Genomic DNA, 72,089 nt, shown 5'->3' on the forward strand with positions numbered 1-72,089 from the left:
TCTTTTAGTAATTTCTTCATTCATTTATTCTTATTCATTCAATTATGTTTGTTTGTTGCATTAAAGTTTCCATTTTCTACCTGCCTCCTCCAGCTAAAGAAGGAAGCATTTGACCAAAAGATATATATAGAGAGAGAAACTCTGAATTGCTTGTTTCTATTTATTAGTTCTTTCTCTGGAAGTGGAACAGAGCCTCTAGCAATGACCATGCACATAGAAGATATTTAAATACTTGGATTGGATTGGATTGGAGAAGGGTGGGGAACCAGAGACGTCTTGTAATAGGGATATTAAAACCACTGTCTAAAGCCAGGTAAAACAACTGAGTGGTTTTTAAAAAATGTAGCCAATATCCCTGCTTTTTGTGGATCTTTGTTATACTTCCACTAGAACTAGAGAGAGGAAGGAATCCAAAGCAGAGACTAGCTAGACCAAGGGTACCTCACCTCCCTGCAGCACCTCAGCTAGCTAGGTGGTGCAGTGGATAGAGTGTCCAGCTTGGAGTTCCTAAATTCAAATCTGACCTCAGTCTCTAGCTGTCTGACCCTAGGTAAGTCACTGAACCGTGTATGCCTCAGTTTCTTTATGGCAAACCACTGAAGTAATTTTGTCAAACCTCAGATGATATCACGAAGAGTCGGACACTATTTAAAAAGGACTAAATAATACATTATTGCACGGGCAGCTAAGGCAAGGCAAAAAAAAATGTGTTGACATTAAACGATTTCATCTGCTGCGTTTCAAACGCCAGAAGTCTTGTAGTTACAAGATCAAACCGCTGGAGGGCCACTGGTCTCCTCTGCAAAGGCCCCAAGTCTGGCAGAGGAGGGAGGATTCAGAAGGCCCTTCTTAGTCAAGGGCTCCGATGAGAAATGGTCCGTCAGGAGGAGGTCAGCCGCAAAAATACCCTCAGGGATTCAAAGGTCTCCGCTGCCTCTTGCCTGAGGAAACCCCAAGCCCAAGGTCAAAAGAAGGACCTCAGACTGCCCTGTCAAGGTCCGAAGCGCAACTAGCACTAGAGGGGAGGATTGTCACTGCGCACAGTTCGGTTGTGGGACTTCAGAGGGAGCTGTGGAGCTGTCCTTGGTCGGGTCAGCCAAACTAGGACCTGAGGGAGGTGTCAAGGGCTGGGAGCCCCGCCCGGAGAGGAGGGGCAGGAGGAGGAGACTGCAACCGGCTCACCAGAGGCTTTGACTGTCGGAGTGGCTAGGGATGCCTAGGTGCGTCTCGGAGCTCAGCGCACCCCATACACACACGCCTTCCCACGACCTGGTAACTGGCGCTCATCCCGACCGGACTTCACTTCTGCAAAGCACCAAGGTGAGCCAAAGTCCCAAGGGAATGGTCGCCAGAGCTTGTGGCCAGATGTGTCCCTACGCCACTGGATTCTGGGCAGCTAGGTGGAGTATTTGGGACTTCGAGGCGGTCTTGGGCGGCCAGTAGGTCTGCTGATCCCATAGCTTTCTTCCCTCGCTCTCTGCTCCACAGCTTTCCCGACTGGGAGATAACGCTGGCTTCTCTCTGATTAGGGTCTGAGCGGCCCGCCCTAGCCAGCTGCATTCCCCAAATGCAGCCACTTCCAACTGGCAGCAAGGGCAAAAGCGGCTTACAACCTTGGGACCCGGACCAAGCTGCCCTTGCCCGCTACTCAGGCAGGGATGGTTAATGAGCAGTATATCCCTGTAGCCTTGACTTAGTGCATGCACAGAGGTGGGAAAGAACTGTGAATACTCCTGGAGCAGGGAAGAGTCCCCGGGTCTCCCGGCTCAGCTCCTTGTTATAGCCACATTCCAGCTGCGAGAAGCCCCAGGCTTCTCTCAGGGATCCAAGTTCCGAAACGAGGAATCCTGAAAAACCGACTCCACTGACCATTCAGACTTGCTACGACCAGCCCCTGGCACTTCGCTAAAGTTGCATTCTGTTTTCGGTAGAATAATTCGGTTAGAGAGAAAAGGGAGGGAAAAGTTAAGGCTTTAAGTCTGCCACATCAAAACAGGTTCAAGAGTTCTTAAATTGTGGCTGGCCCCTGATGCAAGGTCCTGTAGAAGGTGGAAGAGAATGGAATCAAAGAGCCAGGCAGAGAGATTCAGTTTCACTAAAAATACATCTTCTGTCATCAGAAGGAAAGAGAGTAGGCACTGATTCAATTTCCAGGAAGCTTAGAGAGAGGGCTCTTGGCTGCTGGCCTCAAAACTGGCTGGATTGTCTCCTCAAGTGTCGGGATAATATTGATGGAAGAGGGGGGAAACACGTTTGGGAACTGCTGTTGATGGTAATAGATAAGGGCAGAACAGATGGATGTTTGAACAGTGAGCCACTCTGAGGTTAGGCACTATGAATTTACAGGAAAAAAATTCCAGTCTATTTCATGAGTTCTTTAGCAGTGCTCAACGACTGGAAAGCAGAAGAGAAATTAAGAAATCATAGTGGAAGTTGCCTAGCTATAAAGTTTGCAGATGGGTGTTGGGAGGGAGTGGCAAGGGATCCTAAGGTGTTCCTTTGTTGTTGAGTGGTATCCAACTCTTCTTGACCTCATTTGGGGTTTTCTTGACAAATATGCTGAAGTGGTTTGCCATTTCCTTCTCCAGTTCATTTTACAGATGAGGAAACTGAGACAAATAAAGTTAAGTGACTTGTCCAGGGACAAACAGCCAGCAAGTGTCTGAGGCTAGATTTGAATTCAGATCTTCCTAGCTCTAAGCCTACTGAGCCAAATAACTGCCTCCTTAGAACCTTTGTTGTTTACTACCTGTGTAACATTAGCCAAGTTGTCTTTCTGTGCCTCAGTTTCCTTTTCTGTACAAGTGAGAAAATGAAATTAGATGAACTTTAAGGTCTTTACCAGCTCTAAATCTATGATGCTGTAATCTAGATAGATAGATAGATAGATAGATAGATAGATAGATAGATAGATAGATAGATAGATAGATAGATAGATAGATGTTTTACTGTGATCACAAAATTTTTTGCCCATAGGAAAAATAATACACTATCTCCTTGAAGCTTTACTCTTGATACCTGTTCAAGACTGAGGCCACGTCCCTAGGACTGTTCTCAGTTTGTCATGCTGACAAATATATTTTCTTAACAAATCTAAGAAAAGCCAGGCTTATTTTTCACCAACCTTGCAAAACACTCAGAAGCAAAAAGCCCCTGTCCCTCCTTCCATGAAGAAGGTATGGGGAGGAAGTGTTCATGGTGAATATTTCTAACAAATAGCCCAAATCAGGTATTTCTGAATATCTCTTATTGGTCTAAAAAATAAAAGATGTGAAACCATCAAAAATCAGTTTCATTTTTCACCCATTAATCCATCAGGATTTTTGCAGGTTGAGCCTTTTTTTTTAAGTTGTTAGAGTAAAAGTATAGAAATGACTCCTGGGACTAAGGGAGCAGAACCCCAGGTACCGGTTGAAGTAAGCTAGAGCTATTTGGCTACCCATAGTCCAGTAGTTTACTGATTCTTTGTTTCCTAATACCAGATGACTTATTTCCCTTCCTCTGGTCACAAAACCAGGTCTTTGGACTGAAAACCCGTTGTCCATTGTTTCCACCATATCATACTGCCTAATACCCTCCCTCACCCTTGCTGAACTTGAGAATTTCTTATGGGGAGTATTGGAGTCAAAGATAGAAGAAATATTATGGTGGAGAAAAGAAGCCTGAAATCCAGTTTCCTGGCCAAAGAGCTTGTTTTTCAGTCATGTCTGATTCTTTATGACCCTATTTGGGGTTGCCTTGGCAAAGATACTGGAGCAGTTTGTCATTTTTCCTTCTCTAGTTCATTTTACAGATGAGAAAACTGAGACAAACAGGGAGTTCAGGTCCTTCAACTAGTATGTGTCTGAGGCCAGATTTGAACTTGGGACTTTGTGACTCTAGGCCCAGCATTCTATACACTGTACCACCTAGACACATACAAAGTGAAACAATTGTCCATGGTACAGGATACCAACCCTTGCCATATCCAAGTCCCTGCATTTTCCTTCATCTTGCTAATGCGTGGATGATCATAGGATTGCTATAAAGGAGTGGCCTTAGAGGTGATAGGGTTCCAGATTGAGAGCAAGCATGGGTCTCATTTTCATCTAGTCAGATGAGGGAACTGAAGCCCAGAGAGAATGTGACTCCCCTAAGGTCACAAAGCTCCTTAACAGCAGAAAGGGCATTTGCATCAAGGTCTTCTGGCTCTACTCTTTCGCTGCACATATCTATGTAGTTATCCAAAGATTAATGTACTATTCAGTTGTGGATTATCCAGACCTTCCTCTTTCACTTCCTCCTCTTACTGCCCCTTGTTTGAGTCAGTGCTAATGAGGTAGGGGGTAGGGAGTAGATTGCATTTACCACAAACTTGTAGTCAAAAGATCTGGGTTCAAATCTCAGTTTCAGTTCTACAGACCTTTATTAATCTCCTACTGTATACCAGCCAATGTATTAAAGATACAAAGACAAGAGTTTTTGTCCTGCCTTTTCCCTCAAGTGGTTTCTATTCTCCTGAAAGAAAATACTATGCATTCAAATAAGTAAATACATGCATATAAAAATCAAATGTGTGCATACAAAATTCAATACACACATATACAATAAATACAAAATAATATCCAGTAAGGGCAGGAGAACACTAACATGGGGAAGCCTGAGGAAAGGACCCATAAGGAAACACCTTATATAAAAGGCAAATAATCTGTGCTTTTTTTTTTTAACCTTTACCTTCCACCTTAGAATCAATACTGTATATTGTTTCCAAGGCAGGAGAGTGGTAAGGGCTAGGCAATGGGAGTTAAGTGACTTGCCCAGGGTCACACAGCTGGAAAGTGTCTGAGACCAGATTTAAACCTAGGAGCTCCAGTCTCTAGGCCTGGATCTCAATCCACTGAACTACCCAGCTGCCCCCATCTGTGCTTTTAAAAGATATATAATACCATATGAAAAAGGTGAGGAAAGATAAGCTTTCCAGGAATGTTGGGCAGTTTACGCAAAGAGAGAGATACAGGGTAGAGCAAGTAGGTCCGTTTGTCAAACAAGCATTTACTAAACACCTACTATGTGCCTGGAACTCTGCCATGCCCAAAGATGACAGAGAAAGGCAGAGAAAAAGAAGATGACAGTGACAGAACTTGGCTAAAGTTTGGACCTTGGAGTGAGAGAAAAGGACAAGTAGAAGCTCCCAATGGATCCTGGATGACAGAGAACAGTGGGGTCCTTGACTGTAATAGGGACCTTTAGAAGGCTCAGAGGGTTCATAGGAAAAATAATGAGTTCCATTTAGGATGAAGAAGTAAGGTGAAGTCATTTTAAGAAGATAGAGATGAGACAACTAGATAGTGCAGTGGATAGAGAGCCAAACCTAGAGATGGGAAGATCTGGGTTCAAATGTGGCCTCAGACACTTTTTTCACTTTATAAACTTGGGCAAATCATTTAACTCCCATTGCCCAGACCTTACCACACTTCTGCCTTGGAACCCATATTCAGTATTGATTCTAAGGTGGAAGGTAAGGGATGTTTTGTTTTGTTTTGTTTTGTTTTTAAAGAAAGATAGAGAGAATAAGAATTGTATAAGGCTTTCAGCACCAAAGAGAAGAGTTTGCATTTTTTCAAGGGGCTAAGGGGAGTCATTGAGGTATCTTAGACAAGGAAGTGATGTTTACTACCACTTTGGCAGCTGAACAGAGGATAAATGGATTGGGGAGAGACTAGATGCAAAAAAAATCAATTAAGGAGCTAAAGCAATAGCCTAAGTGAAAGATAATGGGAGCTGGAACTCTTGTGGCCACTTTATTGGTGAAGAAAAGTGGAGTTATAGAAGTAGAGTTGAAGGAATTTGGCATATTACTTAGTCCCTTTGACCTAAGTTTGATCATCTTTAAAATGGGTGTAATATTTGCACTTTCCACCTTTCAAGGTTGTTGTAAGAATTTGGGCAATTCACCTAACCCCAATTGCCTAGCCCTTCCCATTCTTCTGCCTTAGAATTGATACTTAAGATGATGATCAACTGTGAAAACTTGACTATTCTCAGCAATGCAATGATCTGGGCTAATGCTGAAAGACTTATGATGGGGAATGATATCTACCTCCAGAGAAAGAATTGTTGGAGTTGGGTGGATGCGGATCAAAGCACACTGTCTTCCACATCAGCGTATTTATGGTTTATTTGGGAGTTTTGGTTTTGGATGAGTGTCCTCTTATAACAAGGACCAATATGATATATGTTTTGCTGGATAATACATGTATGGCCCAGATCAAATTGCTTACCATCTCAGAGTGAGGGGAGGGAAAAAAGGGAAGGAGATGGTTTGGATTTTTTGAAATTCTGGAAAATATATGTTGAAAATTATTATTACATGTAACTAGGAAAATAAACTGTCTGAATTTTTTTAATTGATACTTAGATTCTAGGATAAGAGTTTTTTAAAAAAGAATCAAATGAGATAGAAGAAATCTTTGTCACTGTAAAGTACTCCACAAATATGAATGGTTCTAGTAAAAAGCATAGTTAGAAGACTTCACAAATTGTCTCTGCAGAATTCATGTTTTTATAACTTCAATAAAGTAGCAAAATGTAAAATAAGCCTATAAAAATCACTAACCATTCTGAATATTGCTAACAAAACCAGCAAAAAAAGATAATGAAAAAATTCTATTCAATGGACAACTAGGTAGCTCAGTGGAAAGGGCATCAGACCCAGAGATGGGAATCCTGGGTTCAAATCTAGCCTCAAACCCTAGCTGTGTCCCTAGGTGAGTCACTAAAACCCAGTTACTTAGCCCTTACCACTCTTCTGCCTTGGAACCAAGACACAGTATCAATTCTAAAACAGATGGTAAGGGTTTTTTGTTTTTTTAAAGAAGAAACTACTCAAAATAGCTATATAATGCATAAAATATTCAAAGTTAACTTATCTCAATACTCAGGACTTATAAGACAACTACAAAACATTTAACAAATAACAGATATAAATAATCATCAGATGTCATTGTTTGTGCTAATTCATAAAAAAATCACAATGCTACTGAAATTAATTTATAGATTTACGGTCATATTAATTAAATGAATAAAAACCGACTGCAAAGAACTCATTTTTCTATACAGTTCCTATCAGAAAAATCCAAAGTGGATTTTCTTTGCCTGATCCTTTTTAGTAATTCATTAGTTAAACCTCTAGGAACCCTACAGGCTGGATCAGTAAGTGTAAAGGGAGAAAACAAGACTCTTTGGCAGAGACCATAGTTAAAAACAAACATCCTGGAGAAGAAGCCAAATTCTATAAGTGCAAAGTATTCCGTAGATAAAAGGAACAAGATTTTCCTCAGGTCTGGCTGGCATTAGCCCCAGAAGGAGGCTCCTCCTAAGAATGGACATGAGAGACAAGAAAGGGACCAAGAGAAACGATCAGGGAAGGTCAGGTTTTTGCAGACATGCCTCTTTCACTTACCACCTGGCCTTTTCCTACATCCCTTTTTAGGTCTGATCTTCACCATGGCTCCTGGGGAGAAGATCACAGCCAAAATTAAAAAGAACTTGACTGTGACAGGTCCTCAGGCTCCCTCCATCAAGGAGCTGATGAAATGGTATTGCTTGAACACCAACACCCATGGCTGCCGGCGGATTGTGGTGTCCCGGGGCCGTCTGCGCCGGCTTATTTGGATCATGTTAACACTCTCAGCTGTGGGGCTCATTTTGTGGCAGTGTGCTCTGCTGGTCCTCTCTTTCTATACTGTCTCTGTATCCATCAAGGTCCATTTCAAGAAGCTCAATTTCCCGGCTGTGACCATCTGCAATATCAATCCTTACAAGTAAGAGACTGGGTATTTAGGAACAGGGAAAGGGTCTGTGAAGTAATTTACAAGAGCTAGCCACATTACTCAGGACACTGGAATCCTCTTATAAATAGAATCTGCTATGGTTACTCTGATAAAATAGTTTATTTGTGTGTATGTCTGCATAGATGGATGGATGGATGGATGGATGGATGGATGGGTGGATGGATGGATGGATAGATGGATAGATGGATGGATCGAGGAACTTACTGCCTAGTAGTTTAAATAGAAAAACAGAGGAAAGTAGAATACACAGTAATAAATATTACTAACAAGAGAACCTTTGCTTAACATATTGGCCTCCCACTCTTAGAGTAAGCCAGAGCTGCTTTTAAGCTATAGCTCATCTAACCCAAGCTATCATTTTTCAGACCCAGGTCCATTCCCTCTCTGAATTAAGGTTTTAAGCCTGACATAGATTCAAAAAGGGAAGTACAAACCCAAAAAATTTGCCCAAATAACTTCTAGCATTAACTGAGAAGCTAAAGACATCAGACTTGGTTGAACCTTACTTCACTGATTGGGATCCCTGGGCATGAGGCAGGGTAGCCCCTAGAAAACAAGTCCTAGCAAAGAGACTGTGGGGCCACCCTCTGACTGCCTGCTGAGGAATCTTTAAGACTGTGTTATGACATAGATAGGAAGTAGCTTGAATTTTGCCAGTGTATAGGGGAAAGGGGAATCTCCAAAAAGTGACATCTCAGCTTAGTCAATCTCAGATTTCCTGATTCCTACACCTCTAGCCTAGGGTACCAAGAATGCAAAATTGCAACATCATTAATGCTATCCCAGTCTGTAGGGTGGTGGGATAACCATTGAACTTGGACTTAGAAGACCATTACAAGTCACTTAAACCTGTGTTTGTCCTAGGCGGGGGAGATGCTTGGGAAGGTATCATGAAATCAGGTTCTGGCAAAGTTTGGGATTTTGTTCAAGGTAGTGTGAAAAAAGACACAGTATGCTCTTCCTGCCTTGTACAAAACAGGGACGGTTGTCTAGGGTTGGCCTCATTTCATTATTCACGTTTATCTCCTGACAGGTACAGTGCCGTGAAAGAACTTCTGGCTGGTCTGGATCAAGAGACCAAAAATGCTCTGAAGAATCTATATGGGCTTTCTGACATCAAATCCCGGAAGCGGCGTGAGGCTGATCCGCCACAATCAGTTGGAGGAGATAGCCATTCAAAATTCATAAACTCTCTGCCTCTTGTGGTCTTTGAGCCAGATGATAGAACCAGAGAAGCCACCGATCTCCTGACAGGGAGGAAGCGGAAAATCAGTGGCACCATTGTGCATAAGGCCTCTGATGTTATGCATGTGCAGGAGACCAAGAAAACTGTGGGCTTCCAGATGGTGAGGGTCGTTCTCTGGATATTCCCTGGTGTGTGAATGTGTGTGTGTGTGTGTGTGTGTGTGTGTGTGTGTTGGTGTGTGTATATATGCATGTACTTATACCACTGTCAGTCCAAAGGTAGACCACACATATAAAGAGGCTGCAACTCTCAAATGAGATTTTTTTGAAAGGAAAAACATAGTTCTGCAAGCAGTTCTTAAACTCCTACAATGGAGGCAGCTAAGAGATTGAGCTAAGGATTGAGAGCCAAGCCTAGAGATGGGAAATCCTGGGTCCATATCTGGCCTTGCTATGTGACCCTGAGCAAGTCACTTAATCTCAATTGCCTAACCTTTATAGCTCTTCTGCCTTGGAACTTAGTATTGGTTTTGAGGGAAGGTAAGGATTTTTTTTTAATTGTAATTGTTACTGTTTTTATTTATTTCCCTTCACCCCCCACCACCACCTTTCCCTCTCCCATAGCCGACGCATGATTCCACTGGTTATCACATATGTTCCTGTTTCTAACCCATTTCCATGTTGTTGGCATTTGCACTAGAATGTTCATTCAGAGTCTCTCCTCAGTCATATCCCCTCCACCCCTGTAGTCAGGCAGTTGCTTTTCCTTGTTGTTTTTACTCCCACAGTTTATCCTCTGCTTGTGGATAGTATGGAAGGTAAGGATTTAAAAAAAAATCCTACAACATTCCAAATATGTCACTAGATGCTAGGTATAAAGCGAAAAATAGCCCCTGCACAGTTAAATAAATACAAAATTCCTCCAAAGAAAGTCATTGTATTGGAGGAGCAAGGGGGAGTTGTAAATAACAGGGAGGATAAGGAAAGTCCTTCAGTAAAAGGGAACACTGCAACTGAGCCTGGAATGGACGTAGAGATGCCAAGAGACAGAAGTGTATATATCTATCTTTCTTCATGCCCTCCTAAGGTGCCTAGCATAGCACCTAGCACACAGTAGGCCCTTAATAAATGTTTGAGCAATAATTGAGTGAGCAATTATATAAATATAGATACAGATGCATATCTATGTATATAGGCATATATACACACTGGAATGTATATAGGCACACACACACACACACACACACTGGAAAATACCATTCATTTTAAGGTTACACTCAAGTTTTATATGTCAGATTTGGAGGGAAGGAAAATGGCTTATATTCATATCCATGCACTTTAAGTAGAGGTGTGTTATTTCTGCCACATGTTGCCACCTAGACCTATTCTGCCTGCCTGGGTCCATTCTTGAACTTTTCAACATATGAAAGGTTATCAGTAGCAGCAACCATCCTTGTCCAAGACCCTAGGGGAAAAAATGAATCTTGTCCATGTCATATGTCCCCTATTCTCCCTGGCCCCTAGGTCTACCTAGAATTCTTTAGTATAAAGTCAACCCCTTCCAACTCTAATTACAAGGCACCATCCTCACATGAGTCTACTGACATCATGATACCTGAGTTCTATCTAAGGTACCTAAGCTAAGAAACTGAAATAAAATTCCATAGCCTAGGCATTCTCATCCAGGTAGAAGATAGTTCCCCGCCTTGTTCTAGTTGCACATTGCGAGCAGGGGCTAACAAATACCACTTCACTTCAATCTCATCCACAGTGTGCAAACAATGGCACCAGTAATGACTGTGCAACCTATACCTTCAACTCTGGGGTCAACGCCATTCGGGAATGGTACAAGCTGCACTACATGAATATTATGGCACAAGTGCCCCTGGAGAAGAAAATCAACATGAGCTACTCTGCAGAGGAATTGCTAGTGACCTGCTTCTTTGATGGAGTATCTTGTGATGCCAGGTCAGCAGGGGACACGCCACTTCCCTCACTCCATTTTCAATCTTGAACATCTTGCCACTGAGGACTGTAGTTCCCACCATAAGAGCTAAGTTGTAGGTTGTACAAGCCGAGAGTGTAGTAGGTGTCCCAGCCCTGACTCTCCTTTTTGGAATCCTGTTCCCTCCCTTTATTGTACAGTTGACACATGATTGAGAAGTTTTAGTGGAAGAGGAGAAAGTGAATGGAGAGAAGCCAAGACTGGTTCTTGATTTCCTACTAATACTACTACTGTTACTATTAGTGGTGATAACAATAATAATAATAATTGCAGAGAAGGTGCCAGTCTGCATCAGTAAAGGAAGTTTCCTCACCCAGGTGGTTCCTTATATCAATTAAATAACAGGTCAAGTCTCTATTCCTATTAACAATAATGATTTTTTAAAATCTAGCCTATGATGCCATTAGTATAAGGAACTCTCAGAAAGGAAACTCCCTCTACCAATGCAGATCAGCAATAAGTTTAGGAGCAGCTAGGTGGTGTAGTGGCTAGTGCTGAGCCTGAAAGTCTCATCTTCCTGAATTAAAAAAGACATTTACTTGCTGGGTGGCCCAAGGCAAAACACTTAACCCTGCTAGCCTTGGTTTCCTTATCTGCAAAATGAGCTGGAGAAGGAAATGGCAAAGCACTCTATTATCTTGCCAAGAAAACCCCAAATAGAGTCACAAAGAGTTGGACCTGAATTACTGATTTCATGGTTTGTTCTCTACCTATGCTGACCCTCTAATAATAATAACAAATTGACCCAACGGTGGTCATAGTGAGTCTATCGATTATATCTCAGCACTTTCATTCAATTGTAAAAAGTAGTTATTTTACCCACTTCATCAGTGGTTCTTAAGGGGTAGTCCTTCCTGAGATCCTTTCATTAGGTCCATGATTTCTTTCTTCTTAACATTCTTTCTTTTTAAATTTTGAGTTCCAAATTATCTCCCCTCCTTCCCCTTTCCCTGCTTACTGAAAAGGGAAGCACTATGATATCAATTAAACATGTGAAATCATGAAAACGTATCAATATTAGCCATATTTTAAAAAAACAAGAAAAATAAAGTGAGAAAATTATAGTTTAAGATCAAAATTGTTTTCATAATCATACTAAGATGTTTTAATTTTGAATATGGTAATCCATATAAATGAAAATTCTTTGGGGCAGGCCCTCAATATTTTTGCAGAGTATAAAGAGTTGGAACAGCTAGGTTGCTCAATGGGTATAGAGATAAGCCTGAAGACAGGAGGTCCTGGGTTCAAATCAGCCTCAGATACCTAGCTGTGTGACCCTGTGCAAGTCACAACTCCAATTGCCTAGCCCTTACTACTCTTCTGCCTTGGAACCAATATGTAGTATTGATTCCAAGTTGGAAGGTGATGGTTTAAGAAGAAGAAGAAGGTAGAAATTTTTTTTAAAAGAGTATAAAGAATTACCAAAGACCAAAATGTTTAACAACCCTTGATCTACATATAATCTGCAGAACATTAAATATAAGAGAATTATGACAGGATGATGACTTGTCCCAGGACTATTTCTATCTGGATTCAGTCAAAAAAGATGAGAACAAGATGAATAATAATAGTGCACAGAGACCTAGAGACATAGAAGGAATCAGTGGGGAGAATAGATAGCAAGGCAAGTAATGATTGGAAGAGGTAGGGGAAGAAAAACAATTGATAACAACTCCCAAGGAAGTGGGGAAGGGGGAAATGAACTATATTAGAGTCCATAACACATCAGTGCTCTCCTCCCTGACTTGCTTTTGTTTAAGGGATAAGACAAACTCATTGAAGAATCCCAGATGTGGAATTGTCTAACTCATTTTTATCCCTCAGGAACTTCACTCTTTTCCATCATCCAATGTATGGGAATTGTTACACCTTCAATGGCGCCCCCAATGAGACCATCCTCAGTACTTCCATGGGAGGCAGTGAATATGGTAAGAAAATGGGGATTAGGGTCTCTCAAAGGTGACTTAGTGATATTAGGACACTGGGAATGTGAACATCCTTAAAGAAATGCCTGTTTTCCTTCCTTCTGCCAAAGATCTGGGATGTCACTGCCTATCTCCCAGAATGGTCTCAGTAGGAACCATTTCTTTCCCTCTTTTACTGACTGATACCCCAAGATGCAGAACTAAAAACCATTAGAAGTCAAAATGAGGGAAATTTATGCTTGAAATAAGGAAAACTTCTTGAAGAAGAGCTGGCATAAGTTTTGCATACATTATCTTATTTGATACTCATAGCACCCCTGTAATGCAGATGCTATTATTTTTGGCCTCCTTTTACAAATGAGTAGACTAATGTTCAGTGATTTCTCCAGAGACATAGAGCTGAAAGTGTCAGAATCAGGATCTGAACCAAGGTCTTCCTAACTCTGAGTCCAGCACTGTCTTTACCAAGCCAGGATGCCTCAGACAGACTCCCAAAATAGAATGGAATGTCTCTGCAGTGATAGCAAACCTTTTAGAGACCCTGTGTCCAAACTGCACCTTCATGATGCATGTGGACCGCCCCCTTTCCCCAAACAGGGGAGGGAGGAAGCACTCCCATTGGACTGCTGGGGGCAGAGGAGCGGGTGATGTGAAAAATGTCCTCATGTGAAGAGGGGAAAGGGAACAGCATCCTCTGGCACACATGCTATAAGTTCACCAGCACACTCGAGGGAGAGGTGGTAGTGGAGTCTTCCTCCATGGAGAGTTTAAAATAAGAACTAAATGACCAGTTTGGTAAGTAGATTCTTGATCAGATTGAGGTTGAACTAGCTGTCTGCTAACTTCCTGCCAAGCCTGAGATCCTATCTGCCTAGATTGTCTTTTGAGATTAGCTCCAAAGCAACTACTGCTTCTATGAGATATTGTTGTAATTCTTCTGGGTATCTGGTTGTTAGTTCCTTTGGATTCCTGAGGAAGTATAATGGACAGACCCTGGATTTAGAGGCAGAGGATATAATAAAAACTGATGTTTATTTCACTTTTTAAAAAACCCTAAGACCTTCTGTCTTTTAGCTGGAACTTGAAGGAAGTCAAGAAGCCAAGAGGAGAAATGAGAAGGCTTATCCAGACATTGAGAACAGGCAGCAATCTTGTCATAAATATTTCTGGGTCTCAGAAATTGAGGAGGGGTGGACCCGATCATCTCTAAAGCTCCTCTCTCCCAGGTCTAAATCTCTGATCTTATGAATTCTTAAAAAAAAAAAAACACCTTACTTTCTGTCTTAGAACAACTCTAAGATGGTAGGGCAAGAGCTATGCAAACGGGGTTAAGTGACTATTCCAGGTTTACCCAACTAGGAGGTTTCTGAGGCTAAATTTGAACCCAAGTCCTTTGACTTCAGACCAAGCATACACTATGCTACTTAGCCTCTCTATCCTATAAACTCTTAAAGATCATTTAAATACTAGCTCACAATTACACAACACTGTAATGTTTGCAAAGCACTCTACTCACTGGATGCAAATAAGATCCCTTTTCTTTTCTTTTTTTTTAATTTTAAACATTATTTTATTTGGTCATTTCCATACATTATTCACTGGAAACAAGATCCCTTTTCTTATCAGGCACATTTGTTATTCTCAGGAAACTGAGACTCAAAAAGGTTTAAGAGTCAGCATGATTTTGTGGATAGGACACTGGACTTATAATCAGGAGGAATCCAATTAAAATTCCACTTTAGAGACTTAATAATTATGTGTCCATGGACAGGTTACATAACTTTTCTGTGACTCTGTTTCCTTATCTGTAAAATGAAGGAACTAGGCACAATTATATCTAAGATCCTTTCCAGCTTAAAAGTCTATGATCCTATGAGATGCAATCCCTTTTGAAAGAAGGAATATTGATTGTATTTTAAGTCCTTTGCATATATTATCACATCTGATCATCACAGCAACTCTGAGAAATATGCTATTATTTTTCCCTTTTTACATATGAGGAAACTGAGGCTGAGAAGTTAAATAACCTGCCCAGGGTCACACAGCCTGATAAATCTCTGAGGCAGAATTCAAACACAGGCCTTTCTGGCTCACACACAAATCTGGCCTCAGACACTTCCTAGCTCGGTGACCCTGGGCAAGTCACTTGGCCCCAGATGTCTAGCCTTTATTGTTCTTCTGCCTTGGAACCAATACTTAGCTACTATGTTAAGCAATGATGAGGATACAAGAAAAACAAAAGACAGTCCTTGTTTTCAAAGAGCTCTGATACTAAGACAGAAGATAATGGTTTAAAAAAAACTCACTGCAAAATGATGCTTCCCGCTAGGCTGTTGGCCACACAATTCTTATCTGGTACAGGATCCTTGAAGTATATAAGAAGTCATAGTGTTTCCTGGCTCCTGTAACTAGTATTACCCAGCTAACTGGACTGACCCCAATACTCAACTGATTGATAACAAAGAGGCTCTCACTGTTTTATCTAAGGAGCACTCTTATAGCGCTGACCCAGCCAATATGGCTGTGACCAGCTTCCATGGCTACTAACACCTGTTCAAAGTAAGCCATCAGATATGAACGTTGGAAAACAGTCATGTGTTTTTTTTTTTATCAAAGGTACAAATATAAACGGGTGCTAAGCATGCACGAAGTGAGATTTGTCTGTGTTTAACAAAACCTCTACTGGTAAGCAAAGAGGCTCAGTAATGGGGAATCTAGGCTCAGTCAAATATCTTCCTCCATTGGGGAGAAGGGCTTTCATTCAATGAAACTTTATTAAACACGCCCCATGTATCTAGGCACTAGGGCTGCAAAGAGAAACATGAAACAGTTCCTGTCCTCAAGAAACTTACGTTCTATTGGAAAGAGATAATGTTTGCACAGATAAGTAACTTCAGAATATATACAAAGGACTGGGGTGGGACAGGAAGATGACACAAAAATTAAGAGAATCTGCGACTTTCGGAAGGAGGAAGCACTAGAGCTGAGCCTTCGAAAGAATGAGGGGTTCTTAGAGGAGAAAAGGGAAAGCATTCAGGCATGGTGGGACAGCCTAGGGAAAGACACAAAGATGGAAGATGTCATATTGTGTATGGAAAACGCCCAATATGTTGGGTTAGAATATAGTGTTCTAGGTAGAGAAGGAAGTGAAGCCTGGAGAGTTAGATCTGATTTTCCTTCTTTTTTAAGAAATAATTATACTTTATTTTAGCATTCATTTTTTGAAATTTCGAGTTCCCAATTCTTTCCTTCTCTCCAGTCATTGAAAAGACAAGCAATATGATGTCAATTCTACATGTGAAGTCATGCAAAACATATTTCCATATTGGCCATCTTGCCAAAAAAAAAAAAGAAAAAGCAAGAAAATTTAAGTGAAAAAAGTATGTTTCAGTCTGTCCCCAAGAGCTCACCGTTTCTCCCCCTAGGTGTAGAGGGCATTTTTTTTTAAAATGAATCTTTTGGAATGGTCTAGGATCACTGCTTTGATTAGCATCAGCTAAGTCTTTCACATTTGATCCTCATTACACTATTGTTGTTACTGTGTATAGTGTTTGGATCTGATTTTCAAGGGCTAAACAGAAGAGTTTTTTTTACCCTATTTTACTCTATAGGCATTAAGAAGTTATTGAAGACTTTTTTTTTAACTTTTTTTTCCCCACAGTTACATGATTCATATTGTCTCCCTCTCCTCATCCCTCCCTTCTCCTGGGACTGACAAGCAATTCCCCTGGGTTATACATATATATTTTTACTCAAACCCATTTCCATATTATTCATTTTTGTAAAAGAGCAATCTTATAAAACCAAAACCCCAAATCACATACCCATAGAAGCAACTGATAAATCACATGTTTTCTTCTGTGTTGCTACTCCTCCACTTCTCTCTCTAGATGTGAATAGATTCTTTCTCATAAGTCCCACAGAATTGTCTGGGATCATTGCATTGCTTTTGATAGCAAAGTCAATTACTTTTGACCATCCCACAATGTTAAAATTTCTGTGTATAATGTTCTCCTATTAACACTTAACTTTCTGTCTTGGAATCAATACTTTCTGTTGGTTCCAAGGCAGGAGAGCAGTAACGGCTAGGTAATGGGGGTTAAGTGACTTGCCCAGGGTCACACAGCATAGCAGTGCCTGATACCAGATTCCAGCCCAGTACCTCCTGTCTCTGGGTCTGGCTCTCAATCCACTGAGCTACCCACTGTCTCTGCTATTGAAGATTTTTGAGCAAGGATTTAGGAATATGCCAGGATCATGTATTTAGAGCTAGCGGGGACCTAATAGGTTATCTAGTATGTCCTTCTCATTTTACAGATGAAGAAATAGACTCAGGAAGGCTAACTCATTTGCCTAAGGTCAAAAAGGCAAAATCAGAATTTGAACCCAAGTCCCTTCACTCTAAATCTTGTACTTTTTTTTGCTATCACATTAATTACTTATCAATTTGGCACTAATCCAGAGAAAGGTTTAGAGAAAGGAGAAAATAGATTTGAAGGACCTATTGGGAGACTATTGGCAATAGTCCAGGTAAAGGTGACAAGGATGTAAATGCTGCCCACATTTGCTTCTATCTTCTACTTTTCTTTTGAAAATTTAATAAGTACCAAGTAAATGAAAATTTCCATTTGCATTTTAGAACAGGAAGAGAAGTTTAATTGTACATGGAAATTGGCATCTCTTGCTTTTTAAAAACATAGTATTATATAAATTCAATATGGAAACTTTAGAAGCTGTCCTGCTTATCTATGATTCTGTAGGGATCTCCTTTTGTTCTTTTCTCACTATAGGAAAGGAACCTGATCCTTAGTATTCTCTCGCACATTTAAAAGAAAAAAATTGTAACAAAAATGCATAATTGAGCTGAACAAATTTCTCCGTTGGTTATGGGCCTCTTTTTACAAAGTTCCTCTGCAAGCCCTCCCTCACTCCATATCTCTCTCATGGGAAGTTTCTTTGTAATCTCAGGACTCTGAACATGTCCTCCTCTCCCCTTCAGGACTACAAGTCGTCCTTTATATAGATGAAGAAGAATATAACCCCTTCCTGATATCATCAACTGGGGCTAAAGTTGTCATCCACAGGCAAGATGAATATCCCTTTATTGAAGACATAGGAACAGAGATTGAGACAGCCATGGCCACTTCAATAGGAATGCACCTGGTAAGTAATGACTGTTCCACGCTCCAAGGTATATCCTAGAGAAATAAAAATTGCAGAGTCCAGGCTATCAATCAATTACCCCAAAGAGGATTAAGTAATTTTTCCAAAGTGCCACTGATTGCAAATACCAGGACTGAAAGTCAAGCCCAAACCACTGGACTCTTAAGCCCAGTGCTCTCTATTGGGTCACAGCTGCATACATCTATACGTATGATCTCTGTGGACAGGACAGTCAAAGATGGATTGGGTACAGGGCTATTTTGTCCAGTTTCTTATTATAGGACTGGGAGTGCAAAGTTAGGCTTGAATATAAAGATTTGGGAATCATCAACTAATAACTTATAAAAAACCCTAGGGGTATTAAATGGACAGAACCAAGGGGAGAACCTGTACCCATACTTTTTTTTTTATTTGACCTTCTATCTTAGAATTGATACTGCATATCAGTTCTAAGGCAGAAGAGCAGTAAGGACTAGCAACTGGAGTTAAATGACTTCTCCAGGAAGGACAGTTAGGAAATGTTGGAAGCCAAATCGTACCCATCCTTCTTGACCTCTTTGTAGCCTTTAACATTTTAAATTATCCTCTTCTCATTGATAACTCTCTTCACTTTAGTTTTTTTTTGGGGGGGGGGTGGGGGGAGGTTGAGAGAGAGAGAGAGAGAGAGAGAGAGAGAGAGAGAGATTGTTCTCTCTTGATTCTCCTGCTTGATCTGACCACTTTATTTCTATTTTTGCTGAATCTTCATCTAGGCCATGCCCACTAAACAATCATTCTCCCAAAACTCTGTTCTGAGCCATTTTTTCGTCTCTCCTCATACTATTTCACTGAGTGATCTCAGTTCTTGTGAATTCAATTGTCAACTTCAAGCAGATGATTCTCAGATCTATGTATCTAGTCCTAAACTCTCTCCTGACTTCAAGTCTCTCATCTCTCAGAAGTCTAGGGGCAGCTAGGTGGCTTCATGGATAGAGAGCCAGGCCCAAATCTGGCCTCAAACACTTTCTAGCTATGTAACCGTGGACAAGTCACTTAATTCCAATTGTCTAGCCCTTGCCACTCTTCTGTCTTGAAACCAATACTTATTATTGATTCTAAGACAGAAAATAAGAGCTTTAAGAAGGAAAAGAATAATAAGGACTTAATGTGAGAACAGAAGTAGGATTCTGGGAAATGAAGTCCAGGGTACAAAATTCTAATTACACACACATCCTTGACTCTTCATGCTCTCTCACTCTCACATCCAATCTGTTTTCAAGTCCTGTCAGTTTTACTTTCATAACATCTCTTACATATATGCATGCCCCCTTTCTCTTCTCTAATAGTACACCTCGTGCTAGTCCTCATCACCTAACACTTGACTATTTCAATAGCCTGTTGGTTGGTCTCTCTGTCTTTCCTCATGCCAATCCATTCTCCATTCAGTTGTCAAACTGTTCTTCCTAAGTACAATTCTGCCAATGTCACCCCACCACCACCACCCCCCCCCCCCCGCCATTAATAAACTCCAATGGCTCCTTACTATTACTTCCAGGATCAAATCTAAAATCCTTTTCTTGGCTTTTACAGCCATTCACAACCTTTCCCTTTATTTTCTTTCCAGACTTCTTATACTTTATATCCCTCTCTCTCCTGAGTAGTCTGGGATCCAGTGGCACTGGCTTCCTAGCTGATTGTCCTCCATTCCTAGAATTCTCTCCCTTCTCATTGCTGCCTCCTGACTTCCTTCAATTTTCAGCTAAAATCCCACCTTTAATAAGAAGCCTTTCCCAGTCCCTCTTAGTGCTAAATTTATGCCTTTCCTTCATTGGTTGTCTCCAAGTTATCTCATATCTAGCTTGTTTGTACATAGTTGTTTTCATGTTGTCTCCTCCTTTAGCCTGTGAGCTCCTTGAGAACAGACATCCTTTGTCTTTCTTTGTATTCCTTGAGCTTATAGTGCCTGATGCACCAGGGCTTGGTGACTAGTCAGTTACCAGGGACTGGGAGGAATAGGAAGAGAGATGAAACAAGACAGACCAACCCTTCAGTCAAGCAACTCTTGGAGAGTCAACTTTCCCTAGGCCAGGAGACCTTGGTCATTTTGGGGTCATGGAGCCCTTTGTCACTTTGGTGAAGCCTTTGGACCCTTTCTCAAAATAACATTTTTAAATGCATAAAATAATACATATAATTACAAAGGAAACCAATCATATTGAAATTTAGTTATCAAAATATTTTAGTGATTGCTCTATGAACTAAAACTATGATGTGCTTGGACACTTCTGCCTGAAGAAGCCTGGAGAAATTTATGATGACTTGCAAGGTGGGCTCATGCTCACAGGCTTTTTAGGCTGGGCTCAGCCACATACAATATAGCACCCAGAATCAGGTCCAAGGGGCCCAAAGTCCTTTCTTTATCATACAGACATACAACCTTCCTACCCCTGCCAAGCCTGAGAGGCAATAATACTGACCTCTGGCCCAAAGCTAAGAAACTCAATCTGGTTCTTTTACAGTGGAGCCCCTATTCTCCTAAACCAATGTCTCAGATTCCTCCCAAAACAGCAGCTGAGGGATCAGACCTCATAAAGCAAGATCATGAACCCCAGGTCAAGAATGCCATAAAAGAGTCACCATAATAATCATTAGGTCAAATTGTATTGGGTTCTGAAATACTAAAATGATTGGCAAGTAAGTACTCAGACTCACTGATTGGCCATGTTGGGAGTGTCCCAGAAGCAGTCTGTTTGAGGCAGAGGTTGTTATTGCTCTGTGGGACCCCAGGCTAATCTCAAAGAATAGATCCAGTCATGAGATCCAGGATCAAGACCTGACTGGGATTCTATAGCTTACTATCTCCCAGCCTAGAGCCTTCCACGCGTCTGCCATTCTTGTGGAGTTTCTCTTCTTATGAGCTCCTGATTCTGCCAGGGTTGGCTCCTCATTTATTCTGCTCGTATACCACCTAGTTACTCAGGTAGCCTCTGGGCGATCTTTATACTCTGGACTTTTCCTCTTCAAATTAGTTATCTCCAATGTCATTGAGAATACTGGGTCTTAGTGTCAAAGCAGAGTTCTGTTTCTCTTGGATGCCCACAAAAGGCTACTCTATAACTTACCAAAAGGAACCCCACATAAATGCACTTCTAGCATTTACTACCTGTTGAGTTTCAGTTTCCTGGGCCGTAAAAAGAAGGGGTTATACTATTGATGCCCCCTGAAGCCCCTTCTAGCAGTAACTCTATAATCCTAGAAGAGCTAATTGAGTTCAGAGCATTCTGGGTCCTTCTACACATGCAAACATGGCCAGGGAATTCTTTCTGCCTCCTCAGAGAAATCAAACCCCTCACTGTGTTAGATAAAAGGGTACAGTAAATGGAGAGGAACTACTCCTCCCCTCCCCACTCAGGGTGATTTAAGCCCAAGATGCCAGGGCAGAAGACAGTAGTGAAACATGTGGGAATCTAATTCCTGAAATTCTTTTTAGGCCATCTAAGCATCATAACCGTGTCAGTGGTTGTCTGGGTGATTTTAACTGCTTGACAAGTTGGGGCTTCTGGGCCCAAAAAACCACACACACCCCAAATGGTCACTACATACCTAATGTGAGCTTCCTGCCCAGCCAGGAAACATGACCCAAGCAGTCCTGGAATCATGAGGTCTGATAACTATCTCTTCAAAGCCCAGGGTTGTTTTGTTGATCAGATAGCCAAGAAATGAAAAATAATTCAAAATAGATTGCCCAGAACGAGACAGCTTGGCAGCCAGGTTCTCAAAGCCAGACCAATACTTGGGCAGCTCCAACCAGTACATTCTGAATGAAGCTTGACTCAGGCTTGTCAACCTGATAAGTGAGAACAACTTTTCCATGAAACCCAGAGATACTGTCTAATGCTACAGGAATAACTAACCGGCTCAGAGCTGCCGCTATTATGTAAAAGACATAGTACACCTCTGCCTAGAGAAGCTTGGAGAAACTTATGATGACTTCCAAGGTGAGCTCACCCAAGGGCTATATCTATAGGCTGAGCTCAGTCACACAAAATGGCGCCCAGAATAAGACAAGGGAATAGTTGCCCAATGGGTCCAAAGTTCTTTCCCTGCCATATAGACATACATCCCTCCCTCACCACCATAATTTTCTAGGGGTGCTACTAACAATATTTGCCTAAGAGGTAATAATAATACTGACCCCTGTCCCAAAGCTAGGAAACTCAATCTTGTTTTTTTACAATGGAGATCGTACTCTCCTAAGCCAAGGAAGCCAAGCTCCCCATGGCACTTGATGAAATCACTCAAGGCCTCAGACTCCTCCAAAAACCAGAAGTCTGAGAGAACAGACTTCATAAAGCCTCTCTGAGCCTCCAGGGAGGAAACTGAAAGAAATCCCAGCACTCAGTAACTTAAATGGGCTGAGGTCTAAAATGGCCTCAATTTAGCCACCTTTCTTCTAGCCCACTGTGGCATTTATGGTTATCACCACAGGATTCACTTGGTAAATCCAAGGCTCAAGAGGCTGATGACTTACTTCCTTCTAAGTGCTTGACAAGTAGGTCACCCTGCTAGCAGACTGTCATCTTGTGGTTAGACAAGCTGGTTTTCCATAGGTGTGGTTATTGAAGAGAGATTAATTCAATTCAATTCCATTTATTCAAACAAACATTTATTTAAAGACTTACTTCAAAGTCTATGCCAGCCACTTGGAAGAGCAACAAAAATAAACAAAGCATATTCTCTGCCCCTCAAGAGAGTTTTATAATTGAGAGAGTGATATAATAGAAAGAGACCATGGTTGGAAAGGGCCTTTGAGGGCCAAAGGATGATCAGGAAAAGTTATTTCTCATTATTCCAGTTCCATTTTTCAGAGATTTAGAGTTGAAGTGGGCCTATAACTACCACCACCCCCATTTCACAGATGGTGAAACTCAGGCCCAAAGAAAATGACTTACCCAAGGTCACATAAAATATGGAGCTAAACTTTTAACACAGAGTCTCTGACTTCAAATGCTGACTTTCCATTGTGTACCACAAAACCTGCCATCTTCACTTTGTTTAATCACTTAAGTCATTGCTTCTCTGGGGCTAGGATGGAAACTGCACTATAGGATGAGTTGAGTTTCATCTCAGTTTGTTCTTTTGGGGTTTCAGACAGAATCCTTCAAGCTGAGTGATCCGTATAGCCAGTGCACAAAGGATGGCAGTGATGTCTCTGTAAAGAGTATCTACAATGCGACCTATTCTCTCCAGGTACTAGGCTTGGGCTGGCAGGACTGGAATTTCCATCTCCCAAGAAGTATGAGCACCCAGTGGGGAGATGACCTTACCCAGGAGTCAAGGTCATATCTTGACTGGGGAAATTCCACCTTATAGTCAGTTGGTTGGGGGGAAGGGTGTGGAAATAGGGGTCAGAGGGTCAAAAATGGTGGTAATAATCCCTGATATTATCTAATCACCAGCAAGACCTTGAGTACATTGCCACTGGCTAATACCAGTTTTTCCTCCATGTCATCTGTGACTGGATCTTAATTGATAAAGTTTTTCCTGGAACACCATGTTAAGAAAAGAAGGCCTCTTTTCCTAGATATGAACCCTGTTGCCTAGATTCTGGAAGATAACATCTAAGATTTCCCACAGTGTCCATGAAAATCTCTTCATAAGGGAAAGGAGGCTAGCAAGCAACTTCAGTCAAGGCCACCTCCAAGATGGAGAGTTGGCCAGAACTGAGGCCATGGAAGAAGGGATGGGAAGGATTCATCAGCTTCTCTTCTTTCAGATATGTCTTCATTCCTGTTTCCAGCGACATATGGCGGAGAAGTGCCAATGTGCCCAGTATAGTCAGCCCGCACCAAAAAATGTCTCATACTGCAATTACCAGAAACACCCAAACTGGAGTGAGTTGTCAACCATTGCCAGGAGACCAGAGACTTTTATCATTTAAATCATTTTTAGGGTGGGGGAAAGCATAGTGGCAAGATGTCATTTGAATTTGACTTTTAAGAAGAGTTTCTGAATTTAAAGATCAAGTAGAAATGATAAATTTTCAGGAAGGATTTTACATTTTAAAGTGGAGAGAGATCCAATAAACAAGAAGCATTTGTTTCCTAGAAATTAGAGTGATGTGAAAAAAGAATCAGGGAGTCTTAGCATTGGAAGGAACCTTATAGATCTTCAATTTTGAGCCAGAAGTAGCCTTAGAAGGCACTTAGGTCAACTCCTTTATTTTCCAGATGAGGAAACTGAGACTGTCCAGTTCAGGAATCCCTTCTATAACAGCCCTGCAGAAAGTCATTTCTTCACTCTGCAGTGTGAAGAGGGCTAGTTTGGGAGTCTGAAAGCCTGGGTGTCTAGCTCTATATCTGCCACTCCCAAGCTGTACCCACTTTATTTCCCTGGGCCTCAGTGTCCTGATGTGCAAAATCAGAGAGATGGTCTAGTTGACCTTTAAATGTCCCTTTCACCTCCTAAACTGAACCTTCTTCCCTATCTACACCTTTAGATTTCTCTCTGAAATAAATGGTAATGATGGATAAGGGATCAGGGGCAGAGGATGGGATGAGGTGGTTGGCTAATCAAAGTCAATAGAATGGAAGGTGAATTCCCTCTGGCTGCCCCTCTAGGTTTTGACACAATAGACGTCACAGAGAAACAATAAAGTTCAGTGGAGAGAGTGCTGGATTTGAAGTCTGAGAACCTAGGTTCAAGTCCCAATCCCAATCACTCACTACTGATGTGACTTTAAATAATATGTCTTCATCCTTCTGGATCTCTCTCATTTTCCTTATCTGTAAAATGAAGGGGCTGGATTAGAAGAGCTATAAAATTAATTTTACATGGGTTGTGGAGGGAAAGAGGACCAAAGTAACAGTGAGACAATAAATGAGCATAACCAGGGGGTGACAGGGGACTTCTGGGGTATCTCCTGCTCAACCTCATATTCTTCCCTCCACAGTGTATTGCTACTATAAGCTGCATCAGGCGTTTGTCCAAGAAGAGCTCGGCTGCCAGGCCGTCTGTCGGGAACCTTGCAAGTAAGTGTCACCTCACGTAGGTGAAGTAGAGACCACATTGGACCTGGTTCAACTATAAAACTCACCTTGTCTTCTTTTCTCCATAGCTTTAAGGAATGGTCTTTGACCACCAGTCTGGCACAATGGCCATCTGACATTTCAGAGGTAAGTTTCCTGCTTTGAGTGCCAATGTGGAAAAACCTTGGGGCCCCACTACTCTATAGGTTGCCTGTGATCCAGGGGAGAAAGCCATAGAGATAGGGGAAGCAAAAAACCATCCTTTACCTCCCTCCCTTCCCTGAAAAAAGGCAGCCTTTCTTTAAAAAAAAATTATTTAAACTTTGAAATGAGTATTTCCATATGGAAGTATATATTTGTATGTGTACATATATGATTGGAACAGAAGGAAGGATTGTATGAATTTATGTAGCATATTTTTTTAAAGTATATAATAATTTCAACTTGTAACTTTCAAAACTATCCTGCTTGTCTGTGACTCCTGACCTTTCTTCAGTTCTTTTCTCGTTTTCTTTTTTGGAATTCTATCTCCTCCCTCTTTCCCCCACCTGATTTAAAAGAAAAAAATTTTTCTTAATTCTTGTAGCAAATAAACATAGTGAAGCAAAATCAATTCCTACCTTGATCATGTCCAAAAATGCCTCATTCCAGAGGCAACCTTTCTAAGTCCTGGACCAGTCATGAGGAGGGAGAGCTCCATCCCTTTCCTTTGCTTCTCCACCAGTAAAAGCCAAGTTCTTCCAGGTGGATGGGATACATCACTGAGGATAAATCTTAGGTAGATAAATCTCTCCATGAATGCTCATGCACATATGTTCTTTCTCCCTTAGAAGTGGATGTTGGATGTTCTCACATGGGACAAAGGCCAGAAAGAAAACAAAAGGTTAAACAAGTAAGTTTCTCTCCATTCTTAGTCCCTTTTTCTTCTTCCTTGCTCTACTCACTCCTAACCAGAAAAGATTCCTTTCATTCCTAGGGAGAAGCCCCCATTCCATGCCATTTCCCTTTTTTAACTCCTGTCCCTAGAACTATGGTTCCCACCTTCTTTTTGGAAACCCCTCTTTCCTCTGGGAAGACTTTTAAAGACAAGTTGTAAAGGCTAAGATGCTCATGCCCTGACCCTAGGAGGATCTTTCCAAGATGGAAGGCTGCTTAGAAAGGAAAATAACAAAGGAGACAAGGGAATATCTTCTTTTTTTCAGAGTCCTCTTAATCATGATTCCCAGGCTCACTGCTGAGGTCCATAGGAAGTCCAGGCATCACCCAGATAGGGTGGGGATTCCAATAAGAATGGACTAGGGGCCAGGATCTGGATGCCTAACTGTATCATGTCCTGATGTTGGCTCACTCCAGATGGTTTTATGTTTGTTTCCTTTCAGGACAGACCTAGCCAAACTCTTGATTTTCTACAAGGATCTGAACCAGAGATCTATCATAGAGAGTCCTGCCAACAGCGTAAGTGATGCTTTCCCAGAAATGGGCTCTGCTCCCCAGAATCAAGGACCAGGGAAATGGAAGTTCAAAAGTACAGAGACACAAATAGGCCCTGATTGAGTTAGGAGGGGAGGTACTCTGTTTTCATGTTTAGGGTAAGGGTGGGATCATCTAACAATGGGAGGGCACAATCACATGGGAAAGGCATCTGAGACCTCAGCCACCTGCAGCCTTCTTTCCAGAGATCTTTGACCAATCTGTTTCTTGCTTCCCTCCCAGTGCTAGCCTGCCAGTCAGGAGTAGAAGCTTAGGAGCAAGGTGGCATGGCATAAAGGAGAGAGCACTCAAAGTAGAATCAGGAAGATCAGAGTTCAAATCCCACCAAAGAAACTTTCTGGCTATGAAACCCTGGGGTTAGTCATTAAACCTCTCACTGAGGGCTAATAACAGTTCCTACCTCCCAGGATTGTTATGAGGACTAAATGATATGTTTGTAAAGCACTTTACAATTCTTAGTGCTATATAAATGCTAGTTGCTATTTTTATTTTTATTGTTAACAGCAAAATTAATTCCTACTACAAGAATTTCCTTTTTAATTTTTTTCTACTGAGGAGACATGAAAGGGACAGAAAATAGATGCTTATTAATCTAAAAAATAAAAATAAAACAAACCAGAGTAAAGAAATAGCCTCCTCACTGAGAGGGGGATCCTATCCCCCATTCCTCTCACTTTCCATCTATACAAAAAGAAATCAGGTGACCCACCCAATGGCCAGACCATATAGTCTTTTGGGAAAAGAACACTTGAGCCGGCAGGTATATTCCCATGTCCTCAGCCCCTCTGTGTGTTAGGGAGACAACTCCAAGTGGTCATGGGTGAAAAGAGAGCTTCATTGTACAGCTTTCTTCCAATGCATTCAGAAGTCTGGCCAACTATATCCTGATAGTATAGAACTGACACACCACCCACTCCTATTTGTTTAAGGTTGGGGGGACTCCACATATTCCAGGGCCAAATCGTAGCTCCAAGTTTAGCAGTGAGGAAGCTTCTGATGGATTTGCCTGTTACTGGAGTCTCAGGTTCTGGGTTAGAGCAAAACAATCCCTTTTCTACTCCCTAGGATGCTATCTTCCCCATTCATGATTTTCTATCCCCTGCCTCAGAGCCTTACCCAGACTGCCGTGCACATTCTCTGTTCTCATTCTCTCTCCTCATTCAGAAAACCCAAGTGCCTTCTTGGCTAACTTCGCAAGTGCTACCTTTTTCTAGGGACTTTACATGATTGCCCCAGTTGTTAGCCTTCTCCTCACATTCAATTTGCATTTACTTTTCTGTATACATGTTGCATGTCCTCCATTGATTGTAAAGTCTTTGAAGGTAGAAAATCTCTTGTTTTTGTATTGTGTCATGCCTAGCACATGTGTGACCTGTGATTTCACTGATACAGAAAGCTTCAGTATAAGGCCTTCAACCAGTGGAGGCCAATACCTTCTTGGCAATTCATAGTCTTAATAGAGTTGCCTAGAGCACTAGGAAGTTAAGTGACCTTCCCAGGGTCATTCAAGCATTATGTATCAGAGGTAGGCTTTGAACTTAAATCTTGGCTCTGAGGCCAGCTTTCATCCCAAGAAACTTCTTGGCATACAGTAGATATTTAATAAATGCTCATCAATTAATTGAATGCTGCTTAATACTTTTTTGCAGATTGAGCTACTGTTGTCTAACTTTGGTGGTCAACTGGGTCTATGGATGAGTTGCTCAGTGGTCTGTGTCATTGAGATTATTGAGGTCTTCTTCATTGATTCTCTCTCCATCATTGCCCGGCGCTGCTGGCAGAAGACCAAGAAATGGTGGGCCCAAAGGAAGACCCAGGGCCAGTCATCCTCTGAGAACCCCGAAGGCCGCACTGGCTGTGACAACCCAACTTGTGTTCTTGATGATGACCTCCCTACCTTCAATACAGCTCTGCAGCTGCCACAGGCCCCGGGGGGCCACATGCCTGGGACTCCACCACCCAAGTATAATACTCTACGTATTGACAGGACCTTTTCTAACCAACCTGAAGACACTCTAGACCCAGAAAAGCCCTGAGGTTAGAAAGTCCCTATCCTTCTGCTAGTACCTAGAAGAAAGGAGGAGTCAGAGTTACTATCTATGGACAGCTAGATCAGCGTGTGCTCTGGGCACTGTCCCTCCAATTAGGGCCAGACCTCCCTGCTTTTGGTCTGAGGTTTTAATTCTGCCCCTGGAACCTGTCCGGCAGACACATCCAGGAACAAAACCCCTGTACCCAAGAAGAATGCTATTGAACATTTTTCTGAAATGTTAACAAAGACTCATTTTTGCAAAGAACTGGTACCAATGGGCCCAGGCCCCAGGCAAGGGCTCCTAACTAAAGGCTTACAGCTACCCAAGAGGAGTTGTCCTTCAACCCATTGCTACTGACAAATGCCTCATTTCTCTCATAGCTGAGGAAACAAGAGAAAGATCCAGGACCAGAGCTTCCACATATCTGGGGATTTTTGCTAAGGGGCAAATTTAACCTTGGTATGGGGGGAACCTCCACAGTTAGAGCTACCCCCAAGTGAAGCAGACTGCCTTGAAAGGTTGTGGGTTCTCCCTCAGCAGAGGCCTTCAAGCAAATGCTCAAAGACCATTTGGGTACATTGGAGAGGGAATCCTTTTCCAGGTATGGATTGGTCAGGGCAGTCAATGAGGTCCATTCCAATCATGAACTTTCTATAAGTCAGGAAGCAAGGAAGTATTCTGTAAGAGTCTGGCAAATAAAGGCAAGGTGACAAGATCTAAAAATCATTGCACTGAAGTACGTGACTGCAGAGACTGAGACAAGAAGGCAAGCCCTGAGAAAGGGCTGAACCCCACTCATTCTCAAAAGAGTATCGCTGGGGTTAAAAAGAGAACCTTCCCTCTTGGCTGGGCTGGCCATGTAAGATACTGCACCCTGGAAGCCTCCATAGCATAGAAAGGTGTTCCTGGTCTATGACTGATGCTGCTTTTAAAGTGAATTATTTAAAACTGTAACCTGGAAATTCTGACTAAATGAGATTTCTATTTTTTAATAAATTTCATTGTGTTTTTTTTTTTAATTGATGGGTTTGTGAGAGTTTCTTCCATGATTCAACATTAGGTATATTGAGCAAAAAATAAGAATTTTGAAAAAAAATTCGTAAACATTCAGTCCCTATAAACACCAAATGAAACAGTAGATGAGAAGCATCCCAAAGTAAGGAAGGCAGCTTCCATGGAGAAACATGTCAAGATGCTTTGCATCTTGGCTTCCATTGGTATTATAATGGAAACAGCACTGGATTTAGGGGAAGAAGACCTGGGTTCAAATCTAACCTCTGCCACTTGCTACCGGTATGACCATGAGAAAGTCATTCATTTGTGTGTGACTCAATTTTCTTTTCTATAAAATATAGGATTTCGATTAGATGGTCCCTTCTAACTCTAAACCTATGATCTTTCCATGTCAAGGCTAATTCAGGCATCTGCTTTAACCAGATAACCACTAGCAAAAATAGTGTCTCCCTGCTCATCTCATTCTCCCATTCTGTAGCAGGAATGAAAATGTTATAAGCTAGCAAATACCTTTTGTGTGTAAGACACCACAATGACACCAAGAGATAGGGAGCTAGGCTTGGAAAGCTGCCTTCAGAAAGTACTTTTAAAATAAATAAATGGGGGGAAGCTGGGTAGCTCAGTGGATTGAGAGTCAGGCCTAGAGACGGGAGGTCCTAGGTTCAGATCTGGCCTCAGACACTTCCCAGCTATGTGACCCTGGGCAAGTCACTTGACCCCCATTGCCTAGCCCTTACCACTCTTCTGCCTTGGAGCCAATGCACAGTATTGACTCAAAGACAGAAGGTGAGGGTTTTTATAAAATTAAATTTTAAATTAAAAAAAAAAGAATAAATAAATGACAAGGAATAAGGATTCCTAGGCTAATGTAAATTGGGTTTTGGGGCCACAATGAATAGAACCAGATATTGCTAAGCATCATGGACCTTCAGAATGTCTGATTCTGGGAGGAGGGCTTGAGGAAGAGTCAAACATCTTTCAGTAAACAGGGTCCTCTGACCATATTCTGCTTTTGACCATTACATTGGCAACTCCCCATTCTGCTCTATCCAATGTCTGAAGCTGTGTTTTCATGACATAGAAAAGCAATAGCCTGGTTGCCATTTTTGTAACAGAAGAGGAGCTATAATATTGCCCAGATGCAGCTCCAGAATGGGAAGCCTTTCTGACAGCTGCCCCTCCCTGGTAGACAGGTGCCAAATCAACAGTCATCTGTACACTAGCAGCTATCTCCCACACTAACAACCATTCCCATATGAGCCAACAGCCCCTTCCCATCATATACAGAGATGATGATGATCATTCCACTGGGTCTGGAGCTTTCCTTGTTTGTGAGTTACACTAAGGTGCAGTGCCTACTTAAAGGATTCTTGACCAATAGCTGTTTGCTCATGAGCAAGAAAGGGGGTAGAGGTGGGAGGAGGGAGGGGACTATCTCAGTGGCACTTTTCTTCCTAGATATATTCAGGGTATTTTCCAAACAATCCAGGGAGAGACATAAAGACCAAGCCTGAAACTTGAGAATTAAGAAACTGGGGCTCTTGGCTACTCTTTTTTGGTTTGTTTTTTAAACTTCTTAAAAACTACATATAGAAACAATTTTTGATGATCTTTTTCTGACATTTTGTGATTCAGATTCTCTCCCTCTCTCCCATTCTCCCTTCTTCCCCCAGGTAGTAAACAACCTGATATAGATTATATCAGTGCTTTCAGGTAATGCCTATTTTCATATTCCCCATAACATGACAAAAGACATATGTCACACATACAATAAAAAATCAAGATGAAAATCAAGTGGAAGATGCCATGTTTTGATCTGCACTCAGAACGCAACAGTTTGTTCTTTGGCTTTCTGTGCCATTTTTATCATGAGTCCTTTGTGGATGCTTTGCTGATAATAGTTTAGTCCTTCACAGTTAATCATCTTACAATATTTCTGTTGTTGTATAGTGTTCTCCTCACTTCACTTTGCATCAGTTGATACATGTTTCCAGATTTTTCTGAATTCTTCCTGTTTCAGCATTTCTTTTGGCACAATAGTATTCCATTACACCATATACCACAACTTGTTCAGTCGTTCCCCAATTGATGGACACCCTCTCCGTTTTTAGTTCTTTACCACTACCAAAAAAAACTGCTAAAAACTATTTTTGAACAAGTAGGTTCTTTTCCCTTATCTCTGATCTCTTCAGGATACAGATTCAATAATGGTACTGCTGAGTCAAAGGATATGTATAGTTTTGTGGCCCTTTGAGAATAGTTCCATTTGTGCTCCAGAAGGGTTAAATCAATCTGGGCCACTCTTAAGAATGTTGGGGCAACTAGTTGATTCAGTAGATTGAGAGCCAGACCCAAAGATGGGAGATCCTGGGTTCAAATATGACCTTAAAAACTCCCTAGTTGTGTGACCCTGGGCAAGTCACTTGACCCCCATTGCCTAGCCCTTACCACTTGTCTTCCTTGGAACCAATACACAGTATTGATTCCAAGACAGAAGGTAAAGGTTTTTTTTAAAGAGTAATATTGGGATAGGGCAGGAGTGACAAAGGATAAAACATTCAGAAATACTTCTAGATTTGTAGCTAGAGAATTGGTGTTTGAATCCTAGACTTTTTACTTACTACCTGGACAACCTCTTTAGGCTTCAGGTTATGAATGATAATAATAATGTGTATAACTTTAAGGATTCCAAAATGCTTGGAGTTATTTTATTTGAGTCTGACAAAACAATCCTGTGAAGCAAGTGCTGTTATTATACCCATTCTACTAATGAGGAAACAGGTTGTGTCTTGTTCGGAGTCACATAGCTAATAAATGACATGGGTAAGATTTGAACTCAGGTCTTCATGACTCTCCGCCTAGCTGTTAAAGTTACTTCATCTGTAAAATGAAAGGGTTGAACTAAATGACGTCTAAGGCCCCTTACAGCTCTAAATATATGATTCTTGAGGTTCAATTCCCCAAATCTGGAAGAAACATGGTCTTTTCTGGTGCTTATAACTAGGAATATAATCTCCATATCCAAGTCAAAATGACTCTAATTTATAAATTGCCTGGGTCTTCCCTACCACCAAAATCTCTTCCTGAGACTTCCAGGCTGGAAACAGGATTAACACACAGTAGTTAGTCTCAGCTGATACTCTTCATTAACCCTAATTTCCTCTAGCATTTACCAAGTCAAATCGATCTTATGAATCTGTTTTGTTGATTTGTGCTATTGCCAAACCATATTGACCTCAATTTCCATCCTGTTTCTGTTCAATTTCTGTGACTTAACCTCTTTGAGGCTGTTTCCTCATCTGTAAATTTAGCTAGTTGGATTAGATGACCTCTGAAGTCCCTCCCTGGTCTAGATCCAGGCTCTGAGAACATGCCACTCACAGGATTTCAGCATTACCCTAGCTCAAAGGGAGCCAGGGAAGGTTAAACTCTGCATTTCCAAACCAGAATTGTATCCTAGGCCATTATTTCTCCTTCATCCCTGACAGGTTGTTAGGGTAGACAATGTAGAGGTAGTCTTACTAAGGGGATGGGCTTCTCAGGGGTTTCTACACATCCCACCTCTGCCCCCAACTATGGCACACATTTGTACCTGGCAGAGCCTTTCTCTATACAGAGTGGCACAGTAGAAAGTGGCTGCTCTGGAGTCAGAGGATATGGGTTCAAAGGAATCAGCGGAAAGAAGAAAGGACTTCCCTGCACAAAAATATCTTAGCAGCTTTTCTTGTAGCGGCAAAGAATTGCAAATAGGAGTTGTCCATTGCCTGGGGAATGGCTTAATAAGTTGTGGTAATAGAATACTATTGCACCATAAGAAATTATGAACAGAATGAACTCAGAAAAACCGGAAAAGCATATGAACTGAAGCAAAGTGAAGCGAGCAGAACCAGAACAATGTATACACTACCAGAAATATTGTAAGAAGATCAACTGTGAAAGGCTAAACTATTATCAGCAAAGCAAGCTCCTAAGATAGCCCCAAGAGACTTCTGAAGAAAAATGCTATCCACAGCCAAAGAAGGAAGTGCTGGAGTCTGATTGCAGATCAAAGGATGGCCTCTTCCGCCTTATTGCCTTCGTGCGTTTTTTGTTGTATTTGTGATATATCTTCTGTCAGGGCTTTGGGAATATGGAAATACGCACTGCATGAAAGCACTGATATGATCTATATCAGACTATTTACCACCTCAGAGAGGGTGAGGAAAAGGGAAGGAGAAAATCTGAATCCTAAAATGTCAGAAAACAATTGTCAAACTTTGTTTCTACATGTAACTGAAAAAATAATGATTTTTTTTTAATGTTGCTCTTGCCACGTGTACGACCTGGGGCAAGTAATTTGCCCACCCTGGGCTTCACTTTCCTTATCTATAAAATGAATTGGATAAAATGGAGCTAGGAGATTCCTTCATTTTGGGGACCAAAAGTGCAACCTTGGGCTGAAAAGCTAGAAAACACATTTATCTTTGGTGCTACCTCCTCAGTGGAAAGAACTAGGGAGGACTCTTGGGCCTCTAGAGGAGGTCAGCTTGTCCCCACCGGATGGCTGAGGACCTTGTTGATTGATTGCTGGGAAGACCAAAGTGTACACTGAATGTAAGGTGATTAAGAGCATCATATTACAGGGGAAATGAGTTATTTCTCTCAGCCCAGAATCAGGTGATAGCAGCTGGCACAGACAGGGAGCTTCAAGTGGATTCTTGCCTGAGACCTAAAGAACAAGTTGGCTCTCAGACACAAGCATGTTTCCTCCTCCATGCACCTTGGGCAGTAGAGGCTCTGATTAGAACAAATGGTTGACAATGAGATAATGTCAGGAGGCCTGGACCAGCCCTATGGGAACTGAATGGGGGCTTTGCAGGGGGAGGAAGGCTGGCAGCTGTAGCTAATGAGAGTGGAACCTGTCATCTCTTACCCTGTTAGCAAGTAAGGTCTGCCTTTCCCCCTAGGAGTGAGATCTTTGCTTTCATCCTTCCTTTCTTCCTTTCCTCCTTCCTGCCTTCCTGCCTTCTTCCCTTCCTTCCTTCCTCCCTTCTTTCTTCCCTTCCTTCCTTTCTTTCTTTCTTTCTTTCTTTCTTTCTTTCTTTCTTTCTTTCTTTCTTTCTTTCTTTCTTTCTTTCTTTCTTTCTTTCTTTCTTTCTTTCTTTCTTTCTTTCTTTCTTTCTTTCTTTCTTTCTTTCTTTCTTTCTTTCTTTCTTCCTTCCTTCCTTTCTCTTTCTTTCTTCCATTACTTTTAAAAAAGCCATTACTTTCTATCTTAGTAACAATTCTAAGACAGAAGGACAGGGGGTAGGCAATGGGGATTAAGTGACTTGGCCACACAACTAAGATATGTCTGAGGCCAAATTTGAAACGGGGGTCTCCTGTCTCTGGTTCTGGCTCTGTATCCACTGACCCTTATACTAGCACTTTTAAGATCGAGAGAAGGGGGCAGCTAGGTGGCTCAGTGGATTGAGAACCAGGTCTAATGATGGGAGGTGCTGGGTTCAAATCTGAACTCAGACACTTCCTAGCCATGTGACTCTGAGTAAGTCACTTCTCCCCATTGCTTAGCCCTTACCACTTCTCTGCCTTGGAACCAATACACAGTATTGATTCTAAGATGGAAGGTTTTTTAAAAAACTGAGAGGACCTCAAGGATGTAGGCAATCATAAACAAAGAGGTTAATTACTCCCACAAGGACTTTGGATATCTATTATTAAAACAGAAAGGAACCATAAAGGGTTCCATACACCCTAAAGAATCTTCATCCCAGGACTCCATCCCAAAGGTACAGAGAAAATAAAACATGCAAGTGGTGTGAGAAATCTCATCCAAGTATGCAAAAGACTTTGTCACATCCCTAACAAATATTATTATTGTTGGCATCTGTACAGCACTTTACATAAATTATCTCATTCCTTACGACAGCTCTGTGAGGTAGGATTGGGGGTTAGTTGGGTTTGGTTTGGGTTTGGTTTTTTTTTTTTTCATTTAGCACAAGGAACCATAATATGGAAACTCTCTCTACCAGTGAAGCTCTATGCACTTGTTCAGCAACTTAAGAATTTTAGAGATGCCTAGAACACTAAAAAGTTAAGTGACTTACCCAGGGTCAGAAGGATGTGAGATTCAGGATTCACCCCCAGGTCTTATGAGATCTAGATTCAAAATATAAAGTGTGTGTGTGTGGGGGGGGGGGGGTTCAGTTGTATGTGAGCTTTGAAGCTATTAAGTACAACCTCCTCATTTTACAAATGGGGAAACTGAGGTTCAAAGATGTTAAATTATTTGCCCAGGGTCACATAGCTAGCAAGAATCTGAGGCAGGCCTCAAACCCAATTCTCCCTGGTTTAAGCCTTGCTCTCTACCCCCAAACACTACATTTCTGTCACAGAGCAGGCACCAAATAAATGCTTATTGAATTGTTGAAAGGCAGGCTCATAGGGGCAACTAAGTAGTACAGTAGATAGAGTACTAGGCCTGAAGTTTGGAGAACCTGGGTTCAAATCTGGCCTCAGACACTTTCTAGCTGTATGACCCTGAGTAAGTTACTTAACTCTGCCTAGCCCTTGCCTTTCTGTCTTAGAGTTGTTACTAAGTCAGAAAGAAAGGGATTTAAAAAATAAAAGGAAAGGGAGAAGTCAGGCTTCTACCCCTAAACTCCCAGTCTTCCCTTCTTGAGGAACAAGAATAATTCAACCTTGTGTCTCAGTCAAGCTCCATTCAACATAGTCCCATAAGATTCACCTCTGAGAACGAGAGGAACAATATCGAAAGAGCATTGAATCTGGAGTCAGAAGATCTGGTTCCAATTTTCCCTTGGATGCTTACTACATATAAGCAGAGCAGATCACTTAATCTCCTAAACCTCGGTTTCTTCATTTGTAAAATGAAGAGGATTGAATTAGATGACTTCTGAAGCCCATTCCAGCTCTAGAACTATGATCCTAACAACCCAGGTCATCTCAGATGAGAGAGATCATCACTCCTGCCCCTGCCCTGGGGGACTGTGGCTAGCCTCCAGTTTTTAGTCAGGGAACCAAGGGGGTCCAGGTTCAAACCCAGAGCCAGTGACATTAGAGGACCAAAGTCTACCCTCCATCTCTGAGGAGATTTCCAAAGAAAGAGGCTTTCAGTCAATCAATAGGCATTTATTAAGCACTTGTAAATGCCAGGCACTGAGCAAAGTACTGACGGTACAAATATTGGGGGTTGGGGGGGGGGGGGATAAAGAAATTCCTTATCCTTTTGGCCACATTCCAAAACACATTGAGAGCTCTGAGAACCTTCCTTCCTGCTCTGGGAGAACACAGGCCCAGGAATGTGCACTTCCCAGTCTGTGAACCTTGTGACAACAGCTCCTTCTCTAGCTGGAACTTTCCAGGATTACATACTTCAAACCCGCCCCTTCTTCCTTCTTCCATGTCATCCAGTGCAAGGTGGAGACCAGTTCCTCTATCCCCTCCAATATCCCAATAGGTATGCTGCAGAACCCAGAATAAGGGCCCAGGAATGTGAAGGGGAGGAGAAGTGGGACTGAGGCTAATAATAACAACAATGATAGCATTTATAATAGCATTTTCAAGTTTGTGAAATATTTGACACATATCTCATCGGAGTCTCACAAAAACTTTCTATTGTTGATCAGTCATTTCTGACTCTTCATGACCCCATTTGGGGCTTTCTAGGCAAAAATTCTGGAGAGGCTTGCCATTTCCTTCTCCACTTTTTTACATTTTTACATCTCCTTCATTTTTCAGATGAGGAAACTGAGGCAAACAAGGTTAAGTGCCTTGGCCTGGGTCACACATACTTAGTAAGTATCTGAGGACAGATTTGAGCTCAGATGTCTTCCTGACTTCAGGTCTGGCACTAAGATCATTCCCAAAGGAGGGCAAGAACTTCAAGAATTAGAGAGAAGAGGAATAAAGGAGAGGAGAGATAAAAGAGTTTAGAACAGGCTAAGCTTCTATATTTCTTGGTCTTGACTCAGTCACTCTTGGGAGTCTTTATTGTCCAAAGCTGGTCCTTGGAAAATGAGGCAGTAATTTTGTCTAAAGGTGCCCTGTCTACAACTAGAATCAGCAGTGAAGTAGAATCCAATACTTAAGGCTTTAACTAGATCCCTCTATATCTGGGATGTTGGAAATGATTAAAATGCAGCTCTGGAATCAGGAAGACCTGAGTGCAAATTTGGCTTCAGTCACTTACTAGCTAAGTGTGACCCTGGGCAAGTCATTTAACCCTGTCCACTTCGGTTTTGTCATCTGTAAAATGAGCTGGAGAAGGAAATAACAAACCACTCTGGTATTTTTGCCTAGAAAACCCCAAATGGGGTCACAAAGAGTCAGACGACTGAAACAACTGAACAACAACAAAAAATGCAGCAGGACAGGGTTGATGAAGGAGAGGAGAGATGCTTGGATTTCACTCCTCCCTGTGTTTCTCTATGGACTCCTCAGACAGAAAGATCATAGACCTAGAGCTGAAATGAACCTCAGACACCAACTAATCCAACTTCTTTCTTTTCTTTTAAACTCTTACCTTCTGTCTTAGACTTGATGCTAAGTAACAATTCCAAAGAAGAAAAGCTGAACGGGCTAGGCAATTGGAATCACACAAGTAGGAAAAAAGGTGAGATTTGCACTCAGGTACTCCCAACTCCAGGACTAGTACTTTAATCACTGAGCCACCTTTCTGCCCCTCAACCCCTTCTTTTTACAGAGGAAGAAACTGAGGGACATTATAGGATTTATCCATGGTCCCATAGGCAGAAAGCATCCAATATGAGATTTGAACCCAGGTATTCTGGCCAGAGCCAGAGGTTTTTCCTCCTGTACCATAGAAGATGGGAATGGAACCAGAAAAGGGGAGGTCACAAGGCTACCTCATAAGCCTCAGTCCTGAGGCTAATGCTTTCAAGCCTTAATTCCTCCTGGTTTTCTGGAGCCAGCAGGCAGGGAGTCCCTTCAGCATTACTGCTGAGGGCATAAGTCCTTCCTGGCTAGCTGCAGGAGTGCCACAATTGAGCTCCAGTGCTCATGGTGAAATGATGCTGGCTCCCTCCCTTCTAAGGCAGGGCCCTGGTCACCAGGACCTGAACCTGACAGGATTCCTGTAAAACATGCTTCTGCAGCAATGCCTGCCAGCCTCATAATTACCCAGCAAATAAAACTGAAGGAGCTTCTTTGTGTTCCCCTGGAAGTCAAGTGGACAAGGAGGAGGCCAAACAGAAAAGGCTCCTTCTTCACCCTCCTCCAGAAATTCCACCCAGGTAAACTTCCCAGCCCATTTTATTCAAATCTCATCTTGACTCAGGCCACACCTGCACCATACAGGTGCTCAATAAATGCTTCACTGACTGACTCAAGAGCTCATGGAACCTCAGAGACCTTGTTCTCAACAAGAAAATCCCCATTTCACAAATGGAGAAACTAAGGCCCAACTGATGAGGCAATGTTGAGAGGCAAGAACCATTAGAAATGTGCAGATTTAAAGCTAGAAGGGAGGTTAACATCTCCTTAGTATATAAATAAACCATTACCGACTTCCCTATCTCTGTCCAGGGAACCATCATCCTTCCAGTTACCCAGGCCCCCAACTGAAGTCTTCAGTGCTTCCCTCTTTTTAACCTCTACTTTCTTAATCTAATCAGTTGCCAAGCATCCTCAATCTTTCTGCCACATCTCTCTCATTCATCCCCATTCTGTTTATTTCCATGGTTGCCATTCTAATTTCTCACATCTGCCTGGACTATTTCGATAGCCTCCAAAGGTGTCTCTCTGTCACCCAACTCTCACTTATGGCTCCAAGAAGCTGTGGCATGAAGCAGCTGCCACACCCCAGAAAAACCATCCCAGCATATGGCTAAACCAGGTTGAGAATAACCAACAGGCTTCAAATGCATCAGTGAGTTAGCGAAGTGTCTCCCCCCAAGCAGATGAGGACTTGCTTTGATGGAATGGGCAGATGAGAATAATTTGTTCTTAAGGCCATGAAGGCTGCTGAAGCAGGCACTGTAGAGCACTTAAAGCTTGGTCAGACGCTGAAGAAGCCAAGGTTATCCATTGCATCCCAAGCCATAATCCTGACTTTTGCCTTGCCACTGGACAATGATTCTGGAAGGGAGTGAAGCTTGTACAGATCTGACCCACTTAAATCCAAATCATATGAAAGTCAAGACTATGATGTCACAGGTCCTCTTTGAAAACATGGGACAAACAACCCCAGAAGTGTGAGGGGTCCACTCCATTGTGGAGTAAGGGCCATGTAGTAGGAGGGTGATCCCTGGGTAGATGAGAAGGGATGTATGGAGGTAGGGTAGTCATTTCTAAAACCAAGCCTTGTGTGAATTGATCCAACCATTCTGGAAGGCAATTTGGAATTATGCCCAAAGGGCTTTAAAAGAATGCATATCCTTTGATCCAGCCATACCACTATTAGATTTGTACCCTAAAGAGATAATAAAGTAGGATTGTACAAAAATATTCATAGCTGCACTCTTTGTGGTGGCAAAAAATTGGAAAATGAGGGGTTGCCCTCCAATTGGGGAATGGCTGACCAAATTGTGGTATATTATGATGATGAAATACTATTGTGCTATAAGGGATGATGAACTGGAGGATTTCTATATGAAGTGGAAGAACCTCCATGAACTGATGCGGAGTGAAATGAGCAGAACCAGGAGAACATTGTACACAGAAAGTGAAACATTGTGGAATGATCAAATGTAATCAACTTTGCTACTAATAGTAAGGCAATGATCCAGGACAACCCTGAGGTTATGAGGTTATGAGAAAGAATGCTATCCACATCTGGAGAAAGAACTGTGGGAGCAGAAATACAGAAGAAAAGCTTATGATTTATCACTTGTTTATATGGGCATATGATTTGGGGTTTTGGTTTTAAAAGATTACTCAATTACAAAAATGAATAATATGGAAATAGGTATCAAGTGATAACACATGTATAACTCAGTGCAATTGCCTGTCAGCACCATGAGGGAGAGAGAAGAGGAGAGGGAGACAACATGAATCATGTAACCATGGAAAAATATTTTAAGATGTTTAAATTAAATAAATAAATAAAATCAAGCCTTGACTTGACTGCAGTATGTTGCTTTTGTCCACATGTCCTCAACCCCATTTCCCTACAGACAGCTCAGGGTAGGGAATGGGAGGCAAGTGAACCCCTCTCCTGAAATAGCTTGGAAAAGGTAAGGAGTACTAAATCCCATTGTTGTAGCAGACTGCCTTAAATCATTGACTTAACTCAGATTGTATTTTAAAGTTGACCTCAGTCAGCTATTTATACTAAGCTATGATCAATCAACTCTTCAACCCACTCATCACTAAACATTTATTAAGTGCTCACCGAGTCTGCCATGTGGTAGACATTGGAGATCTAAATATAAAAAGAAAGCAATCTCTGCTTTCAAAGGGTTTACATTCCAAAGAGGAAAATAAGTATAACATAGGAAACCACTTCAGGATCTTTGTCAAGAAAACTCCAAATGGGGCAGCTAGGTGGCTCAGGGGATAGAGTCAAGCCTAGAGACAGAAGGTCCGGGTTCAAATCTGTGGTACTTCTTAGCTGTGTGACCCTGGGCAAACTCCACGAAACTCCAACTGCCTAGTCCTAACCACTCTTCTGACTTGGAACCTATACTTAGTATCGATTTCTAAGTCAGAAGGTAAGGATTGAAAAAGAAAAAAGAGAAAAGAAAATCCCAACTGGGGTAATGAAGAGTCAGTCATGACTGAACAACAACAAAGTTGTAGGGCCAGGGGAGTGCCACTGACTTGGAGAGGTGGAGTCTGGAAAAGTCTTAAAAACAAGGTCACTCTAGGTAAGCACTGAAATGAGCTAGGTATTCTAAGAAGCAGAGATGATGCCACCCTCTAAAAAACAACCTTCAAGATCTGTTGTCTGCTAGCTATCATCCCATATCTCTCTTCCCTTTAGAGGCTAAATTCCTGGAGAAGGCCATCTGAAATATGGCCATCCCCATAATTCTACTTCTCTAGACTTGGCTCTTAATCCACTGAGTCACCTAGCTACTCCCTCCCATAGACATTTCAAACTCAACATGTCAGAATCTGAACTCATAATTTTTCCCTCCCAAGGAACCCTTCCCTCTACCAAACTTCCCTATTACCATGGAAGGTACTACTCCCGGTGGTACCCAGAAACCTATGCTAAAAACCCAGGTGTCATCCTTACCTTCTCACTCTTTCTTATCTTCCTTATCCAATCAATTGCCAAGACTTGGCAATTTTACCTCCTTAACATCTCTCAAATATATTTCTCTTCTCTCTTCTAACACAAATGCCACCCTAGTGCAGCCCTTCATTGCCTCTTTCTGGACTACTGCACTAGCCAGTTGATTGGTTCCCCTTCTCTCTTCCCACTCCAGCCCAACTTCCATTCAGTTTTGAAAGTGATCTTTCTGAAGCACAACTCTGATCATCCCTCCACTGGGATCATCTTTGGGATCAAATATAAAAGCCTGTTTGACTTTTAAAGCCCTTCATAACCTTCCTCCTTCCTGGTTTTCTAGTCTTCCACCTTACTTCTCCCCATGTACACTGGGCTCCTTTCTGTCCTCCCAGAAGACACTCTTTCTCCTGACTCCAGACATTTTAGGGACTATTCCCCCAGCCTAGAACATTCTGCTCTTTTCTTTATCTGTCCCTTGGCTTCCCCGGCTTTCTTCAAGAATCAGCTACAGCCCTCCCAGCTACAAGAACTCCTTCCTAATGCCAGTTCTTTCCCCTATGTTTGTTACCTCTAATTTATATATCTATATTGTATATCATACATATTAATTTTATATGTAATAATATTATAATATGATAAATAATATTTATATATTATATGCATATGTATATACACGTGCACACACAATTTTGTGCACACATATATGTCTATGCCTGTGTGACATATATGCACATACAAATGTTGCATGTATGCATGTGTAATTGGTATGTATTAAATGTGTGTCATCTCCTCCATTAAACTGCTCATGCCTTTCATTGTGTAAGGCTAAGTGCTAAGGGATAGAGATAAATGCATAGATTGGCTTTAAAAGGAAAAGAGGAGAATTTAAACACAAACCCTTGGAGAAAATTCTGGAAGGAGAGAAGGATCTTGGGAATTTTACTGCGATTAACTGTTTTGGCTTTTCACTGAGCCAGAAGGAGGGATCTTTGCTCTGGCATCCCCTGGGAAAAACTAATCTTGGGAAAGATTAGTGGTGCCTGGGTTGGAGAATTTGCCGTTGGAGGAGACTGTCTTTTGCCTGGAGTACAGCTATCAACCTGTCTGAGAGCTAGTGGTCAAAGATCAGCTTGGTTAAGGTAATCCCAAGGGTTTTGTCTCCTGGGCCTCTGGGTTATCTAGGAAGCCAACCCCAGGCTTGAGAGGGATTCAGGCTACTAGTGAGTCCTGTCTCCTTAGCCTTCCTTGAGACAATCTGGGTAGTTAGGTTAGCAGATAGTCAGATAGCATTTGGGTTTTAGGAAAGCGCAGGGAGTGGCCAGGCAGGGCCCACAGTAGAAAACGAAGGTCATCTCTCACAAGGTATGTAGAAGTTGGGAGGAGACTCGATATATCATGTTCGGACCCTACCGACCATTTTCCCTGATTCCGATGATAAAAATAAACTGGGTTTCTAAAGCCCAAGGGTTTTGTGCTTTACTGGCCCTGGGGAGGTCCCTAGGTGGGTGTCTCTCACCTCCCATCCATCTAGGACCTTTCCCAAACAATCGACCTCCTTTTAGAGGTAGCCATCTCTTTCAATTGTTTATCACAGTGCTTGGCGCAAAGCTGGCATTTAGTAAATACTTGTTGACAGATAGCATTCCAGGCATAGGATAGTCCATGAAAAGATCCAGAAAGGAGAGGTGGAATATTGTTTAGGAAAAGTAGCCAGTACACCAGTGTAGCCACCAGCGTAGAAGCAGTGTGGACTGATATAAGCAAGCAATGCAAACTTTTGTTTCTTTACACAAAAACATGTCTGTATTATTACATATTTCTCTGAACAAAAATATAATAGAATAGGATACAAATCCATTGTTGAGGTGGGCTAGAAGGAGTACAATCAAAGTAGGTAGGACCTTGGTGGGGTGTGGTAGAGACGTGAAGAGAGAGAGGTTTTGCAGGGGAGAGGATTAATTATTTTTTTCCAGTTGTCAAAGCATTTTTTTTCTCCCTCCCACCTACCCCACAAAGAAAAACCAAAACCATGCATAGGTGTTTCAGTGGATAGAGAGCCAGGCAAAGAGCCAGGCCTGTAGACAGAAGTTCACGGGTTCAAATCTGGCCTCAGACACTTCCTATCTGCGTGACCCTGGGCAAGTCACTTAACCCCATTGCCTGGCTCTTAGTTCTCTTCTGCCTTAGAACTGATAGTATCAATTCCAAGACCAAAAGTAAGAGTTTAAAAATAAATAAACAAGGGGGCAGCTAGGGAGCTCAGCGGAATGAAAGTCAGGCCTAGAGATAGGAGGTCCTAGGTTAAAATTTGGCCTCAGACATTTCCCAGCTGTGTGACCCTGAACAAGTCACTTGATCCCCATTGCCTAACCCTTACCACTCTTCTGTCTTGGAATGAATGCATGCTATTAATTCTAAGACAAAAGGTAAGGGTTTAAAAATAAATACTTGAAAAACAAACAAACACATTTTTCTCCTAAATCAGGCAGGATGTTGAGGATAGGAACTATCCATACATAGAGTCTATAAATAAACCAGACAAGATGGAAGTTGGAATGTTTAATATAAAGAAGAGAAGGCCAAAGGACCTTCAGGTTTTAAAAGGCTGCCAAATGAAAGAGGACAAGAGCATTTCTATGGCACCTATCATGAGTCAGACACTGTGTTAAACACTTTACAAATATTATGTTTCCTCTGATCTTCACAACAACTAGGTAAGGTAGGTGCTGTTGTTATTCCTATTTTACTATTGAGGAAACTAAGGTAAATAGAGGTCAAGTGACTTTTCCAAGGCTACAGGCTGGATTTGAACTCAGGTCTTTCTAATACCCACTTCTCTATCCACTCATCTATCTGCCCTGGCAAAAGTTTGTCCTCGGTAGCTGCAGAGAGTAAACATAGGAACAATTAATGAGTAAAAGCTACAAGAGAGGAGATCAATTCTTCCCATCTTCCTATTGCTCAGAACCCTGACCTGTGATCTGCCTGACTGACTTATGGTTCTTCTCAGTCCACTCTCATCCTTTTATTTGTCCACATTCCCTGGCCTGGACAACCCTGTCCTGTTTTCACCTCCAACCCAGAATAACAAATATTCTGACCTTGAGATAATTTTTAAAACCCATTGAAGGGGCAGCTAAGTGGTGTGGTGGACACAGTGCTGAACTTAAAGTCAGGAAGGCTCATCTTCATGAATTCAAAATTGACCTATGACACTTCCTAGCTGTATGATCCTGGGCAAGTCACTTAACTTTGTTTGCCTAAAAAAAAATTTTTTAAACCTATTATAGCCACCTTTAAGACAATAAATAGTTCAATTCCCAGAGTCTCCACAGTGGGCATACAATGGCAGCCCATGGTGTAGGTGAAATCAAAGAATGATCTGTAAGATTTAGAAAGAGACCGGGTTCCTCTTGAAGAAACAAAGGAAAAGAATCATTACTTTGCGGGACTGACTATTTGGGGACAATAAATCAAAAGACAAGTATGAGGAAATTATGTCAGTCAGGGCAGAAAAGGAGCCAAGAATGAAGACACATTTCATTACCTCAGCATAAAAACTTTATTGTTCCAACTGCATCTCTCGTTACAGTGACAGCCCAAACCAGGGTGACATCTTCAGCTCAGACCAGCTGATGCACATGCAGTTTATAAACAAGAAGACAAAATATGCTTAAACCCATAATGATTTGTTCCAGGTTGTAGCTGGCTCAAGAACTACTGTGATTCCAAGGGGAAAGGACCTCATACATTTACTAGACCTACTGGAAAGGACCTATTGTACAAAAATATTCTTAGCAGCTCTTTTTTGTAGTAGCAAAGAATTGGAATCTGATGGGGTATCCATTGATTGGGGAATGTCTTAACAAGTGTGGTATATAGTTGTAATGGAATACTATTGTGCCAAGTGACAAACAGGGTGAGTTCAGAAAAATGCAGAAAGACATATGAACTGATGCAAAGTGAAGCAAGCAGAACCAGAAAAACACTGTATACAGAAATAGAAATATTGGAAGATAAGTCTGAAGGACTAAACTATTATCACAAAACAAGGTCTCAAGATAAATCCAAGGGACTCATACCAAAAAAACAAAAAAACACACTTTCCACAGTCAAAGAAGAAATTATTGGAATCTGCTTGCAAATCAAAGCATGTAATTTTTCATTATTTCCTTGATGAGTTTTTTAATTGTATATGTGATTTGTGTCTTGATTTACAACATGGGGAATATGAATTTAAAACACATATTGCATGAAAGCACAGATATAACCTATATCAGATTATTTACCATTTGGGGGGCCTGGGAGGAAGGAAGGAGGGAGAGAATCTGAATTGCAAAATGTCAGAAAACAATTCTCAAATTGTTTCCATGTGCAATTGAAAAAATTTTTTTCAATTAAAAATGAAGAACTTTGCAAATGTTAAAATGCTATATAAAAGGAAAAAAAAAAACCTGCTATGATTCTCAACTATCCAGGTAGATGCCTCATAGCTTTTTAATAAACAAACCCAAAATCAAAACCCTGAGCTCTGAGATAAAGAAATGAAGCCTGGGATACTGGCAAAAGTTCTTTTCCTCTGGGCCTAGTTCTCCTCCTTCCTAGAAAAAGGGGCCTAAACAGAAGGGAGAAGAAGAAAGTTTAAAAGGGGAACAGGCAGGGCAAAGCTGGAGTACCACATTAAATTTGAAATATACTCCCTGCCAAAGCAGTAAGTAGTGGGAGTGGAGAAGGAGACAGTACATAGAACATAAATTTTCTTTCTCATTTTAAAATTCCTTTTTTGTTTTTCTTTGTTTATAGAAATGTTTTGTTTGGGGATATTAACTAATAATTTCAAACTAAAAATAAATTTTAAAAACTTAAAAAGAAAAAAGTCCTCATGTAGAGCTTCCTTCTTGTGAACCTACTATTTTTTATTTATTTTACCTTCTCTCTTAACATGGATACTAAATATCATTCCCAAGGAAGAAGAGGGGTCAGGGCTAGGAAGCTAGGGTTAAGTGACTTGCCCAGGACCACACAGCTAGGAAGTGTCTGAGGCCAGAGGTCCTACTAATTTTTTAAAGGAAATGGTGGTAAACTCCAAAGCAGATTCAGGGAATGTGTCACCTCCAGCATGCAAAATAGATGATATCCAGAAAAATACACTTAAGTCTAAAGGAAGAACTAAACTAAAGGAACAACTCCAGGGACTCAGTCAAGTATGGACTACAAAAGTGCTGGGCTGAAGAAAGAAATTTAGGAATAGAGCTTTTATTTTTTAACATAAAATATTATTAACATCTTTTGTTATTATCTATATTTCCCAGTACAGTGGATAGAGTGCTGGATCTGAAGTAAAGAAGACTCACCTTCATGAGTTCAAATGTGGCCTCAGACACTTACTAGCTATGTGATTGTGGGCAAGTCAACTAATTCTGTTTGACTTAGTTTACTCATCTGTAAAGTGAGCCAGGAGAAGGAAATGGCAAAACAACACCTTTGCCAAGAAAACACCAAATTGAGTTGTGAAGTCAGAAATACCAGAACAACAAATATTTCCCAAAGTACCCCCTCCCCCTTTCCTCTCTACGAGAACAACCTTTATAATAAAGAAAAGTTTAGCAAAACTAATCAATATATCAAAATATGAAACTAACCAACATTATATAATAATTATCTATTAAATATATAAATAATATAAATATATTGATCACATAAACATAAAACATATATTAAGTATAAAATATAAAACTAATCAATGTATCAAAAAAGATTTCCAAAGTTCCACATCCAAATTCCCACACTTCTGTTAAGAAGCCTGGCAGTGGCAGGTAGCTAGGTAGTATATTGGATAGAAAGCCAGACCTGGGGCACCTGGATTCAAATCTGACCTCAAACACTCCCTAGCTGTGTGACCCTGGGCAAAACTTAACCCCCGTTTGTAGAGCCCTTATCCTTCTGCTTAAAAGTCTTAGTCTTTCTTTCTTTCTTTTTTTTAACCCTTATCTTCCTTTTTGGAGTCAATACTGTGTATTGGCTCCAAGGCAGAAGAGTGATAAGGGCTAGGCAGTGGGGGTTAAGTGACTTGCCCAGGGTCACACAGCTGGGAAGTGTCTGAGGCCAGATTTGAACCTAGGACATCCCGTCTCTAGGCCTGGTTCTCAATCCACTGAGCTACCCAGCTGTCCCCTCTTTTTTTTTTTTTTATAAGAAGCCTGAGACAGTGATTGATGAAATCAAGATGCAGAATGATCCATACATATCTCCAGGCCTTGACAATATGGGAATCTGCTTTGCTTGACTACATGTCTGTTAGAATAGTTCTGTTTTCTCTCATATCTTTCAATGGGAAGGGGAAAATGGGAGAAAAAATAAATGCTTTTTAATTTAAAAAATAACATAAAAGAACAAAGAAAGAGTGGAGGGACAAGCGCTAAGAACCAACTTCTATAATCAATGGACAGAAGAAAAGTAGCAAATTTAGATCTGACATCAAGAAAAAAAAATTTTTTTAATCCTCACCTTCTATCTTAGAATCAATACTGTGTATTGGTTCCAAGGCAGAAGAGCGGTAAGGGCTAGGCAATAGGGGTCAAGTGACTTGCCCAGGATCATGCAACTAGAAAGTATTTGAGGTCATATTTGAACCCAGGACCTGTCTCTAGGTCTGGCTTTCTATCCTTTGAACCACTGAGCCACCTAGCTCCTGCCATCCAAGAAAAACTACCAGCAGTTAAAGGTATCTAAAAAGAAATGGGCTGTTTCATGAAGCATAATTCCTTTTCATCAGAGATTCTCAGGCAAAGGCCAGAAGATGGCTTATTTGAATATATTGTATAGAGGGACTTCCTACTGAGTTCTGTCTGGGTTGGTCTGGAGAACCCCTGAGATCCTTTCCAGTTCTGAAATGCTAATTTTGGGGATCACAGAAACCTGCCCCAATGGTGACTCCAGATCCAAACAAGCCTCCTTAGCTCCACAAACCTGCCCCTGTTCTCACAAGCCACAAGAGTGTTTCTGGAATCACCTAAACTTCAAGAACAGGCTTCAGCTGAAACCCCAAACCCCATAAGTCTTCTCATTGAACAGCAATAATGAGAATTGTCCTTAGCTGGATCCTTCAGACATGAAGGGGCCGCCCTTCTATGTCTCCCGCTCTGTTTAGGAAACTCTGGCCTGACAGAACCATGCAGTCTATGCTTTATCACAAACACATCACTGAGACAGATCATGCAGTGCCATCTGAAACCACCATTAGCAGCAGCAAAAGAACAGTTAAATCCTTGCTTGTAACCTGGGAAAGCCTGATAAGGAAAGAGGAGATAGCAGAGCTGGGGTTATGGGTCAGCTAGATAGTGCAGTGGATAGAGCACTGGGCTTGAACTTGTGAGCCTGGACATCACTGAATGTTGATTTGCCTCAGTTTCTTCATCTATCGAATGGGAACAATAACAGCTCCCACCTCCAAAGGCTTTCTTGAGGATCAAACAAGATAAATAATTGCTAAGCACTTAGCATAGTGCTTGACACATAGTAAGTGCTATATAAAAGTTAGCTATTGTTATTGTTGTTGTTACTGTTGTTATTTCACATACTGGTACAAAAGCTGTATCTTCTCCACTTTACTTTCACTGTTCTCAGTGTTAACTCTTAGAACTCATCTGGCTCAAGCAAGAATATTCCACAAAGTATTCCTGAGAGGTGATATAACCAGCCATGATTTTTGAAAAAGGCAGTGGAATATAATGGAAAGATCATTGTTTTGGGGGGCAGAAGACCATAGGTTCAAGATCTTGCCTTTGAAATTATTTATAGGACCTTGGGTAAGTCACAACTTCTGGAGCCTCAGTTTCTTCCTCTGCCAAATGAGTTAGCATAGATGACATCTAGGTCTGTGTCTGTAACTGGAGGAACAGGAAATAGAGCTCATTGAGTTCTGGTTTCTAAGGACCCAGATGCCAAATCCCCACTGGTCCTTACAACCTGTGTGATCTTGGGCTCCCTCTCTGAGGCTCACCTCGATTTTATAAATTTATAAAATGTATGGGTTAGACTAGATGACCTCTGAGATCCTATCCAGCTCTAAATCTATGAACCTACAGTCATAAGGAGGTATATTCTATTACTAAACAGCTCAAGGATTTGGAAAATTCTTCCTTTGGAAGTCCTGGGTTCAAATTTGGCCTCAAATACTTCCTAGCTGTGTGACCCTAGGCAAATCACTTAGCCCCAGTTGCCTAGCCCTTATTGCTCTTCTGTATTGGAACTGATATTCAATATTGGTTAACAATAAGGGTTAAGAAAAATAATAAGATCCAAAATTTGCTTCCCTATAATTTTTATCCATTGGTTCTAATTCTGCCTAGAGGTTGGATAGAATATTTAATCCTTTTCCCAAATAACAGTCCTTTAAATATTTGAAAATAGTTGATAGTTACTAGCTAGCATTAATACATGTATATAATTATATATTATAATTTATTAATTAACAGCTAGCATTTATGTAGGCTTGAAGTTTACAAAGTGCTATATATGTATATAAATACATACATTTCATTTAATACTCACAAAAACCCTATAAAGTAGGTGCTGTTATTATCCCTATTTTACACATGAAAAAACTGTGACCTAAAGAAATTAAAAGATTTGCTCAGAGGAGTTGTGAGCCAACCATTCTGGGGGGCAATTTGGAACTCTGCCCAATGCACACCCTTTGATTCAGTAATACCACTACTAGGTCTGAATCCCAGAGAGATTTTAAAGGTGAGGGAGTGGGGTAAGGAGGACCTACTTGGACAAAAATATTTATAGCTGTTCTTTTTGTGGTGGCAAAGAACTGGAAAATCAGGGGATGTCCATCAATTGGGGAATGACTGAACAAATTGTGGTATATGATGGTCATGGAATACTGTTGTGCTGAAAGGAATGATAAACTGCTTGATATCTATGAGAAAGACCTATATGAACTGATGCAGAGTGAAATAAGCAGAACCGGGAGAATATTATACACAGAATCAGCAATACTATGGGATGACCAACCGTGAAAGATCTAGCTACTCTCACCAACACAATATAACATCCATTCTACAGATGCTGGCCTATTGAAATCAGCTAATTCAGTGCTAGTGAGAACTAAGGAAGGACCAGTTCCATATGTTCCTCAATATCCTTTGAGTAAAGAAGGTATAGACAGAATAAGACTGATTATTGAGTCCCTAATTCAACAAGAGATCATAATACCTTGTTTCTCAAATTACAATACTCCTATACTGCCAATAAAGAAACAAAAGCTCGATCAAGATGGCTGAGTTGTCTATAGATTCATACTGGATTTGAGAGCTGTAAATGATCATGTAATAAAGACTTATCCTGTAGTACCAAGTCCAGCAGCTATAATATCATCCATTCCAAGTCAGGCAAGATATTTCACTGTGGTAGATTTATGTTCAGCATTTTTCTCGATTCCAATTCACAAGGATTCTCAAAAGATCTTTGTTTTCACATGCGACAGTGCCCAGTGGATGTTCACTCATCTTCCATAGGGATTCTGTGACAGCCCAAGCCAATTCTCTCAAATTTTGAAGAGACCTTAAAACAATATCATTCAAGGAAAGTAAAATAGTACATTTTGTAGATTATATCCTCTTAGCATCTCCATCTGCTAAAGTGTGTTTGAGAGATAGCAAGATTCTTTTGATTGAATTATATAAATGTGGACATAAACTCTCTAAAGCAAAACTTCGGTGGGTTTTGTATCACATTGTATATCTTGGTTTTGTATTGTCAGAGGGTTCCAGAAGTATCACTAAGAAAAGAATAGCTGATATCCAGAAACTGAGTGCACCTAAGACCAAGAAGCAACTCAGAGCTGTTCTTGGGACAATGGGTTTTTGTAGACAATGGATACCTGCATATAGTGAAATTACTAAATGTTTAACAGATCTAACCAGGAATACGGAATCTCTGAAACTCAAACCTGAACATCTGCAAGCCTTAAGTAAGCTTAAGGAAGAAGTTTTATCTGCACCAGCTCTTGGAATCCCAGACTATACTAAACCTTTTCAATTATTTGTGAATGAGACCAAAGGTATTGCATCCGGTGTACTGACATAGACTTTAGGATAAAGTTATCATCCAATTGGATACTATAGTTGTCAGCTAGATGCAATTGCTTCAGGTACAGTTCCTTCTTTAAGGGGTGTAGCTGCTGCAGCTGTGTTAATTCAAAAGTCATCTGACTTAGTTTTGGGATGTCCATTGACAGTATTTTGTTCACATCAAATAGAAGCGCTAATGAGGAAATTTCATACCAACGAATATCTAAGTATGAAATTATACTTCTAGGTAGTGAAAACATCATGTTGGAAAGGTGTAGTGTATTAAACCCGGCTACTTCTTCCTGATTTGCCAAAGAACAGTGAACCATTACATGAATGTTTAGGAGTAGTAGATCTAGTGGATATGCCAAGGATGCATATAAAAGACACTCCAATTGAAAATCCAGATTTGGTTTTATTCACAGGTGGGTCTTTATATTTGTGTAATGGAATTAGATGTACAGGTGCTTCAGTTGTCACAGAGTTTGAGACACTGTGGTATGGATCATTACCTAGTAACCTTAGCACTTAAACTGCAGAGTTGATCACTTTAAAGCAAGCATTTCTTCTGGCAGCTGGTAAAAGTACAAACATTTACACAGACTCTCATTATGCTTTTTCTGTTTTCATGCTACAGGAGAGATCTGGAAACAATGAGGTTTTATTACTGCATCGGGAAAACCAATTTCTCATGCAGAAATAATAACTGAATTGTTAGATGCTATCCAGAAGCCTAAACAGCTAGTGGTAATCCATTGTAGAAGTCATACTAATAGAAGAGATTCAGTTTCTAAAGGAAATCATAGAGCTGATATAACTGTAAAATTTGTGGCCAGAAATGCTTCAGTGTATATTATGAACTTATCAACTATAGAATCTGATGATCTAGAAAAAGCTTATGTAGACTCAGAAATACAAAAATGGAAAGAGAAGTTTGGAGCAAGAAAAGAACATGTATATGGTTAACAAATGAAGGAAAGCCACCATTACAAAAAAAAAAAAAAGCCCTGTATATCTATTTGTGTCAAGCAATTCACACAAAAGGTCATTTTGGTACTCAAGCTGTAATTGACACTGTAAAGAGGCAATGGGTTGCTCCTGGAATAAGTACTGTAACAAATAAGATCTGCTCAAGCTGTTCTGTTTGCCAAAAATTCAATTAAGGAGCATTCAGACAGAAAGATTTAGGTGGTAGACCTTTGGCATATTGTCCATTTGAGAGTCTGCAGATTGATTACATCAGCATGCCAAAAGCTAGAAGATACAAGTTTTGCATGGTGATTGTTGATAGATTAACCAAATGGCCTGAAGCTTTCCCATCAAATACAAATACAGCTAGCTTTGTGGTGAAAGTGTTGATTAAGGAAATTATACCTAGATTTTGAGTACCATTAACAATAGACTCCAATAAAGGATCCCATTTCACTCAAGACATCTTGAAAAGAGACTATGAAAATCTAGGAATAACACCAAAATATGTGCCTTATCATCCCCAAAGATCTGGACAAGCTGAGCATGTGAATAAGGAAATAAAGACTATGGTGGGGAAGCTCTGTGCTGAAACTCATCTCAAATGGCCAGAGATTCTTCCCATAGCTTTGTTTTACTTACATACAAGGCCAAGAGCAGATTTGTACATATCATCCTATGAAATGCTCTTTGGACATGTTCCACTACAAGCAAAAACTTGTAAGACAGTCTATACATCTCTCTTAGGAGGAGAATGTCAACTTGCTTCTTACTTAAGTGCTTTACAACAAAGACTAAAAGAATTACATGATATGGGAGTATTCATTCAAACTGGTCCTTTGGATTATTCTCTCCATAATTATGAACCAGGAGATATGGTATATGTAAAAAATTTTGCTATAACATCAGCAACACAGGAAAGTTGGTTAGGTCCTTACACTATTGTGTTGGTTTCTCCATCTTCAGTAAAAGTTTTGGGTAGAAATTCTTGGTACCATTGTTCACATATAAAATTAGTATGTGGAATAAATAATGGAAATGTACAAATCATTGAAGAAGAAGGAAATGAAGAAGAGATTGCAGAAAGGTAGAATCATTAGTCAAATTGAGTCTACAGTCAAAAAGATTAGTAAGGAGAGGACCATTCCTGTGGAAGAGGATAGAAGACAATGCAGATGAAGAGGAGAATTCAGAAATTAATGGACATTGTTGAAAGACTGAAAATTTATACATTTAAAAGGCTTTGTGAAATTCGCAATGAAGAGGATTACAAGTTAAATGGACTAATGAATTTATACTTTGGGTAATATATTATAGTACATAATAACAGCAATTATTCACATACAAACACAAATATATTTACTACTATGGAATTGCAGAGGGATATTCAAGAGGAAGTAGGGGTAAATATGTTGCGTACAACAGTAACATAACTTATATAATAGTAACACTGACATTTAAATAACAAAACAACATGACATAGCAAAAGTAACAACATAATAAAACATAAACACAAAACATAAACATGGTTAAGTTACATTGAATCACTACTTAAATAAGTGAAACAATGATAGTTAGGGTACTAACAATGTTATGATTAGCTATAGATATGTTATGTACTAACAAAATGTAGTTACATACTTAGATTTAGTTTAGATACAGAAATTTAATTAGGAGAAGTATTTGGAAGATAAGAGATTAGTTGGGTAAAATTAAGTAAGATAAGGTAAGAAAATTAGATACTGACTTGCACTATATACATCACACAACACAAACAATATATGACATCATATATCAAACAAAATTGTAAATAAATATGTAATATATGTAAATAGGGTATATAATAGTGTATGTTTATATGTAAACTATGTGTAAATATGAATTTTATATGTGTATATATGTGCAAATGTATAGCATATATATATATTTTCTATGTATGTACTATATGGATATATGTGTAATTATGTACATAGCTCATTAACATCTTTTGTAGCATGTATTTGCATAAGTGGTTTAATGTTTGGTTTGATTTTCATTGTAAAACTTATGCAATTTTGTGTTTATTGTAATTTTCAAACATTTTTCTCTAAGTTTAATGTTAATGTTTTGCAATAGTAATACAGTTTTCTGTTTTAGCTGATAAGAGTATTTTAAGTTTGATGTTTGCATGGAAGTTATGTTCATCTTTTGCTTGATGTTATTTGTTCTTTTGATTTTGCTTCTGTTTGATTATATAGTTGTTCATTATTTGCTTTGTTTTTCCTTTTTCCTTGTTAAAATTCCTTAGAACAGGGTAGTATAAGTTAGAGTAAGATAGTTGAGTGTAGGTTGTTTGTTATTTTGGGTAAGTTTCTTAGTTTAGGTAACTGATAAGGATTTTAGATTGTGCACAAATTCAAAAATTGTGTTTCCAACATGATTTTTGATTTATGCAATAGGGGGGAATGTGATAAAGGATGAAAAGGTTTGCAATTAAAAAAACTGCAAAAAACTGAGAAATTCAAACCTAGGAATGATTGACAGTGGCATGTGACCAAAGGTCACATGGGAGCCAGAGCTTGAGGGATCTAGGTGAAGATTCCATCTTTCCAACTGATTTTCTTCTGGTCTCCTGAGGAAGTTGAAAGGAAGGCATGAAGAAGATTTCCCTGTGTTCAAACTGAGTTCCTGTATCTGGCTGCTGGCAGAATTAGTCTTACTTGGACATCAAGATTTGCTTGGACATCTAACAACAGATCCTGGCTCTAACTGGTTTTGGACTCCTGCTGTGATATTTGGGTATTTGATTAAGTTTTTAGTTTAGTAACCTAGTTAGTATAGTTTAGTTCGTTTTAAATAAGAATAAGCATAAGCAAATCCCTAAGCCCTTATTCCTTTCCCTTCCTAAACAATAAAGCATTTTTTATAGGTTTTTTTCCTCTTGTGTTTCTCTTACCCCAAATCCTACCCTAACATGATCCAGGACATTTTTGAAGGACTTATGACAAAGAATGCTGTCCACCTCCAGAGAAAGAATGGTGGGAATCATAAGGCAGATCAAAGCATATGATTTTCCCCTTGTTTATTTGGGATTTTTTAATATTATTATTCTCCTACAAAAATCAACAATATGGAAAGATGTTTTCTGTAATAATACATATATAACCCAGACTGAATTGCTTGCCAGGTCCAGGAGAGGAGAGGGGAAAAAAAGGAGGGAGACTATCTGGATCATATAATTTTGGAAAACTTATGTGAAATTTTTCTTATTACATGTCATTGGTAAAATAAAAAAAATAAAAAAACCAGGGGAGGCAGAATCAAGATGGTGGCTTAGAGGCAGCAGAAATTCAGACCTCCATAAACCCTTCCTCACTGATCAAAAATACAATGGTTCCAGGAAACTGCAAACCAAATCTAACAACAGGACAGAGCTAGGGAACCCTCCTCCTGGACCCAACTTAAAAGGTATGCCCCCAAAAAAGCCTGAACTCTAGAACACTCAAGTTTAAGGGGAAGGAAAAAGGAAGGTCCCAGGACCCTACCCCCACCTACAGCACTGAACCTCCAGTGGTGGGTGGAATCTCTGAGCAGGCAAGGGCATTAGTCCAGAAGGAGAACCTTGTGGGCAAAGCTATGCCAAGCTCAGGGCTTAGAACACAGATGGCATAGAGGCAGCTAGAGGAGAAGCACAGAGCAGGCAGCCCAGTTGCAGCCAAAACATTCCATCTTGCCCAACCCCTGAAGGTTTTGGCCTCAGGGAACAACTAGCTATGCAGATCAACTCTGCCCTGGCTCAATCTCATCAATAAGGTCAGATAAGAAGCCTTCACAGGACAGAGAAGCTCAAGCTCCAACATCCCTTCCCCACAGACTGATCTAAGAGTCTCTATGACTGAGCTCCAAGGGGCAAAGCCTGCAACAAACAATGAGCAACAACCTTGACCATAGGGCAGGAAGTCCAGCTCCTTCTCAGCTTCTGCTGTCAGATGGGGAAGATCAGACTACCTGATAAAATGGCAGAACAGAGAAGAAGCCCCTTCAGGACAGAACAGCCCAAACTCACAGATTCAGCACAAAATGAGAGGAGCAAGACTATAGGTAACTACAGGGGGGAAAGAAGGGGCAAGTATGAGGAAACAACAAAAAAAGAAAAATGAAATTACAATCAACAACTTCTATCAAGGCAATGAACAAAGAGCAAATGAAACAGAGGAGGATCAAGGAACACCAAGCAAAAACACAGAAACTTCAGCGAATTGGACACAGGCTTTGGAAGAACCCAAAATACAATTCAAAAAACAATTAAGAGAGGCTGAAGACAACTGGAAAAAGAATTTAAAAAGCAAAATAAATCATCTGGAAACATAAAATAGTGTCTTGAAAGCCAAAATTAATCAGCTTGAAAATGAGACAAAGGAGATGAAAGATGAGACAAAGAAAATGAAAGATGACCTCCAAAGAAAATCAGACCAGAAGGAGAAGGATGACCAAAAAGACAGGGATGAACTTCAGTCTTTAAAAACTAGAAATCAACAACTAGAAGCAAATGACTTCACAAGGCAGCAGGAAACCATAAAACAAAATCCAAAAAATGAAAAAATTGAGGAAAATGTAAAACACCTCATCCACAAAACAAAAGATTAAGAAAATAGGTCCAGGGGAGACAACTTAAGATTCATTGGTCAATTGGAAGATCATGACAAAATAAAAAGCCTGGACATCATCCTACAGGAAATTATCCAAGAAAACTGCCCCAACATTCTAGGATAAGAGGGAAAAGTGGAGATTGGAAGAATCCATAGATCATCTCCTGTACTTAATCCCCAACTGACAACACCCAGGAATGTTATAGCCAAATTCAAGAACTACCAGACCAACAAAAAAAAATATTACAAGCTGCTAAGAAGAAGTCATTCAGATACCATGGAACTACAGTTAGGATAACACAGGATCTGGCTACATTGACACTGAAGGACTGAAAGGAATGGAATATAATATTCCAGAAAGCAAGGGAACTAGATCAACAACCAAGAATCAATTATCCAACAAAACTGAGTATATTCTTGCAGGGAAGGTATGGTCATTTAATAAAATAGAATATTTCCAAGCATTCATAAAGAAAAGACCAGACCTGAACAGAAAATTTGATGCCCAAATACAGAACTCAAGAGAATCACCAAACAGTAATTAAGAAAGGGGAAAAAACAAAAACAAAACAAAACAAAAACAAAAACAAAAAACCTTTTTTAGAGACCCAGTAAGTTAAAATTATATGTATCCCTACAAGAAAAGAGGATATTAGTAACTCTTAAAAATTGTAATTATCACCTGGGTAGCTAGAAGAATTATACTTAGAGGGAACAGTGACAAACTATATAGGATGAAATGCCAGACATAAATATAGATATAAATATATGTATGCATAAATATATATATATATACATATATATATATACATAACTAGAGGTTAAAAAAAGAAGTAAATACTAAGAGAAATGGGAAAAGAAACAAAATGGGATAAATTTATATGTCATAAAAAAGTGCATGGTGAGAGTGGGGAAGAACACCAATACACTGGAAGGGTAAAGAGGTTGGAGAAAGGAAATACTTAATTCTTACATTCATTGAAATTGACTCAAAGAGGGAAGAACAATCAAATCCATTGGGTCAGAGAATTGATTTGCACCCTATAGAGAAGTAGAAGGATAATGTATAAATGGAGATTTTGAAACTTTGACTTCATTTCCCAGAAGTTCTTAATATTTCCCAAGATTCCCTATAATCTCTCCTATGTCCCCATGTTGGCAAGATCACATTATTGGTATTTAAGTGCATGTATGCTCCACTACACCCTCTTTGACCTGTGACCAGGCTGAATTCAGGCAGTTCTTTTGCTTTAGTTATTATTGATAAAACTTTATAAAATATAATATTTAGTTATTATATATTAATTTTAATCTTCATAATTACAAACAGATTGGTGGGGAAGGAAGCAATATGAGGGAGAGGGTAGGGGGGTAGTTTAAAAAGACTGTAAAGAAAATAAGAGGGGAATAAGAAGGGAGGGGTAGAAAGGGAAGTAAAATTAGGGTGAGAATTAGGGGGACTGATTAAAAACAAAAGACTGGTGTAGAAGGAGATAATGAAAGAAGAAAGGACAGGGCTAGGAGTGGAAATCAAAATGTTGGAAAATACACAGTTGGTAATTGTAACTCTGAATGTGAATGGAATGAACTCACCCATAAAACACAAGTAAATATCAGAGTAGATTAGAACCCAAAATCCTACCATATGTTGTCTACAAGAAACACACTTGAGGAAGGGAGGGTAAAGGTAAGCGGGTGGAGCAAAATTTATTGGGCATCATCTGAGAAAAAGAAGGCAGGAGTTTCAATCATAATATCTGACAAAGCCAAAGTAAAAATAGATCTCATCAAAAGAGATAGGGAAGGGGGCAGCTGGGTGACTCAGTGGATTGAGAGCCAGGCCTAGAAATGGGAGGTCTTAGGTTCATATCTGAACTTAGACACTCCTAGCTGTGTGACCCTGGGCAAGTCACTTGATCCCCATTTCCCAGCCCTTACCACTTTTCTGCCTAGGAACCAATACAGTATTGATTCTTAGATGGAAGGTAAGGGTTAAAAAAAAAAAGAATATGCTATGGGATTTTGGAATAGATGGTAGAATAGATAACCTCTAAAGTCCCTTCCCACCAAGATACTATCTCTCTGGAATCTTGGTTAGAGAACTTTCTAAATGGGAAGAAGATCACATGAATAGCAAGGATTTCCCAAAAGACCTACAATCAAACCTGAAGATATCCATAAGAAGCCCAAGTTTGGGTTTTGAGAAAAGGACAATGGCACCTAGCCCACTGGATGATGGTACAGGATTCCATGTATATAAGGCTGGATCTGGCCTTATATCAGCCCTCCCCAGCCATTCCCTAATGATAGTAATCCAAATCCTTAATAGAGCTTTACTCAAATAATTAAACTCAATTTACCATGCATGCACATGGAGGGGGGCGGGGGGGGGGGGTAGGGACACCATTGGCCTACAGAGAATAAGGACATGGAGTCAGAGGTTGCCACCTTCCCCTATTCATGGGTCTGGGCATGTTTCACCAAAACATGACTATATCCCAGATGTAAAGATTAAAATTTAGGGGAGACTGAGGCAGGTAGAAATTAGTTTCTCTCTGCAAGGAGTATCATATTTTATGAGGTTTATTAAAGGTTGAGAATTTAAGAATATACAAGTAAGAAAAAACACATGCCTAGGCCAGAGGTCTAGACAAGACCTCACCTACATTATGGAAAGAGCCCCATCTGCCCCAAAATGGAAGTCAAAAAGAGACCACAAAAGCCTTTGCAATCAGGTTAAATCCCTTCTCGATCTTGGCCCACCTCCGAATTCCCGTGAGATTACAAAGCATTTTGGGGAAGTGGAGCAAGGGCTTGTGGGGATTGAAGTCCAGAGTTCGAGTCTATTTTTACACAGAGGATCTACTGTTTCCTGCAATCCAACTTAATTAGCCAATAATAATGTTGTTATTATATTGTAGATTACTTATAAATCATACATGTTTATTATTATTTTACCCATTCAAATGCCCAGGATACCCAACCCAACTCTAGAACACCATAACAGCCCTATTCATGAACTGAATGTAACTAAACTGAACCAAATTGAACCAGGAAGAGATTTGCATATTTCTACCATATGGAGGGTTCCCAGACGTGCCCACACCCATGTGCATACACAGACACATGTATGTGCATTAGAAAGTGGATAAGTGTGGTACAGAGGAGCTATAGAGATATATAAAATCAGAACTGAAAGATCCCAAAGCATCCTTACCCAAAGCATAAATCTCCTCTTCCATATCCCAACAAAAGTCATCTAGTATCTCCATAGTCAGAGAATCCCCTCCTTTACACCCCAAACGGGATGGATGATATAGTCCTTCACATTTGAGCCCTGCTGATATATTGATGCCCATTATCACCTCTATCATTTAACATTGTACTATTCCATTTAAAATCACCCTAGACAATATAAAATACTTAGGAATCTATCTGCCAAGACAAACACAGGAACTATATGAACACAACTACAAAACACTCTCCACACAATTAAAACTAGAACTAAACAATTGGGAAAATATTGATTGCTCATGGGTAGGACAAACTAACATAATACAAATGACAATTCTACCAAACTCAATTACTTATTTAGGGCCATACCCATCAAACTACCAAAGAACTTTTTTATTGAATTAGAAAAAGCCATAACAAAATTCATTTGGAAGAACAAAAGATCAAGGATATCCATGGAAATCATGAAAAAAAAATGCAAAGAAAGGTGGACTTGCAGTCCCAGATCTCAAACTATACTATAAAGCAGTAGTGATCAAAACAATATAGTACTGGCTAAGAAACAGAAAGGAGGATCAGTGGAATAGGCTTGGGGCAAGTGACTTCAGCAAGATTGTCTATAATAAGCCCAAAGATCCCAGCTTTGGGGGGAAAAATCCACTATTTGATAAAAACTGCTGGGAAAATTGGAAGACAGTATGGCAGAGATTGGGTTTAGATCAATATCTCACACCCTACACCACGATAAACTCAGAATGGGTGAATGACTTGAATATAAAGAAGTAAACTATAAGTAAATTAGGTGAACACGGAATAGTATACATGTCAGACCTTTGGGAAAGGAAAGATTTTAAGACCAAGAAAAAGTTAGAAAAAAAATCACAAAATGTAAAATAAATAATTTTGATTACATTAAATTAAAAGGTTTTTGTACAAACAAAACCAATGCAACCAAAATTAAAAGGGAAGCAACAAATTGGGGAAAAAATCTTCATTAAAAAAAAAACCTCTGACAAAGGTCTAATTACTCAAATTTATAAAGAGCTAAATCATGTAAACCTTAAAATTTCTTAGACTTATAAATGTTGGAAATTTCACCATTGGGAAATTTCATACTTGAAAATTTCCTATTGAGAATGGGAACTCTATTGGAATGTGAACCCCATTGGCATGGGAGGTTCCTCCTCCTCCCTTCTTAAGATTACTTTAGGACAGAAACCTTTTGCTGAACAATGGAAAGGGCTTTGACCTATGCTTAAGCATAGAACAGGAATTTCTTTGAGTCATGATTGATTTTAGAATTGATACAATGGAGATACTTGGAATGACAGAACCAAGTCTTGGAAATTGCAATCTCCACCCTACTCAGTCCTAACAGGATTTAGGAAGGGCTGCAGCATAGATCAAAATTTAATTATTCCAATCTCTACCCTACTCAGGGTAACAGGATTTAGGAAGGGCTGTAGCAAAAGATCAAGATTTAATTATTTGAGAATATGACCTCCAACAGACATGTGCAAAGCCACAGACCTCTGGGCAGTCCTGGGTTAAGCTAGAGCCATCATTGGCACAGGGAAAATGATGGACAGTGATTGGTAGATGTGAGAACTGAGGGGAGGGAACTTGGATGGTTTCCTTAAAGATAGAGGGGTCTGAGGACTGAAGGTGGTTGGAGAGTTTTGGCTCTGAGTGGTTGGAGAGGTGCTCTGAGAAGCTTGCTCTGAAGGAAGCTGGAGGTGGAGGCCTCTGAGACTGTTTTCTCCATTTTGGTCACATGAGTAATAGGGACTGATCTCCTTTCTTTTGCCCCAGCTATCTAAGGTCTTGGGCCTTTTGGCCCAGCCTAAACAGAGGGGGTATTTAAGCCCTATTCCCTTCTCTCCCCTTTCTCTCTCTCTCTCTCTCTCTCTCTCTCTCGTCTCTCTCTCTCTCTCTCTCTCTTTCTCTCTCTCTCTCTCTCTCTCTCTCTCTCTCTCTCTCCTCTCTCTTCTCTCTCTCTCTCTCTCTCTCTCTCTCTCTCTCTCTTCTCTCTCTCTCTCTCTCTCTCTCTCATCTCTCTCTCTCTCTCTCTCTTTCTCTCTCTCTCTCTCTCTCTCTCTCTCTTTCTCTCTCTCTCTCTCTCTCTCTCTCTCTCTCTCTCTCTCTCTCTCTAATTCCTTTCTTCCTCCTGTTTGTAATTAAACTCTATAAAAGACTGACGGCTGACTTGAGTTTTCATTTAGGAATTACATAGCTGAATTCCTTGGCGACCTTAAATTAATATATATCAGTCTTTTAAAGTGATTTCCTTGTCACAATCAATTGTACAAAAAATCAAGCCATTCCCCAACTGATAAAAGGGCAAGGGACATGAACAGGCAATTTTCAGATAAAGAAATCAAAACTATTAATAAGAACATGAAAAAGTATTCTAAATTTTTATATAATTAGAGAGAAGCAAATCAAAACAACTCTGAGGTATCACCTCACACCTAGCAGACTGGCTAACATGACAGCAAAGGAATGTAATGAATGCTGGAGGGGTGTGGCAAAGTTGGGACATTAATGCATTGCTGGTGGAGTTGTGAGTTGATCCAACCATTCTGGAGGGCAATTTGGAACTATGCCCAAAAGGCATAAAGCCTTTAGCACCTTTAGCAAAGGTGCTAAAAGTCTGTTTGCCCTTTGAACCAGCTATATCACTGCTGGGTTTATACCCCAAAGAGATAATAAGGAAAAAGACTTGTACAAGAATATTCATAGCAGTGCTCTTTGTGGTGACAAAAAAATTGGAAAATGAGGTGATGCCCTCCAATTGGGGAATGGCCAAACAAATTGTGGTATATGTTGGTGATGGAATTCTATTGTGCTCAAAGGAATAATGAACTGGAGGAATTCCATGTGAACTGGAACAACCTCCAGGAAGTGATGCAGAGTGAAAGGAGCAGAACCAAGAGAACACAGAGATGGATACATGGTGGTACAATCAAATGTAATGGACTTCTCCATTAGTGGCAATGCAGTGACCCTGAACAACTTGGAGGGATTTATAAGAAAGAACACTATCCACATTCAGAGGGAAAACTGTGGGAGCAGAAATACAGAAGAAAAATAACTGCTTGGTTACATGGGTCAAGGGGGATATGATTGGGGATGAAGACTCTAAATGATCATCCTTGTACAAACATCAACAATATGAAAATATGTTTTGATCAAGGACACATGTAAAACCCAGTGGAATTGTGTGTTGGCTATGGAAGGGGTGGGGAAAGGGGAGGGAAAGAATATGATTCTTGTAACCAAGAAATAATGTTCTAAATTGACTAATTAAATAAAATTTTCAAAAAATAAAACCTTGCTCAAGATCATACAGGTTGTAAATGTCTGAAGCAGATTTTAATTCAGATATTCCTGACTCCAAGTCCAGTGCACTATCCATTGTACCACCTAGCTGCCTTTTGATCAATTTTGTTCAGGTATTTTTCAATCATGCCCAACTCTTTGTGACCCCATTTGGAGTTTTCTTCACAAAGACACTGAAGAAGTTTTGACATTTCCTTCTCTAAGTCATTCTACAGATAAAGAAACTGAGACAAACACAGTTAAGTGATTTGCCCAGGGTCCCACAGCTGGACTAGGAAGTATCAGAGGCTGAATTGTTGTTTTAACCTTGACCTTCCATCTAAGAATCAATATTGTAGATTGGTTTCAAGGCAGAAGAGTGGTAAGGGGTAAGCAATAGGGTTTAAGTGACTTGTCCACAGTCACATAGCTAGGAAGTATCTGAGATTAAATTTGAACCCAGGCCCTCCCATTTCTAGCTCATCCACTTAGCCTCCTGTTTGTTTTCTTATCTCTTACTTTCTGTCTTAGTAACAATTCAAGGCAGAATGGCAAAGGGTAGGAAAAGGGGGTTAAGTGACTTCTCTGGCACATGCAGCTAGTAAGTGTTGGAGGACAGATTAGAACTCAGAAAGATGAGTGTTCCTGGCTCTAGTCCCAGTACTCTAGGGAGGCAGAAGTTCTCAGTAAAAAGTGGCCCCACTACATAATGAGGGGACTGGCTGAAGTGTCTCTGCTGTCTCTTTCTAAATCTGTGTTCCTACTCCACCTCCTTCATTTGAGGTTACATAACTTGTTTAAGGTCACACCTCTGGCTTTCAAACTCAGGCCTTCTGACACCAAATCCTTTCCATCACACTAGTCAAGTGCCTTCATAACAATAGAATGAAACCTGAAGACTCAAGATGGGGACCGGGGGTCCAGAATAGGAACTCCCATAATAACTGAGATGGTAGGAACCAAGTCCTCTGGGATTTTTAATCCCTTTCCTCCAGTCAGCTCTGCCAAATTTTTACCCTGCCCATATGCAAAGCTCATTTCCACTTTTGAGCAAGATGTTTTTAAGAAGTCTTTGCCACATTTGGAACTATGTCCAAAGGGCGACAAAAGAATATCTACCCTTTGACCCAGCCATAGCACTGCTGGGTCTGTACCCCAAAGAGATAATGGACACAAAGACTTGTACAAAAATATTCATAGCTGCGCTCTTTGTGGTGGCCAAAAACTGGAAAACGAGGGGATGCCCATCAATTGGGGAATGGCTGAGCAAATTGTGGTATATGTTGGTGATGGAATACTATTGTGCTAAAAGGAATAATAAAGTGGAGGAGTTCCATGGAGACTGGAACAACCTCCAGGAAGTGATGCAGAGCGAGAGGAGCAGAACCAGGAGAACATTGTACACAGAGACTGATACACTGTGGTATAATCGAACGTAATGGACTTCTCCATTAGTGGCGGTGTAATGTCCCTGCACAACTTGCAGGGATCCAGGAGAAAAAAAACACCATTCATAAGCAAAGGATAAACTATGGGAGTGGAAACACCAAGAAAAAGCAACTGCCTGAATACAGAGGTTGAGGGGACATGACAGAGGATAGACTCTAAATGAACACTCTAATGCAAATACTATCAACAAAGCAATGGGTTCAAATCAAGAAAACATGTAATGCCCAGTGGACTTACGCGTTGGCTATGGGGGGTGGGGGGGGAAGAAAAGAAAATGATCTATGTCTTTAACGAATAATGCTTGGAAATGATCAAATAAAATATATTTTTTAAAAATAAAAAAAAAGAAGAAGTCTTTGCCACAAAAGAAGTTGGCTCAGCATCCCAAGTTAGGCATGCTTGTCAATCTCTTCATACCTGTTATTGGGTCTCTCTGTGCCATCACCCACTGCCTAGTCATTTCCACATCTGGATTCCCAAGTCACTGCCCAGGCACAGATTTATGACCTTGCTCCCCAATCCGGGCATGTCTGCCTTTCCATCCTAAGGGCCGGGGTGTTAAGGGTAACTCAAGTACCCCGTTTCTTGGCTCTGCCTCCTGGGAACCAGTCCCTCTTTGGCTAGAGTTCCCCACACATGGCATCCAGTTCCTCTATATGTCTTGGGTTGTCCTCCACCCAGCTGGAAAGTGGTGCTGGCTGGGAGTTACTGTCCAGTCCCTAGACCCTACCAGCAGTCTCCCTGCATAGGGTGGAATTGATGTCAAAGACAATGACCCAAGGCATCTAGCTTCTTCAGAATTGGAAAGCATACACTTAACACTTATCACAGACCTCTCACTGGAGTGTGAGCTGTGCCCCCGAGCCATAACATTCTTTGCAGAGAAGCTCATCAGCTCCCAAAGGTTCTGTCTTCATCTCTATTCAAATGACTCTCAAATCTCCTGCATCAGCATTCATCTTCTTCCAAAGCTCCAGCTCTGAATCTCAGACTGCCTGCTAGACACCTCCAGCTAAATGTCCCAGAGGCAACACAAACTTAAATACATATATCACTTCAATCCAAGGCCCAGGGATACCTTGTATCTTCTCTGTATTTGCATTCTCTTGAATATACTGATCTGTATATGCTATCTTGCCCATTAGAATGCAAGTTCCTTGAGGGCAGGAACTGCCTTTGCTTTTCTTCCAATATTCAGGACTTAATAACATACACGTGGTGCTTAATAAATGCTGATTGATTGATTAACTTTCTCCCCCAAACCACTCTTCCTTTTAACTTCCCTGTTTCTGTCAAGGGCATCACCATCCTTCTAATCACTCAGATTCAAAACCTCTGAGTCAGCCTTGACACTTCCCTCTCCTTTATCCCCCACCCCAATCAATCAGTTCTCAAATCAGGTCAATTCTACTTCCACAACATTCCCATCATCCATCTCTTTCTCTCCTCTCTACATCCTAAGGCCACCACCCTAGTTCAAGCCCTCAAATATAAAATGAGAATGATAATAGCCCCTAGTTCACAGCTTTGTTGTGAGGATCCAGTGAGATAATATTTGTAAAGCACTTAGCTCAATGCCTGGTACATAGTAGGTGCTTAATTAATGCTTGCTTGCTTTTTGCCTTTTGTTTGGAAAATTTCAATGGTTTCTGAATTCATCTCTCTTTTCAATTTCTCCCCTTTCCAATCTATCTACCACATAACTGCCAAAGTCATTTTCTTTCTTTTCTTTTCTTTTAATGCTTAACTTCTGTCTTAAAAACCAATACTGTCTACTGGTTCCAAGGTGACAACTTTAAGACTGAAGGGCAAGGGCTAGGCAAATGGGGTTAAGTGACTTGCCCAGAGTTTTACTGCTAGGAAGTATCTGAGGCCAGATTTGAAGCTAGGATCTCCTGCCTTCAGGCCTGGCTCTCAAGCTGCTGAGCTATCTATCTAGCTATCTTCACCCCACCCCCAAAGTCATTTTCTTAAAGAACACATCTGAGGACAGTTGGTGGTTCAGTGGATAGAAAGCCAGGCTTGGAGTTGGGCAGACTTGGATTCAAATCTAGCCTCAGATTCTTCTAAGATGTGTGACCATGGACAAATCAATCACTTAACCCCCTTTGCCTAGCCCTTGCACTTCTGTCTTAAAGTTGTCACCAAGATAGAACACGAGGATTTTAAAAACAAGCAAATCTGGCCTTAGACACTTCCTAAATGTGGAACTTGAGGCAAGTCACTTAACCCCAAACTGCTAAGCCCTAGCTAACCCTCTTCTGCCTTAGAGCTGATAAATGTGAACATAAAGAACCATAGGAAGATTTACATGAACTGATACAGAGTAAAAAGGGATAAGAAAATCATATACACAATTACTACAACACTAAATGGAAAAATAATAATAACCACTAAACTGTCAAAAATGAAAATTGAAAAATGACAAGGAATTAGCATGGTCACTCCAAAAACAATATGGGAAGACATCACTCACACACACACACACACACACACACACACACACACACACACTCCTCCTTTGCAGAGGTGTTCAACAATGTGGAATACTATATATATTGTTATATGATTTTTCAATATATTTATGTGTTTGGCTGATATTTTTATTTTTCCTCTATTCTTTCCTTCTTTCCTTTCTTCCTTTTTTCTTCCTTCTTTTCTCCCTCCCTCCCTCTCTCTCTCTCTCTCTCTCTCTCTCTCTCTCTCTCTCTCTCTCTCTCTCTCTCTCTCTCTCTCTCTGCCTCTCTTTCTTTCTTTCTCTTTCTCTTATCTTCTCTCTGAGAATCAATACTATGTATTGGTTCCAAGGCAGAAAAGTGGTAAGGGCTAGGCAGTAGGGGTTAAGTAATTTGCCCAGGGTCACATAGCTAGGAAGTATCTGAGGCCAGATTTGAAGCCAGGACCCGGGTCCTGTCTCTAGTCCTGGCTCTCAATCCACTGAACCACCTAGTTGCCCCACCCTTTTTCTTTTAAAATATTCTTCATCACATGGAATGATTCTCTGAAAGAGGGTGGAATAGAAGTAGTGGTAAGGTAAAGGGGGAAATTTCAATGATATAAAAACAAAAGATACCAATAAAAATCTTTTCAAATTTTTATCCCCCAAAGTATTTTTTCATACCTACAATCCCAGGTACCTGACTTAGCACTCCTCTTCCAAGGAAGCATTAACATGGCACTACAATGGGGCCTTGATTTCTCCCACAGAATTACAGTCTCTAAGTCTCTAATCATAGAGGTGACCTCTCATCTCCTGGTTTACAAGAGGAACAGGTTCATTTGTCTCCAGGTAGATTTAATCTGAAGAAATTCCAGGAGGAAGATATCTGAGACATGAGTCAAAAAGACACCAAAAAGAGGTAGGGATGGTAGTGTGCCTTGAAATCTATAGGCAGCTGGATCCTCCCTCTTCCGCAAGGGGATAAGCTGGCACAAGAAGAAGTTTTGCAGTCCAAACATTCATTTCCAGATTTAACTTTTCATATGTCTTCCCCCCACCCTCAGCCCATGCTTTAGGAATTTCCTCTGAGCTATGGGCTTAAAGTCACAGGAACAACCATCTCCTGTGTCCACATTTGGTCTCAGGCCCATTCTATGTCCAGATCATTCTAATCTTAAGGAATTTTTCCTGACATCCAATTCAGATTTACCTGTTTGCAACTTCTATCCTTGGCTCTATTTGTTATTTGGGTCCAAACAACAAACCTCTTCTATATCAGAGCCCTTAGAAATGGTTAGTCCCTGAATCTTCTCTAAGCTCAATGCACTGGATTCTTCCAATAGATCCTTTACGTGGCATGGACTCAAGACCCTTGACCATCCTATCTGCTCAAGTTTCCTTGAAAGAAGGTCACATCATCAAGCTGGAGACTCAAATGTGACCTGGGTACTAAAAGAAGGCTTTGTTCTATCCTGGATTTCTTTATGTACCTATGCTACAGCAGAAATTAACCCTTGGCTGTGAACTGGTAAGTAACAGACTTACTGAGAAAGGGAAGAGTTAGGTGGTGGTGGTGACTGAAGGCAGATCCTTGACAAGATAGCTTGCTCAGAAGAAACAGAGAGAGACAGAGACAGAGACAGAGAGATAGAGAGAGAGACAAACCGAGAGAGAGATACATACATATATACTGGAATTCCTTCAGATCACAACATTGGCTCAATTATGCAATTTCCTATGATAAAGAGAATATCTTCACTAGTTTCTCCAGGCAAATGAATCAAGAGCAGTGATTTGGGCTACCACCCACTATTACTGTTGCCTTTTTTGAAAGGAAAATTACTCCTCCAAAGGGGAGGGGGCAAAGGAGTGATTAGAGAGAAAGTTGAGCCCCATGGTGAAGAGTAGACCATTACACCGCCTCCCCAATATTAGCTGCATACAGGGGCCAACAACTTTTTCTCAGCCCTAACCCTCCAGGTAAAACTCTCAGTCATACAATAATATAGCCATTTTAAATCTCCAGCTATAGGCTACCCACTTAACTCTTTATTTAACATAATTTAGTAATTTGTGAAGGAGCTTGTCCCAATATTTGCAGGTTAAGTAAGCAAAGTAAAATTGTAAAAAGGGTAGCCAAATCTTTAAAACACTCAGAGAACACTGCCTTTGTCCTAAGGAGATAATAGTTTTGGAAGTGGAACTTGCCCTCTTGGGAAAGAAAAAGAAGGAACAAAATATGAGTGAAAAATAAAGAATCCTATCTATGTCTTCAGCCCAATGTCCCAGACATCCTTGTTCCAACATTGCACCTTCATGATATGGTTACATCATGAACAGGTAGCCCCCTCTAATTTCCTCCACCTATCCAAGCTCCTGCAGCTTCATCTCTTCCTTTGAGAAATCAAAAGAACACAAAGAGAAAGCTTGTAAGGGCCCATTACCAGTCTCAAGGTCAAAGTAGAACTGCCAAAGGGGTTGAGGAGTACACTGTGAAATTTCTTCCCAAATAACCAAGTATATATTTCTTCCTTCCTTCCTTCCTTCCTTCCTTCCTTTTTAATACTTACCTACTGTCTTAGAATCAATACTGTGTATTGGTCCCAAGGCAGAAGAATGGTACTGCCTAAGCAATCAGTTAAGTGACTTGCCCAGCATCACACAGCTAAGAAGTATATGAGGCTACATTTGAACCCAAGACTTCCCATTTCCAGGCCTGACTCCCTATGAGCCACCTAGCTGGCCCTACAGGCATCCATTTCAAATGCTCTGATCACCCTGGAGGACCCTAGGGTAAAGCATAGACAAAACAGAATCATTAAACAAGGATCCTCAGAGATAGCAAGAAATCAGGCCAATTGCCCAACTGGTTATCTTTTTAAAAAATAATCCAGTCTCTTTCTCCACTTTCTTCCATACCTAAAACTCAACTACTCAGGTTAATATTTGTTCATATTGGTTTTTCTTGATTTAGGAGAATCATAAAGGTATATGTCAATACTAGGTGCAAATGTTTATTAGATGAATGAACAAAGAACATTAGACTAAGACTATCTCTGTCTCAGGTCTTTTCCCTCTTTAGCCTTCCCCCAGGCCCACCATTGCCAAAATCATCTTCCCAAAGCACTTCTGATTTCAATACTCTCCTGCTGAAGACATTCCAATGGCTCCTCATTTCCTCCAAGATCAGATACTAACTTTTCTATTGACATATAGAGGTCTTCACAAACTGGCTCTAACCTATCCACTTACACTTGTTTACATTAGTCCCCTTCCTGTACTCTGTTGTCCAATCAGACTGGTCTTCTTGCTCTTTCTCACCAAAGACATTTCTGCCTTCTATTTCTATTCCTTAGGTTGTTCCCTATACCGGGAACATTCTGGATCCTCAATCTCACCTTTAAGAATCCCTAGTTTATTTGTTATTTAGACCCTTACCATTTGTCTTCATTTCTATTCTAAGCTAGAAGAGCAATGAGGGCTAAACAGATGGAGTTAAGTGATTTGCTCAGAGTCCCACAGCTGGGAGTGTCTGAGGCCAGATTTGAATCTAGATTAATTCTAAGACAGAAGGTAAGGGTTTAAAAAAAGAAGTTAAATATTCCCATTTGTCAGATAAGGAAATTGAGACTCAAAGAAGGCTAAATGACTTCCTAAAGTCATGCAACTAGTAGATATCAAAGTTAAGATTAAACATAATTCTTATGACTGCTAGCCTAATAGTAATTCCCATTGTACTACATTGCCTTCAATTCTATTCTTTAATGCTAGAGGATTTTTATGAGGATAGGAAATTAGATCAGATATGATCAAGGGGATCTCATTCTATGGGAAAGTGTAGAGGAATGGGGAGCCCTAAGAAAGATCAAGGCAGAAAGCTCGGTTAACAAGTAATCCCTACCAAAAACTCAGTTCTCAAAATGACAGCTAGATAATGTTGCACAGTTAAAGAGTATTTGGAATTTGGAATCAGAGGAACTGGATTCAAATTCCACTTCTCATACTTATCACCTGTGTGATATTGAGCAAGTTACTTAATCTCTCTTGGTCTCAGTTTCCCCATCTGTAAAATGAGGGGCTACACTAAAGGGCTTCTAAGTTCCCTTCAAACT

The 72,089-nt window shown here is 40.5% G+C and overlaps 1 protein-coding gene across 1 annotated transcript; it reads left to right on the forward strand.

Moving 5' to 3' along the window:
* Positions 1-1,170: 1,170 nt before the first annotated feature.
* On the forward strand, positions 1,171-29,656 carry SCNN1G (sodium channel epithelial 1 subunit gamma). Its single transcript, XM_001367707.3, has 13 exons — positions 1,171-1,320; positions 7,472-7,802; positions 8,866-9,178; positions 10,789-10,985; positions 12,847-12,950; positions 17,947-18,110; positions 23,241-23,339; positions 23,866-23,983; positions 25,042-25,120; positions 25,207-25,264; positions 25,948-26,009; positions 26,497-26,572; positions 28,258-29,656. Exons 2-13 carry the CDS (start codon positions 7,486-7,488, stop codon positions 28,642-28,644), a joined length of 1,974 nt encoding a protein of 657 aa, XP_001367744.2. The 5' UTR covers positions 1,171-1,320; positions 7,472-7,485; the 3' UTR covers positions 28,645-29,656.
* The last annotated feature ends 42,433 nt before the right edge of the window (positions 29,657-72,089 follow it).

The sequence above is a fragment of the Monodelphis domestica genome, chromosome 7, assembly GCF_027887165.1.
Source record: "Monodelphis domestica isolate mMonDom1 chromosome 7, mMonDom1.pri, whole genome shotgun sequence".
Classification (NCBI taxonomy): domain Eukaryota; kingdom Metazoa; phylum Chordata; class Mammalia; order Didelphimorphia; family Didelphidae; genus Monodelphis; species Monodelphis domestica.

What these genes read in the sequence shown, in the direction of transcription:
- SCNN1G (XM_001367707.3), top strand. Translation starts at nt 7,486, where the DNA reads ATGGCTCCTGGGGAGAAGATCACAGCCAAAATTAAAAAGAACTTGACT. An exon ending in AAACTGTGGGCTTCCAGATG is followed by an intron (nt 9,179 to 10,788) that starts GTGAGGGTCGTT and finishes TCTCATCCACAG; the next exon opens with TGTGCAAACAATGGCACCAG. An exon ending in CATGGGAGGCAGTGAATATG is followed by an intron (nt 12,951 to 17,946) that starts GTAAGAAAATGG and finishes TCTCCCCTTCAG; the next exon opens with GACTACAAGTCGTCCTTTAT.